The sequence below is a fragment of the Ambystoma mexicanum genome, chromosome 4q (genome assembly GCF_040938575.1).
Source record: "Ambystoma mexicanum isolate Mex_15411 chromosome 4q, UKY_AmexF1_1, whole genome shotgun sequence".
NCBI lineage: Eukaryota > Metazoa > Chordata > Amphibia > Caudata > Ambystomatidae > Ambystoma > Ambystoma mexicanum.
This window is the reverse complement of record NC_090928.1, coordinates 38,463,180-38,535,268: the sequence shown is the minus strand read 5'-3', so window position 1 is coordinate 38,535,268 and position 72,089 is coordinate 38,463,180. Positions and strand designations below refer to the sequence as shown.

Here is a 72,089-nt window from a genome sequence, read left to right as displayed (position 1 = left end):
GAGAGCCCCGCTCTCGCGGGATCTCGCTCGCGCGACGAGCTCCGCCCCCGCGCGCTACGCGCGATTACGGGACGAGCTGAGGACGCGAAGAGCAGCGTCTTCCCGGCTCCTCCGAGCACGGGAGTTGTTTTTATAAGTTTACCAGCTAATCAAAGCCACGGCACCCCAACCCCTGTTGGCCACATTTGGCCCGGTTAATGCTGGACATTTTCTATGCCTCATTTATCCATAGTCAATGGAAATAAAGTCCTGGTGAAAAACCTGCCTGGCTCCTGTCTTCCTTCAGGCACCGTTATACTACAGTCTGCTTAAAGAGCAGAACGGGCTTCAAATAAGCACAACTGCTGTGCTGGTTCTGCTGTGTTGTGATGAAAGGGACAGTGGGCCTCATTACGACCCTGGCGGAGATCGTGGTGCAATATGCACCATGGAGCACGGCGGAAAGCTGCCAATACCGCCATGGGGGTTGGCGGATTTACCGCCCCATTCCAACCTTGGCGGGGCGGTAAATCCCCAATCCCCATTTTACCCTTCCCCATTCCCATTTTTGCCCCATAGGGTATAATGGGAGTGGGGAAGGCGTTAATTACGCCACCGTAAAATACGGTGGCGTAATTAACAACAAGGTCCCGTAGCGCCATGGATTTCTCCGCCCGGAAAAACCAGGCGGAAAACGGCTCCATGGCGCTACGGGAACTCGTAGTAGGGCGGAAGGGTCCGCCGCGAATACCGCTGGCGTAAACCCACTCCGCCAGGGTCGTAATGAGGCCCAGTGTCTTTTACTCCATTTTTACTACCTTTTTGCTTTCTCTTTTTGTCCCATTGACGCTTTGCTTGCTTTTTGGAAACCTTACAATTTGTTTGCTGACAGGAAAACCTACAGTGAGCCCTGAGGTCCTGTTGAAAGTTGCATGTGCATTTTAAAGTACTGCCCCGGGTAGCCCATAACTCTAATAGAGCAGGGATACTACAAAAGTGCCCCATCTTGTTCTGGGTAAGTCCCCTCACCCTGAAAGCATGTGTTAATCTACATCTGTTTGTGTCTGCCTGCAATAGTAGAGTTTGGCTGACATGTCCTAATTGGGTGCCCACTAACGCTTTGAAGGATTTACGTATGGTGATAGGAAGGCTGAGGTAACCTCCAGCCCGCCCCCGTGAATGCGTCTGCATGTGAGGATCTCGAGCTCTTTTTCAGAACTTACTTTGAATGGAGAGAAGGAGAAGCTTTCCAGACAATCCTTGATTCTAGCCTGTGCTGCTGCCTCCAAATCCTCCTCAGGCAAAACTCTGCGCTGCTCCTCTCTGTCCAGGAGGAATCCTGTCTCAAGCTCCTCCTCCCTTTGATTCAGAAGGAACAGTTGGATCCTCCGTCAATGCAGCCTTGTGTGCCCCCGTTGAGCTCCTGCATCCATTGCCTTCAACTGTAAAAGAAGTGGGAACCCCCTGCTGCTTGGCTGGACATTGAGTGGTGCTGTTTCTGTTTCTCTTTTTAAAAAAAACATTTTTATTGAGTTGGACAATTGAAAATAATTAACCCGCCAGCAATTACCAATTCTGGTCGAAACAGTTCAAAATCATCACCAACCAACTCTTCCAAAATTAGGCCTACCCTTCTCATGGAGGTTTAGTATCAGAAGAAGTTGTGAGAACATTTATGAGTTGTCCCCAATCAATCAGAATGCCTTCTTCCAATTCAATGTCTTTTGTATTACGTATTACGTAAAATGTCAATTTCCGTTAGACCCCGCCCTTTAATATCCAATGCCCATTGAGACACCAGTTGGCCCCAAAGGCATTTCTATGAAACTGCATTCCTCCTTTTTGCAATGAAAGCAAAAACCGTGAGATTCTCTTCCTATTTTTATCTTTTTTATTTACAGAAAGTCTTCCCAGTAAGAAAGAAGAGGAATCAAACATGTAGGAACCATGTATTCATGCATTAATCCTATCTGCCACCTCTCGCCAGTATATTTGGATCATTGACAATTCCCATATCGTATTCCAGAATCTGGTAGAGGATTGTCAACATCTAGGACATTTGTGGGACAATGTCAGATTATGTAGCCTTGCTGGGGGCAGAATATCAAATTGCAGCATTTTAAACCTAGCATTCCAGGATACCTTTTTCATATGTTCACACATTTTTAACCATTCATTATCTGAAATCGAGAAACCCAAGTCATTTTCCCATTTATTTTTCACTGTTAGGGTGGGAGGGGATTTGCCATTTATTGCTGTTTTATAAATCTGTGGCATAAGCCCTAAGATAGCAATGGAGTTGATTCTGGTTCCGTTGTTATGCTCTCTCATAATCCAGCCAATCTTTTAACCACCTTTGCATACTTCAGAAATTGACCCTTTGGCATGCCATATCTTGCTGCCCACTTGGCAAATGGGAGAAGGGAGCCATCAATAAATAGATCTCCCAATAACCTACAGTTCACCGGTATCAAAGTGGGCATACCATATTTTTAAATATGTTTAGGGTAACACTATCAGCGCTCAAGGGTAAGTCCGGTCTATATGCTACTTGTACCTAAATCTTTGCCAGTGCCCTTCTCAGTGCCAATTGAACAATAAGTACTATACATGTATTCTCCTTCTGGCCTACATTGTCCCATAGTAACTCAATTCCTTCTCTGTGGTGCAGGAAATTCTTAAACAACAATTTAACTTCCCTTCCAGTGAATCATTCCAGCGTTTAGAGTATTGCAAATGAGCAGCCAAAAGTACAGCTCGAAATCAGCAAGGGCCAATCGGCCTTCCAGATATGGTCTTCCCAAAGACAAGGCCACCCTGTGTCCACCATTCGATCACAGTAACGCCTTTATCTACGAGTCAAACATCTAGAAAAATACTTGTTTAATCATGTAGGGGATATTAGCAAAAAAAAATAGTAGTCTGGGAAGAATAACCATTTTGCATATTGTTATCCTGCCCGACAGCAAAAGGGGCAGGGTTTTCCAAAAAACGATTACATCCCGAATATCTGAGAACGCTTTCCCTGTGTTATATACAAGCATATCCTCTACAGGACGCAAAATCTGAACGCCCAAGTATCTAAAGGATGCATGCTCCCATTTCACACCCCAATCCTGAAGGATGTCTTTGGCTTTATCCCCTGAACCTGCAATAGGGAAGAGGATGGATTTATCCCTATGAATCCAAAATCCAGATAGTGTACTGAAATTATCCAATACCTCCAATATTATCGAGATGTCATATAGAGTGCTACAAACATATATCAACGCAGCATCTGCATATTGTATGGTGTGACCATCAATCCCTATTCTTCTTTGGACATATACTTTCTGAGAAAGCCCACTAGGGTTTCCAATGCCATGACAAACAAAATTGGGGTTACTGGGCAGGCCTGCCTGGTACCCCTTTCCAAGTTCCATCTTGAGGAGTTTCATTTACCTGTTCTGACTGAGGTTTGTATTATGGTAGACATATCCACTGAATTATATTTGGTCCGAGACATAGTTATCCAGTAGCTCAAATAACCAGCTCCATTTAAGTGAATCTAAGGCCTTGATCATATCTAAAGACATTACAGTCAATTTTTCTTTTGTCTTTCTAGTTCAATCCATAACATGGTGTAACCTTTGGATATTCGTGTAGGTATTCCAACCCCTATAGACCTAAATTTCTTTCCGGTTGTACCAGGAATTAGGCTACTCTTTGTAATCTTGTGGCTATGATCTGCCCCAGAGTTTCTGCATCTATATTAGAGAGATGGGGTGATAGGGGTCACTCTGCCGCAGGTCTTTCTTAGCTAATACCATTATCGTAGCTTCTCTCATTAGTTTCGGGAGAATACCTATTTGTAGGGCATATTTATAAGCAAATTTCAATTTAGGTGTTATCATTTTCTGCAAAGCTCATGTAAAACTCATTCAGGAGTCCTTTGTTTCCTGGGGTTTGCACATAGAATTTAGGTGTTCACCTTCCTCTATTGGAGCATCTAGCATTTTTCTAGATGCTGTTTGATGGGGTAATCTATCAGATTCCAAAATGTCCGAAGCCTCCAAACCATGGCATGTATTTTTTCTTGACTACAGGGTTCTGTAGTATTCTTGAACTACTGTGTTAATGCATTTCTGCAAGGTGGTTATAAAGCCTGTATTATCATAGCTCTGAATAATGGAGAATCTCAGTGATTCATACTTTTTTAACCACATCAATGTCTTGCCAGCTTTATCCCCTTCACAGTAGATACGAGATGCATATTGATTATATTCAAACTTATCCAGTACATCTTGGGTCTCCAGGTGCTTACTTGGTCCATTGGACAAGTCAGTTCCAGAGAAGGTTCTCATTGCCAGTTCTCCCTCTAGTTTCTTATTGTTTTGTTCTGTGTCTCATAACATTTTGTGAAGGTCTGCCCATGCCTTTGAACGCCTCCCATATTATTCCTATATCATCAATAGAATCAATATTGAGTAGAAACAATATTGAGGTTAAAAAAGGAGGATATCTTGCCCTCTAACATATTACTAAATACCATATTATGTATGGTTTCAGCGCTCAGTTTCCAGATAACGATGATAGGCCTGTAGATTTTCCATTTCAAGGTAGTTGTAAAAGGGGAGTGATCCGACAGTATCCTCCCTAGGTATTCGGTATCCCTTCCTTACGCCATGACTCTCCCTCCATAGTTCCACCAGGTCCAAGTTAGAGACTAGTCACTTTAAAGCTATTGATGATTGTTTCTTGAAGCGGCAATTTGCTCCATTCCCAGATCCAACAAGAAATTGAAATCTCCTCCTTATAAAAATATGTCATGTCTGATGCCTCCAGCTAATTTCAATACTTCCTGAAAATAAGTGTTATTGTCTTTCTTGGGAGTATGTGAATTGGTCAGGCATATATTCTGTCCCCTCCACTTGCCCTAGTAATACCATAATTCTACCATCACAGTCGCCCAATATCTTGCCAATACATAATGGGAGATTGCCAGCTGTCCAGAAAAGGACCACTCTTACATAAGCAGAGTAATGAGATCCATCTATCATTCCTCCCCATTTGTGACTTAAGTTAACATGATCCTGTTTCAACAGGTGAGTTTCCTGAAAGAGGGCATTTGGATCCCATTTCTCTTCAAGAAGGCCCCCATCTTTGTACATGTATCCCTGTTGTTCAGCCCTGTACATTCCATGTACAATGTTCCCCTTACTTGACAGCTTTTCATCTTACAATGTAGATGTATTGCTGTCTCCAATTTCCATTTCGTTAAAAGCACCATATTGTATCACGCCTAAAAAAGTATTCACACTCCTGTAGCACATTATAAAATCTAAATTCCCCTCAACCCTCCTCAGCAAATGAACCCACCCATCTTTCCACATAACCAGCTCTATGTTACTTGTTATGGAACAGCAACTTTAACCTGATTATCATAAACTCAAACTCTTAGGGGAATAAGATCCTACAAAATACCTCTGATCTTTGTCAACAGAAACAAACTTACCCTGCAGTGGGATCCACCCTCTAAGAAATGTTGACTGGAGGTGAGACGAGTTATGCAAGTCCGCACTGTTGCAGCTATATTAATGCTTGGTCACATAAATGTACACTTAATTATATCCATGTATTCATAGTCCTTCAAAAAAAGTCTATTAACAGAATAGTCACCGACCCTAACTCACGCAGTGGCAGAATGTAACAGCAACAATTATGGGACTATAAATAAGTGAAGAGTGGGGGCTTGATGATACACTCAGACAATTGCCTGCTCCACCATCCAAACATTCCCATTCCTTTCAGATCAGTGGCGTCCCTTTACCCATATTGAAACGTGCTCCATTACCAGTTACTATCCTTGGATTAAGTGTTTCCCTTGCTTACTAACTCTCTTATATGTCCATCCCCTGGTCTTGTCCCAACAGTGTAATCTCTTGCTGTGGAATGTCTGCCACATCGATTTTCATTTCTGCTCCTCTTCCAGAGGGGACCCATTGACAGACCTCGCTCCAATTCACAATGCTTTTCTGTCTCAGGCTCAGTGTATTGGGTATCACGCCCTTTTTCTCTTGTAATCTGTCACCTGTCTCATCCCTGGGATATCTGCTTTCCAGCCAATCCCATGCTTCCTTCAGCTTCCCAAAGAAATATGATTTGTCGTCAGCCAGTATTTTCAATTTGACCAGAAAAAAACATGGTGTATTTAATGTTATGTTCTTTCAAGCTCCTCATGATCATATCAAAAGATCTGCTCTGTATGGACTTCTTGAGTAAAGTCAGGGAAAACCAGCATCTTACAATGTTCAACTCTGAGGTTTCCACTTCTCCTTGTCTCCTGCAAAACAGCATCACAGTTCCAAAAAAAAAAACATGGCTGCAACTGCCCTGCGTAGAGATCCAGGGGGGCTCCTGCCTGGCACTCTGTGTGCTCTCTAGATGGCAAACAAAACAATAGTTTTTCCAAGAAAAGTTCCATACATTGGCCATCCTCATGCTCCTGTATGCCGATCACCCATATGTTACACCAATGGTATCTGCACTCTGTGTCATCCATTATCCGTTCCAGGACCCTAATGGCCACCAAGAGGCCTGCCATTTTTGACTACAGTAATGTCACTGAGTCCTTCATATCACTGAGCCTCTGCTCCACTTCTGTGATCCTCTCATTATCCTTCCACAGTTCTGCTTGTAGAAAGGGGACATCCACTCCCACCTCCTGGATCTTATTTTCCAGTGAATATCTGGATTCATGTTTGTCCGTCAGATGACTCACCCTTGTGACCCCACCATGCTCCTGTCGCAAGGGCACTTTTTTGCTCCTCACCTTCTGCCAGTCCTGTGCATGTATTTTCTTGATACATGGAGCCTACATCATGTACTATTTTTTGTCATTGCTGGCCTTTTATCATGGCATACAATAGGCAGGGTATTGGCGGTTATCAGGTATCCTGTTGGTTTATCTAGGGCCTTCAAACCAAATCCAATAATTATTCGTTCTAGTGATGATTTTTGGCTTGGGCAGGGGGTCTCCGCTGCTACCAATTGCTGCCACGTCTTTGCATCTGGTAAGCCTTTGTTAATCAGAAGCAGGTTTCTGTGAGGTCCCTTTGTTTCACTCTAGTGAAGGGTAACCCCTGGGGACCTAGTGGTTCGAATGCTAACTTGTGCAGCAGTGGCGATTCTGGGCATCCTTGCCTCCTCCCTCTTGTAATCTGAAATTGCTCTGAAATATTCCCCCCATGTTCACACTTGCAGCAGGTTCAGAGTACAGCATTTTAACTGTTTGTATGTAGTCCTCTCCCACGCCGAACTCTCCAAAGTTTGGAATAAGTATCACCACGCAACCCTATCAAATGCTTTTTCCACATCTCGGGAAAGCGCTATCCTGGGGTTCGATCCCTTTCCTGCCAAATTTCACATCATAGGATTCTCATGTTATCCCTGGCCAAATGAACAGGCATGTACCCCACTTGAGTTTTGTGCACTAGTTTTGCAATTATTTTCCGTAGCCTTGTTGCCAGTACTTTTGCCATGATCTTCACATCCACATTGATTAGGGATATTGGTCGGTAAGTTCCACAACTCGTGGGGTCCGGCCTTGGTTTAGGTATCACCATTAGTAATGCTCTACTGAACTCTGGGTTCAGTGATACTTCCATTTCTGCTTCATTAAAGAGCAGCATCAGCATTTATTCTGTCACCTCATACTTTGTAGAACTCTATAGGAAAGCCATTGTCTCCTGGCGCCTTTATCACACTCTTTTCTTTTATGGCTTCCTTTACTTCCTCCACTAAAAAAGGGCCTCCTAACAAGCTCCTGTCCTCCCTTCCCAATGTAGGGAGGGTTAGAGCGTTCATGAAACTATCTTCTTCCTTCCGATCATGGGGGCCTCTGCCATGTATAGGTTCTTGTAGAATTTGCAAAAGGTTTTACCTATTCCATCTGAGTCCATAATATTTACCTCTGTTACTGTGTCCCTGATAAGGAAGATTGCTGTTTGATCTTCTTGCTGTCTCAGCTGGGTTGCTGATAAAGGGCCTGCCTTCTCCCCTTTCTCATAATGGGTAGCCTTCAATTGAAACAGTGCATATACCATTTTTTTTGTGGGGAATACATTTACATTTCATCTTCCTTCATGCCATCAAAGTGGTTCTTCAAGGATTTCTATTATTAAGGTGCGTTAGCCAGGCTAGTTCTCTCTCTCTCTTATGATTCTTCTGCCTCTCCCTATCTTCTCTCTCACACCTTTGTGGTCATTACGTTCTTTCATGTCACTGGATATTTGTCCAGGCTCCTCTTACCACTTCACTAGCCAGTTAAGTCAATATAAATAAAGTGATTTGTTGCATCCTCTATCGGGAGGGAAAGGGAGACAAGCAAGGAGCTACTCTGTTGACTGTATTCCACTACAATTGTTACCGTTTTTAAAATCTCTCCTGTTAGATCTCAGTCTCCTTCTTTCACAGTGAAGGTTGATCTGTTCTTATTGAAGGTTTGACCCCCTCTTGCATCCCAATAAATATCCCTAATGGCTTTATAACAACCATTAATTGAGTCTCAGCTCGCACAACTAGTCCTTAACGAGTAAATTAGTCAAGGTCCATTTTCAGATGATTCAAATTTCCTGGTAAATTTCAGAACCCTCAACCATAGCAACGGTTTCGTGAAGCTGAGAGCCAGTCCAGCAATAAGGCCCATTATAGGGATTGTTAGGGGCAAAGCAAGTACAATTTCAATATGTCGACCCTCCAATTTAATTAACCCTTCCAAGTTCCCTAAAGCCTAAACCTCTATTTGTGTAAAACTGTTGATAGTAACTTTGTTGATATTGAAAACCCTATGCATCTTTTATCAAAAATTGGCATCATCTTTAGTAATTGTAGAGCTTTCATCATCACTGTTGTTGGTGGACTGACCAGTCAATGTTTTCTGTTACAGTGATACCAAGATAAGTGAATTATTTTATTCTCTCAAGCTTTTGCTTCGTTAAGTACCAGTGAAATGTGCATTTCTGAACTTTGTAGGGAAATTGCATAACTTTGGATTAAGATATGTTCATTTCCAAATTATTGGCTACACTGATGGCCTGCGAAGAATCTAACAGGTGCTGGAGACCTATTTGAGTCTGATCCATTATGATGATATCATCAGCATACAGCAACAAGATTAAGGCGAGCCCCTCTTAATTTTGGTGGAAAACTCCTTGCCTCGATCAGGTCAACAGCCAAAAGTTAAACAGGGCGAGAGCTAACACACACCCCGTTTCATTCCATAGTGGATTGGTATGTCCTCCTTCACCAAACCATTTGTATATAATCTTATTTTCAGTTTAGCAGTCAAGTAAAGAGATTAATTCCCCATTTAGTAAGTTTGAGCCAAAGCTTATTACAGTTCACTATGTCAAATTCGGAATAAAAATCAAAAAGCTGCAAAAGCGAGGACTGCTTTAAAATTAAAAGGGTTTTTTTTGCAATCACATAATACACATACATGTTTATGCTTGTAGAAATACCTATGCTAAACCCTTTCTGACTAATAAGAGTTTGTTAGTATTTGATTGAGCTTTGATAAAAGGGTTTTCACAAAGAGCTTTGAAGCTGAGTTCAAGAGCATAATCAGTCTGTAGTTTCCTGGGTCATTGTGTGCCCCCTTTTTATAATCAATATGCTTTTTTCTAAGACAGTGGCATGCTACCAGTCATTGATATAGCTTGAAAACGACTGAGTGAGGAAAGTCCCCAGTGGATAGGATCAGATCCAGAGAATTTTACACATCTGATCAGGTCCAGATAAAAACAGCCAACTCTTGCATCACATCCTCCCAACCTGATCTGAAGTTAGTTAGGTTGCCATTTTTGCTTTATTAACTAATTGCCAGATTGTTTACAACTGTCTTGTGTGTTATGAACTCTATATACCTCCATGGCTCACCACAAAGACAGTAACGTTTGATAGTGTTGTCAATTTCAAAAGCCTGGATTTAGGTTAATTACTACCTTAGAGTTTGCTGACCAGTCCAAATTCAAGTTTATGTCTATATGATGTAGGCACTCTCTTCATTATCTCCTCCTTTTCACCAGCTCTTGGGTATGGTTTACTAGACAGTCCAAAATACTTTTGATAAGCAATAAAATCGTAGATCTGCACCCTTGCTACAATGATGTTGCTTAAAATCCCATAATCTCTCAGGGTCTCAACAGCGGAAGAAGGGCCAATTTTAATCTCCTTAAGGAGTAGGTTGTACGTACTCTAATGATTCTGCAAGTTTATGTGCCTTCAAAATATCTCTATTTGTCAATTTTATAGCATTCTTATTGTCAGGAGGATCTATATTCAATTAATATAACGTTATGGGGAAGAAAGTCTTTAATCTGCTATTTTTGAGACAGAGTGGAATGATCACTTCCGTGCCTATATCTTATTGTCTTGTACAATGAACACCATCACACTGAGGCCAGACGAGGTGGTGTGAACGGATGGCCCATCTGATACTCTAACAGTAATGACCATAGGCTGTTGCCCCCTTACTACCAACAATGTGGACATAACCACTAAAATGGATTAAGCCAATGATCCCTATCCTACCACACAGCACAACTAAGAGCCCTATGGACACTTACTATTCTACTGAGGTGCCTGGCCTAGGATGCCTTGTACCACTATGGGTTGGGCATTCTTCCGACATCACTGTTTCCTCCCCTTGTGCAAACCTCTTGTATGGTGGGAAAATATATGGGGTTGTACTCCTTTATGTCCTGGCTGGCATTTTATCATTCATTCCTACCACTCGGACAGTCTCATAATCTCCAGCCTTGCCAGGGATGAATGTCCCACACCTGAAACCCCACCCCCCTTGTGGCAGGGATAAAGTTGAAGGGAACATTCTCCTGGAGCCCCATGACAATTGGTAATTGAAGCTAACCCAGGGGCGGCTCAACCATAATGGATGAGGTGGCATCGACACACCAGCCCCCTCTCCCATTATGGAGGGGCCAGCCCAGTGGAATAGTGCGTCCCCCTCAGCTACTTTTTTCATCTGAGGGGGCGCTCCTGGGCTGGCGGAACTGTCATAGGGTAAGCCGGTTTCACTTTGACAGTTCTGTTCCCCAGCCACGCATGCTCAATGGTCCATGCAAGGCCGGGGGTGTTTTGATTCCCCAGCCTTGAATGGCGCATTGGAAATGCTGGTTGGGGAACTGTAAGTCTGTATGGGCGAGGGGGCGCTCCTGTGCCTCCCAGCACATACAGACAGAGCAGGCTGGACTGGGGCGTTTCATCACCCATGCTAAGACCCCCAGGGACCAGCGCCCTTTTGCTTCCAGATTTCTGTTCATGATAGGCAGGAGCTGGAGCGCTGGGAGGCTACAGGACTGGGGAAGCAGGTAAGTTTATGTTCATTTATTATTTAAATGTGTGTATGGATGCGTGTATTCATGTGTCATGAGTGAATGTATGATGATGGGTGCTAGTGAGAATGACTGAGTGCATGCTGTGTGAATGTTGTGGGAATGCGTGTGTTTGTGCCAGTCCGTGGAGCTGATTTTGCCGAATGGGGAGAGGGGGTGCAGGTTTTACAACAATGGCATTTTAAAAATGCCATTGTTGTACAATCCCCCTTCCCACTGGCTGTCACAATCTGCGTGGGTCTAAGGCAACAAGGCCTGCTCCTGCCAAAGATAGGAAGACGTTTCTCCCTAGAGCACGCCCTGCAGGGTACAAAAACCTGTCAGGCCAGGGGCTCAGGCAAAAAGGCAGGAGAACACAGCAGACCTAGAAAGGGAAAAAAACACAATGATGAACAGTAAGTATGGTTCTTATCTCAACTTTCCTCTGAACACCCACAGTCTTACCTGTCGTCCTGTTTAGATGGTTGGAAAACCTACATGCAGCTCAGCACAAGGCTGTTGATGCAGGAGAGTCCAGGGTACTTCCAGGTCAGGTACAAGAAAAGTTGAGGGGTTCCAAGGTGCAGGAGGACCTATAGTCCTATACGTTCTATGTTCCTATAGTGATGGATGTCTGCTGCATACTTCTCCTTTGGGTTCCTGGATAGTGACATCATTACTAGTTTATTTATTCCTGGACAACACTGGTCCAGACTTTTTGTGAAAAATGTCACATCACCTTTTCTGCTTGTGGCACCAGCTTTAGGAAGGATTCCCACTTGAAACAAGAGAAATTAGAAAGGGCTCTGTGTGCATCCTGACGACAGCCAGTTGCCAGAGGTTATTGTGCAAATATGTACAACCTGTGAAATGAGTCCACCTACTTGTGCGGTTGTAAGCGCTGGTCAGAAAAGCACCATACATAATTGTGGTGCCGGTCATGCAGTCAATGTGGTCCTTCCTTCAAACCGTCCATTTGGAAAGTTGCATTTTCCAACAAGATAGTGACTATGACCCTCGACCAGTCCTCCAGTTTTATATCACGCATTGCTGCATACGGCGAAGGACATTCCTCTCAGGGTCAACCCACGTTTTCTTCATTTAGGAAGTCACCTTTGCACCCCCTTCCCCTGGCACAAGCAGGAACAGATTGAAATATTTCATTCCCACCACCTTGTCCCTGAGCTCTCTTGCCACATGGTTGCCATGTATTACCCCTTCAGATGCTAGACAGATTCTGGGATGCCTCCACCCAAATGCATAGGGCTTGGAAAAAACCCAGAAAGCACTGGGACCTATCGGGTGTAATATAATGATGAGCAGGTGCAAATCCTGGTGAGCTAACTATATCGCGCAAAAGTGCATAGCTTGCAAAGGCAGGAAAGGGTTTAAAGCTAATAGAACCATGTATTCATTGCTTGCAGACCTACAGTATAAAAGCATTATAGCACCTAGATGGCCAAACTTGTAATACCATGACACTAACTCGCAGAATGCAGGGCCTGTGTAACATGCTCACTAGGGGTTAATCTCAATGCATGTATTTGGCTTCTTGTGAAACCTTTTTGCTTTTGCAAAAGCTGCTTACGTGAAGTTTGCATCACTCTCATTGACAGGTCTACCTGATAAAGGTTTGCACTTGCATTGATCAGAAGGGACTCTTCCATGGGCTTGCACTGTGCACGTGCAGGTGGCCTGGCTTTGATTTGTCCCTAAGTGTCAATTCCTTACTTGCCATGTTCTCACTTAAGGGCCAACCGGAATAGGAGGGTGCCTGCAGTGTGGTCCAGACCAGAGAAGCCTGTGCAGTGCCTGACCAGAAGGGCGACAACCAGAGAGGGAGATGTTGATCTTTAAGCTGGGCTAAATCCTGGGCATTGGCTAAAAGGAACGTGAGACTGTGCTCTAAGTATCCGTAAACTATAACATGCATTTACTTTTCCATGTTCATGCTAAATTGATGTGTTATTTAACTAGCTAGGTGCTGAATAAACGCTACGTTTATGTGCTAGAATTATTGTCTTTCTGGCATGAGTTCATGGCTGTAGCACAAGAGTCGAGCTTGAGTGGGGTTGGGTGTGTGAACTTGTTTTGGGCTGGTTCCAAAGAACCTCAGCGCACACCATTACAAAATATCAGGGCAAGGTCCCAGCAATTGGCTTGGTAGTGCAGATAGCATAGGGCATCCCTGCTGGTCACACAGGAGAAGGAGCGGGCTCAGTCGTAAATACAGGCACTGCCAGCAGCATTGTGGTGGAGGAGGCCACTGTCATCAACAAAGGGACAGGAGTAGGCACAGCCACCAACATGGGGCACCAGCGGGCACTGTCGTCAATATATGGGTGATGATGAGCATTAGTGGGACAGGACTGGGCAACATGGGGTGGGAGCAGCCCCCACTGGCAACACAAGAATGGGTGTGGGCCCCTCCAGCACAACAGGAAGGGGCAGCTGGCACTGATGGCAACACATGAAGGAGATGCACATTACTGACTCCTCCTTTCTCCTTTGCCCTGTTTTAGGCAGTTCCTCAAACTCTCAATCCCCCTCATGTTTCTTCCCCTATGGTTCTGCCTGTTTCTATCTCCCAGTAGTGTTTTGTAAACAACTTGGCCAGAGTGCAATGCCCAACAGTCTTCCATACACTTGACAATCTATCACTCCTCACCCAACCCCACCTACTCATGGTGGTGACCTTCTCTCGTGGTTCTTCTCTTCCTCCTCACCCCTGCCTCCTTAACCCCTTTGCTCACTGTGAGCCCGCTACCTTCTTCCACACTGCTGCCCCCTCTTCCTTCTACCCTATCCATTTTACAGCCGACTCCAGAATTGTACTTAAACTCTATGGGCATCTTATTATTCATTTCCCCTCCCTCTTCTCCTATTTTATTCTCTGAGGTCTCATTTTGTGATCCTCACTGTCAATGCAGAGCCCTTCTCTACTAAATAGGGAGTATTCGTTGAGTGCCTTTGTGCAATTCGAGCTGCACAGCATGCCTCCTCCACTCAATACCACCACTCCTTCCCTTCCCCCTTTCATCAAAAACTCTTTTCTGTTCCTTTCCATCCCTTGCACGTCTTCTCTGGCTATGTTGGTTCACCACTAGCCTCGGCGGATTCCAACACCATAACCACCTCTCCATTAAAAACAGTGCCTTGAAAACATCTAGTGCTGAGTCACAACCAGAGGCGGCTGGGGCAGCGGTAGATTATTCCAGGGTCCTTCGGGTAGGAGTCATCCAATGGAGGGGAGGGACAATGCAGATCAGCAAAGATCTGCACTGATGGCCCTTATCTGGTATCGCCCATTACTGCGCACACAATTGCTGCACATCCCAAAATGACATATTTTAAAAGCCCCATTTCATTGCGTATATATGTTGGGGTATGGGTTAAGTTATTAATGAATGTCCGGTGGATTGGGTGGCTGTGAGGGGTCTTGCCCCACATAAATGTGCAGCAAAATTAGTTAAAACCAAAACAAACCCACCTTTTGGGATGTGCAGTAAGAAATGTGCAATAATCACATAGATCCATTTTAAATATCGTGATTTGCATTTTTTTGTATCAATAAAGTTGGGTAAAATGTTCCTCAATGTGGTTGGCACAAGGTGTAAGTCACTCTGTGTGTTGGGTGTTTTAGGTTGCAGAGGGGCCAGGAGTGTCGTGTAGCAGGCTAATAAGGGCATAATGGTGATCTATGTGGTCACAGCGCAATTTTGTCAATACTTTTTTTTGTTTAACCCCATTTTACCGCATCTATATATGCCGGGGGAGACCCCCGCAGCCCTTCCATAGCTCAAAGGCATTTATTATTAACTTAACCCATCCCTCCATATATGCATTGAAATGGGGATTTTAAAATCCGAAATTTCAGGATGATCCTCCTAGAGACTATGTACACCCACCAAGTCACCCCCATCATCAGGCCTAGGAAGTGCATAATTCCTCACAGGGCATTAACTCTTCTTATTTCTTCTCTTCTATTGAGTGTTAGAAATGTGGTGGTACTGCCTAGAAGTTAAAGACTGATTGGTAACATACTCATAACTTGACCAACTGATTGCTTGATTGGTGAGCCAGATCCTCGGATTGTAAGGGAAGAAATGTCCCACAGTCTCAAGACAGAGGCAGCTTCTTCTGTACAGGGTGTTGGCAGAGGACACCTTATAGTGATGTTCTCAGCGCTCTTGTCCGTTTGTCATGTGACGTCAGCAATAAAGCATTGGGGATCTCTCTGACAACATAGTATATCATTCTCACTGTGCCCAGGTACATTGGAGAGACTCCGAGATGCACACCGCCTCGCAATGCCAAAGCAACTTAACATGCTACCAGGTCTCTAGTTTCTCTTTTAGAAACGCCATTATACTATATCAAATACACATTCTGGCATGAGATCATGTCAAAAGTACCAAGTTGTGAAATTGCTAATTGACAAGTAGCGATTACGTGGACGAGTGGGTGATGAAATCGAACTTCCCAAATGAGTGACTCGGATGATGTTTCAAATTTCCATTTACTTTCCTAGTGGCACTGGTTATAATTTTAGGGTGTGCCCAGTCTCACTTGTTATAAAGCAGGCGAGCAGTTCTTGGAAGGTTGTGAATGAGATCCAGGCTCCAGGACAGCTGTGCACTGGTGTCTCCCATCTACACTGCAGAAAAGGAACATCTGTAACTAAGAGGACCCTTCAGCGACCTGCAGACAGAACAGTGAGTTACAATCTGATTCAGTTTATATGGATATGTGTGGGTGCTCTCAAACATGACCAGCCACAATCCGGAGGCCGTATTAGAGTACAATGGCCCCGCAAAGTGACTGGAAATGGTGCTCTCCCCATACTGCATGCATTGCAGCATGGAGAGCGCGGCAATTATGCTCATGCAGCTGCTGTAACACTCCTCAATGTAAGTGCATTACTTTATCTGTATGAGATGTGAGATGCGCTACCAATGCTCACTCCACAAGAGCGTTCACCTATTCCTTCTGTGTATGGCCATATCACACGGTCGTTAGTCTTGTATTGGGTATCCACAGCTGTGGAGCAGCGCTAATGAGTGCAGCAGCTGCACATTTACAGGATCTCCTCCACTATGTTGCATCACCAGGAGGTCCCAAGTATGAAGAGATCATGAAAATGCAGCCATTGGTCGCACGATAAAGGGGGACTGTCAGTGCAGAGCTCACTCCTGAAGAATGCAGCAGATCATAGAAATGACGCATGCACAGTGGCTGATGTTTTCTGCCGCTGTATATTTACCACTAATGGTACAATGGGCATTGCTGCAAGATGGTAGCATGCACGTGATACCACGCTGTCTATTTCCTGGCACATGACATTTTTGGCAGAGCCTAACTGATAGCAGCAGTGTTTGTCCTTTACATGGGCCCCTTACGTGTCAGACTTAAGCCTTAGAGGGAGGGGTGTTTGCTGGGGAGTGGGACCCCGTGGCACCTCACCCGATAGTGTCGTGTTTCCTTCTACCCAACAGGATCTCTGCACCACAGATCAGCATGCAGGCCTGTCTGGAAATGTCAATAGTCTATAGATGAATGCAGCATAATAGGATTCCTATAATGTCAAACATGTTTATCCTTATTTACAGAGCACATCATCCTCGCGTGAGACTAGAACGGCGAGCTCAGAACCTCCACCACTAAACCTCACCACCCGAGTTACTGCACTTCCTGAAGTGAAAATGGGACTCACTCGTTTCAAGAACATCCTCGTTGTGTCCTTTGGGATGTTATTCCTGTATACTGCGTATGGCGGACTGCAGACTTTGCAGGTAGGTGGCAACGGGCTGTCCTACTCCTTTGAGTCTGTGCCAGACGCCCTTGTGCCTTGTGTCCACAGCGCTTCTCCTTTGCTTTGCCCTGAATTTACATGCAGTCTTCCTTTCCTGAACACACCTCTAGCATGAACCCAGAATATTGCAACACACACAGGGAGGTGACATGACTCAACATCACATCAGCCTAGTGCTGGCAGGATGATAAAATGAATAGCAACTATGAAGGCTCTGGCAACTGAAATAGTAACCGGCTTTCTCTGGCTTAACACATCTCGGTCTAGAAGATACTAATCTTTAGGGTCTTTGCAATCAATGTATGTTATGCCAGATACAGCCAGTTGCTATGTCAGTTGCCAGGGACATCAGAATGTGTCTCTGGGATACTGGCTCCTTTATAATGGCCAGATGGGTGGCAGGACACTGCCCATTTTAAACGAGCTGCCCATAGCTACAACCAGGCTCTTTTTGCTCGGCAGGTTAAAATAACAATTCATATATTATCTGTTTTGGGTTGTTATGTTGTTTGTGCACATTTGAAGTCACCCCTATAAAGCAGAGTATTATTTTAGTCCTGTGATTTAAACTTTTTGTATATACATTTCACTTTATGAAGGGATTCATTGATCACGTGGCTTCCACGTCCATATTTTGATATACACACTTTTTAGTCTAGTCCTTATAGTAGGCTGCGGCTTACTTTTCCTCAGCAGAATTCTGTGACCTGGCTTATGAGCGTGCTAATATGTCCTCATTTGCATGAATTGGGGATGTGCTAAAATGGCATTGGATATTATTTTTTGACAAAGCGTAACTTAGTGTATGGAAAATAAGACAAGAGAGCACAGCTAACTATACAGCACCCCCAAATCTTCTTGTGTGAACTGGGAAGAGGAGCGACCCGGCAAACCAATTGCTTGTCTTCAAATGTTACCTTCCAATGTGTCAAATTATGCAACTCTAGATAGCAACCAAATGACTGCATCAGATAGAACTGTACAGGCTGCTTTGCATGCATTGATTGATTGATATTTTATTTCTATCGCGCTCGTACACAAGTGTTTCAGAGCTCGACATTATTGGATGCTAGTGAAACTTCACATATTATTTATTAAAACCCATCCATGCTGCCATTAATTGTCATGCTGTGTTCTCCAACTCTCTTTCTTGTTTATTTAACTTTAATGAATTATCAATTATTTAAAAAAAGTCTTCAAGGTAATAACATTCTTGTCTAGAGTCTGTTCTATTTTATCCACTCTGCATTAGTAGGATTACACCTTTATACCCTGCCCATTGTGCAAGCTTTCGCCACAATACCTTTGCACAAATGTTCCCTGTAACATCCGGAAGAGCAATCATCCAGTGATTGGCTGGGTCTTCCTTCTTGACTAGTAGCTGCAATGGGATCAATGCACCAGCCCTCCCTGACCTGGCCACAAACTCCTTTTCTCCCACTTGAATGAAAAGTGTGTGTGAAATTTGTGCCTATTTGTTAGAACACCTTTGTATGGCTAAATTACATAAACCAACAGGGCCAGGTGCTCCAGACATATAACGCCCTCAATTACCAGTTTCATGTTGCTGATCCTACTCTTTCACACTCATTATGTCATGCTAACGCTGACATATATTTCCATACCCAAAAAATAAATATTGACTCATAGATTTTCTCGAATTAACAAATCTCAATCACTCGGAGCACCTCCTCTTCTGCCCCCAGCCCTCCAGTGATCCCCCTCTTTCAATATATTTTTATTCTTAAGGTATCTTTTGTATTGCTGGTTACCTTGTGCACCACCAACGACTGAGCTTCTCAGGGCATAGCCTGTATTTTCATGGCATGTTTGAGAAAAAGACTAGGGGTCTTTTTCATTTTATGGATTTTTGGTAAAGACACGGTTTCTTTCTCTTTGCTCCCACAGAGCAGCCTGAATAAGGAACAGAACATGGGAGTCGTGGCTCTGGCAGTCATGTATGGAGCCTTCTGCTGTTCTTGTCTATTCCTCGCTCCAATCCTCACAGAGAAACTGGGCTGCAAGTGGACCATTGTTCTCTCCATGTGCTGCTTCATAACGTACACCTTGGCCAACTTCTACCCAAAATGGTAATCTCCTTTTCCTGCAATTTGCAGAAGTTGGACAATCAATTTCTGCGTTCCTTCAAAATATTTGTTTTGAAATCCATCAGCATTTCCATATCATTATTTAAAGTAGTTTAATGTGCAGCCTTTGAGAAATATAAATTAATAGTGGAGTTCAATAAGGCACCATCGGCTGGCGCTGCCACTTCACAGGGACTCCAAAGCATAGGGAAGGGGGGAAGGGAATCCCAATCCTTCACAAACTTTGGAAACATTCCGATCAGTTAAGTGCAAGGCAAAAGAGCAGACAGAAGAGCAGACGACAGTAACTGGGTATAAAACAAGAACACAAGAACAGATAAGTACTCGGCGATGGCAGGGAGAATAGATTAAAAGTTTAGAAAAGAACATTGCGCGGTAAGAACCAGGAAGAGGACAAAAAAGTGCAGGAGAATAATAAGGAGTGAAAGATGGAGGGCAAATAATGATGACGTAATATGAAGGTGATGGGACAGACAGGGACAAATTCAGGAAGCACGTTCAAGTATGCCAGGAAGCTCATATGGCTGTGAATGATGAGGATTATAGGCTGAAAGATTTTATGAAAAGGAAGGATTTCAATCCTTTGCAGAAGTGAAGATGATTCGCCACAGATCGGAAAGCAGCTAGTAATGTAGATTTTACTTTTGCAAGTGAGCATCTATATATAGGTGCTTCTGCCCAGACCACATCATTTAAATGAAGGTTCTGTTGCCTTAATCATTTCCTCATACATCAACAAAATCACTTGGCATTGAATATGAAGAAAAGGATTAATCACGCAAATGAAACACCTAATTGCCAGTTGCATCTGTAATTTTGCTTTTGAGTAATTGGCGGCACGCTCCCTGTGCAATGATCAGTATCAACAGATGTGTTGAATGCGTTTGAAAGTCCAAGTTTTGCCTGGCACATGCAGTCCTTTTTTATATATTTTCGTGTCTGAGTAGGTTGTTCATAGTTCTTGTTTTTCAAAATATTATAAAGTCCCTCTTAAAATGAGCTGTCTTGCCTTGAAGGGGACAGCAACAAAAAAATGTAACCCTGCCTTGCTGGAGTAGGTAGTTTCCTAATTTCTGTGAAAGGTTGCATTAAGGAGACTGTACTCATTTCAGGAGTAAACAATACATTCAGCTGTCCATGTTTGTACAGAGACCCGCAATACCCAGCACCAATTTCAATGAAGCTAGAACCTTTTCCAATCTCGTGTTATCCCAAATCTCCCTTATTTAACTAGCAGGAAAGTAATCTGTGAATGAATGCCGGAAGTAAGGCAGGGACTTGCTCCGGATCCTAGAGAAAGATGTATTGGGAATGCTTTAGACTGTTTCATGCTGATGAGATCATCACTGTTGTAGAACAAAAACATATTTGAAACAGTTGACATTAGTCTTGAATTTAGAGATTTGGTCAAATTGTCTCCACTGACACTTACAAATATTTGATTGAGCAACTATCATGTCCAGCACCTCTGCTATAAATCGTGTTAAATGAATTGCCTCATCACGAGTTGGGCAGTAGCCCTTAAATGCAGTGGGAATGGGGGTACTGCCACATTTAAGGGTCTGCCCAATCATGAGTATGGCGTGTTTAACCCCAGCTCAGAGCTGGGGATAAACACACTGGAAAAATGCTGATTTTGGTGCTATTACTGCACAGTAATACCGCTGGCGGTAATTGCACTGAAAATTCCCCATTGGTTCCAATAGACCCAATGGGGAATAATGTTTACCATCCAACCCGTGATCCAACAGTAAGACAGGTGGGAAGTATCACAAATAAAGTGCGGCGGCATCCCAGTTGGGATACCGGCCAACTCATGATGAGGCCAATCTTTTATTACACGTCTGCCTACCGAAGACTAGTATCTGAGCGGTGGACTGGGATTCAAACCTGTGTTGCTCCACATTGTTTTACTTCCAAGACACACACATTGCCCCTGAGGTATCCTCGTGGGCCAGTTTTTGCCTGAATATACCAAAAAGTTAAACACTTATTTAGAATAACATAATAATTGATGTGCAAGCATTAATGAGCAAGCCTCATCAAACAAAAAGATTCCTTCATAGGGTGATCATTGCAAATTACTTTCTTGAAATAACAAATCAGCTTAACTCCTCCTGTCTGTTAAGCATTGTTTGAGGTGGAAATGTTTTTCCCAGGGAGGAAAGCGTTAACATTATATTGCAGTGCCAGATGTAACCCTTCCACAGACATGTAAAGAAAAAAATGAAAATAAGGCACCTTTATTTTACAGGTACACCCTGGTCAGCACCTCAGTTCTTCTGGGCTTAGGAGGAGGATCTCTCTGGACGGCCAAAAGGACCTACATAACAGTGATTGGACGAAAGCATGCAGTGACGGCGAGGAGAATAGCAGAGGATGTCATCAACGAATACTTTGGAATCTTCTTTCTCATTCTCCAGACAGGTCGCATTTGGGGAAATCTAATATCATCTATGATATTTGATTTTTCTAGAGGTAATAAAAAATAAAGTTACTGTCTTCTCACTCAAACTTCCTCCAACAACCAGCGTTTCCCACCACCCAGCTGTAGCAATGGTAAACCTCCCTGAACCTCCGTCACTAAACGTTCCTCTCTTTCTTCTCTTGGGAACAACAGCATCAGCTTTCAGAAATCATCCAGCAACCAGCCCTCACCAAACATGCCATTACAGACAACATGAACCTGTTGTCCTCCCTCCCTGCCACCCACTCATATCTCATTGATCAAAGAGCGAAACTCATCATGTTATGATAACAACCTCATGTGCTTCGAGTCCAAGCCTCAGGCTTCTGGGCATTGCTACTCACTCAGCCTGGTCACCACACATACTTGCTACTTCCAAGAATGTATTGGCAAAGGCTTCTAATAACTCAATAAGTAATAACTTGGTTTCCCTAATGCACATACACTTCCCAGACCACCCTGACCAGAGCATCCTGTGACGTGTGATCTGCATCATGCTGAGCAGAAGGACAAGGTTAAACAACTACAGCACCACCACTCTCTGCCTTAACTTTCCAGAAGACCACCTCTCAACATTCACTGCCCACCCATCACACTGATACCAATGACCCCCTTTATCCACTGGGATATCACAGGGATCCCTCCTATCATGTCTTCTTTTCACCGATTATGTGAAGAATGCACCTGCTTTACGCAATACCATACATTCATATACAAAATTAATTCTAAATACATGTATGCTTCCTCCCCATTGCGCCAATCATACCAGGAAGTGCCCACTTCTCTAATGTAACGCCACCCTTGTACAGCACGGCACTAAGATTATTAAAGAACAATGCATATGAGTGCTGTTGGTATATAATATTCTAACAAACTTAACATATTTTTCTTCTCCAATTTAGTTCATTCTAAAGCGATTGTGAACATTTGGGGATGAGACATTCAGTTCAGAAAAGTACTTACGAGTTTATCACTGCTAGCGTATTTTGAAAACGTTTACAGAACCGTACAATACCATACTCGTGCTGAGAATAGGATGATGGGTTAAGGTGCAATGGCAGGACTTTTTAGAAGAATACTCTAGAAGTGGCATCTGCCTTTCCTCCGGGTAGATTGGTCCTGTTATACAAGCAGTGGTTGTTGTGCATGCTGGTGACCTCCATGGCTAAGTCACAGCCACCTTCAGTGCTTCATTGTATCTTTTTCCATTTGCTTTTTTCTGTATTTAGAAAGTCTTGCCTTATTACAGCAGTCCTAAAAAGTGAGCCTTGATATAGTCAACGCCTTCTCACAAAAAGTAAAACACATCACTGTTAATTGAGTTATGTACTAAAACTGAACTGAAAAAGCACAACAGTGTCCATCGTCCAAATAGCTTTTTTTACATTGTCTTGGTACTGTCCGAGACGTAATTCTAAAATTATGTATTTCTTCTTAAGCAATGGGCAAAATCATTTCATTTACTGCCTTTTCCCTCTTTAGGATTTCATGATAGTATGTTGTTCTAAAATTCTATTTTGCATTTTGGACCTATCCTCATGTCTATTACTAAAACTTTCTCTGTTGTGGACACACAGCAGTGGAGTCTCCACTGGAAAACTCCACCTGCTCCTTGAAAAAGCGAAGGTCCATTTATCAGAATAATGAAACAACATGAGTTTTGCCTGAAAATGTAGCAGGAAGCATCAGTCTATAGAAGAAAGTGAATTATTCCGTATTTTGTCTCCTTGCTATTTAGGGTCAAGGCGTCAAGGTCTGAATGGTAGCTACTGTGGAGCAGATGACTGTCCAGGCTCAGAGGCTGTAACATCACCTCGCCCATCTGACACTGTGATCTACACTCTGCTGGGCTCTTACACCGGTAGGTTTAAAACTGACTGCAATTTTTTTTTAATGTAAAACATACTGTATCCCAAAGTTATTATCATGACCGATTGGTCATCATGATTTACTGGAACTCATTCTCATGTGCTGAAGCTTAAGCCACAGCATTCTTTAAGTTTACCTGAGGAACCTCCTTTGCGAAGCAGAGATAAACTTGTCAGTATCCTAGAAATAGCGTTTTGAGGGATAACCGTGCAAGAGGAGAATATATCACAATGTTCCAGTAGGATATTTGTCATAGAAGGCTGCACTAGGTAAGTACATGTATAGTAAAATGTCACATCTGGAACATCCGACTAGTGCATGAACTGAATTGCATAGGCAGTGCATATTTACATTCCATTTAGAAATCTGTCCGTTGGTGATAAGGAGGGTCCCACCGGAGGCTAATGAGAGAGATGGGAGCGTCCTAGGTGGAACCACAGACAGGGCATAAGAGGTGAAGGGGAAAGAGTGGCGACCAAACAGATAAACCACTTGGTCCAGGTAGCTCAAGGGCACAGGGATGAGGCCCCCCTTCAGGCGGCCCAGGGAAGTGATGGCGGCTGCCCACCAGGATATGCCTGAGCCCAAAGCAGTGTAGACATCCATTAGTCTGAAGTCAAGGGAGGAGGGTGGAGGAGGCATCACCTCTAAATAGCCCTGCAGACAACCACAACCCGGCACAGCATATAGGAAGGAGATACCCCCCAGCACACCACAATACACAACACTGGCAGGGACGCGTACCACAGGTGGCCAAAGTGGAGGAGGTACAATGGGGCACCACAACTAACCAACCCACTAAAGAATCACCCTTCTGCTTAAACCTCTCAAACTCTAAACTAAACACAACCATACCTATATTGCACAACAAACAGCATGCACTTCACTACACTGCAACAACCACACATAGTCTCGCACAACAGCACATGACAGCTACCAACCGAATAATCACACCTATGCTCAGCGAACAGTGTAAACCGAACTGAAGCTGCCAAAAGCACATCACAGCTCTCTTGCGCTTTTCCTGCTCAGTCCTACTAGCTTACCCTACCCTCTTGCTTTTCAGATCTGCCAGAGCACCAGGGGACTACTCTGGTGGTGACAGTGCGCGGTATAAATATCCTTTAAGATATCATAACAAAACGTTCTCTATGAAACACAAAGGGTGCAAATTAATGTAATTTAGCCAGGTCAATAAGCATGATTTGTGATCCCTGACCTATTAAGAGCATTAATGCGCTCGGGCCATTCACGGTAATATGGTCCATGGTAATATTCTAAAGTCCCACATCTGATGTAACAATGCAGTGGTACTTGTCCTGTGACAGAACATGCAGTTTTCAGGAATATATCCAAACTATCATGAATCCAGGATGTTAGTTTTGTTAGATGTGAATGGAACAATCTATCAATGAAACAAGATAAACCTTCAGACAGATTTGCTCTGCATTCAGGGGAGTTTGCAAATGTTTAGAGAAATATTGTAATGATTTTCCTATGGTGCTTCTTTATTAAATACACGGTTAAGGGCCTGATTCTGAAACACATTTTACAATGGCTCAAGCCCATTGAAAAACGAATTGTAAATCGGGCTCTCTAATTTCAATCAACCTACGAATACTGTAAGTGACGGAAGATAACGTACTTACGGATATATGCAGGCTTCTCCCCGCACTGGGACACCGAATCAGAACTCATCATTACATGGATGCATTTGTGATTTATCCCTCTTTTGAGCTTTTATTAGAATTATTCTTATGATTTTGGACAGAATGTCTCTCTATTCTTGGGTGATTGGGTTTAAAAACAATATTTGGTCCAATTATGTTTTTTTCAAAAGTTTAGGCAATCAGCATTTCAAGCATATTAAGAAAGATAGTTACAATAAAAAGTTGGAGGTATAAAACATGATTGTGATGTAGTATACTCGTCCTTTTTACATAGACTTCAATAATAGCTTGGCACTTGAGGGGTTAATGTATTATCTATTTTTGCAAATGGATCAGTTTTCGCAATGATAAAGAGTGACTTTGGCCTGGAAATTCCACATCCTAATCTGCCATATTACAGAACACCTTTAAGTACAGTCTGTGATGTATAGCAAGAGCCTTAATGGATCCTTGGGGAACACCAGTCATAGATTTTGAAGAATGCTTGCATAATATTTTTCTATGTTCTATTGTATACATGCATAAAGATCAATAGAAGTTGAATGGAATCACAATATGGAGCTGGAGGAAATAAAAGACAAAGTGGCAACACCCAAAGTTCTTGTTTTGTCAGAGTGATCAAATAGATTCCCAACTATCACCTGTGCTGCCATTGAGGTGTCTGATTCATATCATTGAGTTGGCCATCAAATCATTTGGGCTGTTTCTTGCCGAGCCATTGCTGCTTATTTTCTTCTTAAACCAATGCTTTGATGTTTATTTCTGTTCTGTTTCTCAAATGTTTACATCAGATGCGAGTCCGAGTGACAATGTGTGTATGTTTCACATGTTGCAGTGTAGGATAATCCAATCATATTTGTGTCGTCTTTTTGTGTGGACAAGGTAGCTCATCGAGCTAAGCACTCACTCAGTGATCTGTGTGCTGCCTGACATCACAGTTTAAGGTCAGACATTCTTAGGTCAATCATTTCAGTGCCATACAATTGGATAACAATAGCCCCTAGTATTGCAATACTTACAACCGTGAAAAAGCCGGCATAATGTGTATATAGAAATGTGGTATTTATATTTTGCTACAGTTAGATGACCTTTTTTATTCTCCATATACAATGTGAGAGAATTCAGGGTCTCACCCATTGGTTTCCTCGGTAATCCAAAAAAGGTTATCGTGATCCTATGTTTGCCTTCCAACCTATGGAAGCAAACTGAGGGGATCAGCTTCTACTTAATTTGAAACCTAACAATAATTCCATTCATCCACTTATTTTCTTGAAAATAAAGAATATAATTATTCTTTAAAGTAGAAATGACTCTGCAATCAGGTATTGTTTTTATACAAAACACTTAACACCACACATCACAATACCCTGTTGTCTAACCCCTAATATGCTCTTCTTTTGCAGGCTGTGGGGTGATTGGTGTGGCATTAATTATCATATTTTTGGATCGAATTGAAAAAAAGGACGGACAAGAAGTGGAAGAGAACAAACCGTCCTTTTGCTCTACATTCTTGGCCACCTTCCGGCAGCTGCGTGATAAGCGCCAGTGTCTTCTGATCCCGCTCACAATCTTCGGTGGACTTGAACAAGGGTTCCTTGCAAGTGATTACACAAAGGTGCGTATCAATATAAAGGAGGCAGCATTGTACAGCTCTTGATCTATGCTTTCTTTTATCTGCGTAACATAATCTATTATACTGATGGGGTACAGGAGGAATGCGCAAGTCATTCCTGATTTTCAGTGTTTCATTTTACTCAAGGGAACCAATGGAGTGTGATATTACTTACGGGGATAGGAAGCTACTCCTAGAAAAGAGGCTCAATGAGTTAAACACACACTCAGGGATATATGTGCAGCATCAAGTTACAGGTTCAAATCCTGATGAAGTCAATTCAGCTCATTATCCTTCCCAAGTCGATATATATTGGATACTGTTGAGTTGAATAATAATGCTCCCTACTATTACAGTATCAGAAAAGGAGCCCGTTTCAAAAAGTAACAAGTGAAATAATAAATGGAAAACGCCTGTCACATAAATTGGCTTACTTTTGAAAACAGCATAGGGTGCCCAAATCCCAGATACATTGAATTACTGAAGACTGGCAGTGGTATCACAACATACCTGAGTCTGGCAGCGACTTTGCTATTGGGCAAAGGTGCAGTTTTATAGAAGCCATGCCATGGAACTCTGTTCACTGTACAAAGCACTGTTGACATTGACATGAAAGCTACTGAATTTTGGATGCCTGAATTTATCACTAGCAGAGCACAGCCACACCAGCAAGGACCGCTGTGGTCCTAGAAATTCCTTCCAGCACGCAGCACTGAAGTTCTGCACTGATTGCCTTTCTGTTCTAAGAGCATCTGTGTCCTGGTCTCAAGGATTACTTTACATGTGGCATTCCAATTATCCGAATGTAACAGGCAGCACGTTGCTTCTTTGGGAATATTATTGAACAGTTTTTCGGATTCAGAAATCTTTAAGCCTGAGAGTAACCTCATTTGATGTATTTCTTCACAGTCATATGTCACCTGTGTCCTCGGACTGAAATTTGTGGGCTACGTGTTGATCTGCTTCGGAGTATCCAATTCAGTGTGCTGTATGTTCTTCGGAAAGATATCCCAATACACAGGCAGGATCGCCATCTTTGTCACCGGTAAGTTAACCTTGTGCCTTTAATATACACAGAGCAGCTATGCCTGGGTGGTGCGGCTTAGCCACAGCTGCCACCACGATGCACATGTGCAGGAATCAGAGGGTGATAAACTGCCATCCCAGGCCTGGAAAGTGCTCCAGAGAATTTCAAATATTGTGCCCCTTTGTGGAGGGCGTGGAGCAGGGTGTGTTCTAGGAATTCTCATTGTTTTCTAGGCAACGGGGTACATTTTTGTTTTGAACGTAAAAATTTGATGAAAATTGCTTCAATATTATAATATCCCAGCAATAAAAGCCCGGAAACAGATGTCATAAAACAAACTAATTTCACATTGAAAGTAACCTAAACAGCAAACATAAGTGGGTTTTAAATGAATAAAGTAAAAATAACTACTCTTTACATATTTATACATAAAAGCTGAAGTCTGTCTAGATGTATGTTAACATCTATTTATGATACATCATTGGTTAGTGGTATGGGGGTAACTACTCAGCACTGCTTTAGTTGAACTTAAGCTATATTAATTTGTGAAATTATAAATGTTCAATCTGGGGAGACCCTCCATGACTCCACCCCTTCCCTACCTACTCTAAACGTACCTCTGCAGTCAACAAGTGTTTTCTTTTCTTGTTTTCCTCTGTTAAATGATTTGTTGTATTTCAATATTAAAGGTTGCTCGTTTAGCTTAGTTCATTATGAAGGAGCTTTATTTTGGGATAAAAATATATCAAAATCAGTTATTTCAGTAAATGATATTTTACCTATTTCACTTCAGTGTTCTTCATGTTTAGAGTCATTTTTACTCTGTATGGGCTCTTAGAGGACCCTTTTTCTCAATTTAGATTAGATGTTAGGCACTTTATCGCTGTCTCTCTCTTACTCTCTCGCCCTCTTTCTTTTGGTTTCTTATAACACAGCAGTAGATTTATTGATACAGGTTCTGAATTGTATTGTCTACAGTCTAACACTATCATTCCTAGAGTTCTCCCCATCAATACTGTGGCATTTCCTATTGACAGGTGCTGGGGTGCATGCAGCCTGCATTATTGCACTGCTGCTCTGGAAGCCTAACACCGACCAGTTTGCAGTGTTCTTCATTTTATCAGCCCTCTGGGGCATTGCTGATGCGGTCTGGCTGGCTCGAACAAGTGGTGAGTCCAGATACATATGTATGAGTTATCACAGATATGGATTTCCTTCAACCACCTCTCATATCACTAACTCACTCGCCCTTTTTCTATCTACCACAAAAACCACCCACAAACGCCCTGCAGAGAAGCCCACTCACCCGTTTTCTTTCTACAAACAAGAGCCACCCAAAAATACCCTACAGAGAAACCCACTCACCATTGTTCTATCTATACACAAGACCCACCCACAAATACCCTGCAGAGATACCCACTCGCACTTTTTCTTTCTACACACAGGAGCCACCCACAAATATCCTGCAGAGAAACCCACTCACACTTTGTCTTTCTACACACAGGAGCCACCCACAAATATCCTGCCGAGAAACCCACTCACACTTTTACTTTCTACACACTGGAGCCACCCACAAATACCTTGGAGAAAAACATTCCCTCATACATCCCTCCAGCCGCTAACACTAAAACCATGCAAACCCTCCACCTCTCCAACCAACTCACCACAAATAGCAGTTTCTCTGGCACTCCCACAAACCATCCACACCCTCAGAACTGACTTGGTTTGCAACTTAACAAGCGGAGTAACAAGATCAGAGGCTCCCATATTGCAACACACACGTGTCTCAACGCAACTCACTTACCTTACTGGCATAACGAACATGGCTACTTTTCATGTGCGTGCAGCAACACGCCAGGTTTCGCATCATTATGCTCCTTCCCATCCCACTAAAGCACCCCTCCATACAAGATCCAAGTACATTAGTACAGTTGAGAAGAGAGAAATAACTATATTAATACTAGACAAACCACCGAAGCATAGTGGCGACACATGTGTATGGAATAATTGTTTGGAAAGCATCTTCTTAATGCGTAAATCATCTGCTTTTTTCCAGCTCTCTATGGAGTCTTATTTGAAAAGAACAAGGAAGCGGCGTTCTCTAACTGTTGCCTCTGGGAGTCGGTGGGGTTCGTCGTTGCCTTTGGGTACGGCTCCTTCCTGTGCGTCTACGTGAAGCTCTATATCCTGCTGTGCGTGCTGGCCGTTGGGATGCTCTTCTATGGCGTCGTTGAATATCTGGAAGCCAAGAACCCTGCCGCCAGCACTTACACAGTAAACACGGAAAGCCGGGACACCACAGTTGAGATCCCACGCGCCTGAGGGGACAAGACTGTGACATGAACCAGAGACTTTTGCTAATGTATTTATGTGCGCACTTAATTTATTTTATAAGTACTGTTGAGACTTTATTTATATGCCTTTGAATTAAGGTTATTTATGTGTATTTAATTTAACAAATGTAGCACTTACGTAGCACCATGCCAGCCCTCCTCACGCTGGAGTTAGCAGCGCGAGAAATAGGAGTCTACGGAGGACTGCTCAGGGGCAACGCACTAGTCTTGAAAGCAAGACTATGCGCAGCAACACGGGTTCGATCCCCAGGTCCGCGCTTAGAAGCCTCTGGGTATTAAGCGCATTATACATAACCAATTACAATGGGCAGCACATCAGTCACAGATCCAACAATGCGACCCCCAGATTCCCACCCTGTGATGACAAGACAACTGCTGAGGTAAAAGAGGGAGTCCTAAGGGCCGAACCACGAAGCAAATTTGCAGCCGCAAGTGTATGCGCAAAAGTTCAAATAGGCCAAACGTGGCAGGTCCTAATAAAAATGTGTGTGCACAAATGGTGTCGGTATTGCGCAAATTGCACACATGCAGAGAATCGCAGTTCTGTTAGCGCCCTCCGCGGCCGTTAACAGGTGGGACTGCGAGGGTGATGCACACTCGCGACCTCTTCCCACTCAGTAACCCCTACCTGCACGCCGGTTATTCCGGCTTCTCCCTTAGTATGATATGTTTTTATATGTTCAATTGGACCCTTATTTTTGCTAAATGTTATTGTACGTGTATCAGTTAAGAAATGTAATCTTGTGTACTTTTGTATTTGCTTCATCTTTTTGCGTTGGGGTGGTTGTAATAAGTTGTGCTACGCAGTAACCCGACGGACTGATAACACCCACTTTCCACCAGCAAAATGGGCATGTCTGGAGGAGTGGACATGGCCAGGCAATGCAAATGAGGGACACACCTGCAAACACAGGAGGGTGTCCCTGATTCCAAAGGAGCAGCCTGGCCCTTGCTCCTGCACCAGCCCGAGGACATGAACACATCAGCAGGAACACATGAGCTTCTCTACAAGTTTCCCCTGAAAGCGATGCAGCCCTCCCAGGGATTCATACCACTCTCAGAAACGACGTTTACAGTCCACATTTCTCCGTCCCGTGTTAAATTGTACATCCAGAAACCTGTGCCTAGCGATTACCCTGTTTTTTGTGTTTAGCTGGTGCAAATTGCCTTTGTCGCCTATGGGCCTGATTTACAAAGTGTTTTTCAATGAGTTTGCACCATTGCAAAATGCTTGGGTGAATCAGGCCCACAAAGTTCTTTGTGAATCACTCTGCGCATGCAATATGCGCGTGGCTGCAAATGCAAAATGCAGTTACAATCGATTGCCTGCAGAGCTGGAATGTTTGTGAATTTGGTCCAAAGTGTTTTCAAAGATGTGACTGGTAATAAAGACAACACATCCCACATTATTCCTCTCTCCTCCTCTTATTTCTGGAGCCATATTGCGTCAGGTAGAAAGATTTCCAATCTCTTCCAATGTTGGTCTTTTTTATATTCCTACTCTAAAGGCACTGACTTTGCTGATATTTTAAGTACATGTTTTTCGGTACTCAGAAAATATAATCCAAGTAGAAAAATGAATAAGAACAATAATGTTTTCTGAAAATAACTATTTTAGAATGCACTTGAAAAAAAAGCATTTTTTAAGAAAGGTTTGTGAGTATTTAAAAATAATTATCATTAAGCACTAAGCACTGATGATAACTGAAATGAACAGCCAGAATCAATAAACAAGTACGTAAAAAAATAACTCCTTCTGCAGTAAAAAGTCAAGCAATTACAGCAATGCTTGTAAGGAGGTTTTTGCAGTTGCAGGAAGCTGGCCCCATGAGTGTTACTTGATTATGTGTCTAATTTACAGCAAAAGCACTAATATCGCGCAAAAGTTATAGTATGTATAGGAAATGTATAGCACCGCGAGGCGATTCTCAAAATGAAGTGATTCTCAAAATGAAGTGCGCACAGAAGCCTGCAGCGCAAAGAAAACGTTGTAGCGCCTGGCACTCCAACGGCACGCCGCCATATCGCTGCTGAAGTACATTACACAGAAATGTGACCTTTGACATTGGCCGGGCGAATGGGAAACAACTAATCTAGGGTTACTAATCAGCCGGTCTCCCTCACACAGGTGACTTTGACCGATGGAGTTTCTTGCACCCTACTCAGCATCCCTCTTCCGCGGCCTGTTTTTACTAGCCATTTTCGTTTCTGCTGTGGGGTATATTTGGGTGAGCCAGGGAGACAAAATAGAGACCCTCGCGTAACTGCCTTAATTCATTGGGCCTTCACCGCCACCATCCATACACGGCAAGGGAGGGACAGCACAGCCATCAGGCGTCTATTCTTCCAGGGGGCTGGCAGCAGCTGTATTGATAACTTGAAGCATTGGAGCTCAAGTTGTTTCTGCTCCGCCCTCTCCCGCGTCACGGTGGTCGAAGTACTTAACATTTATTATAATTACAATTGTTCTTTTTTAACACGCTTAATTCCAACGAGTGGTTTCTAAGCTTGGGATTCAAACCTGTGTTGCTGCATTGTTTTCAAACGCGTTGCCCCTGAGCTATTATCCTCCCTCCCCAGTAGGCCTTGAACTGGCAGACTACGCATGTTTTTTAGAGTCTGGATGAACACCGCCCTGTATGTGTTTGTTTATTTCTATGCACCCCAGACCTAAAACCTTTTAATTAGGGCTGTTCATTTCTAACCAGTTCTGTTGTTTATGGCCAGTGCCATAAACACTCCCAGTGGATTCTCATGGTGGTGCCAGTCGGTCATATTTATCATTAATGATTGATTGAATGATTGATTGATTTGGTATTTACACAAGTGTTTCAAGGTGCAACAAGACAAGGGAGGACAAAACAAATAATCCTACTAGGCCTTGTGTCATTTGGATCATGTAAGTGTGCAGCGAGAAGTGCAGGATGTGTTGTAAGCTGTATTGCCCCACGACCCCTGAATGCAGACCTTGCCCCACCCATCCCTGAAAGGAACACTTGGACACAGGTCCTGCCATATCAGGCTCCCGGCGTGCACTGCCGTGGTGCGGGAATGCCGCCTTTATTACTTAACACACGCGACGGCAGAACTTCGCCTTCTCGCCACGTGGCCACATCACATTCCTCCTTTTTCATAACAATGAAATAAACAAAAATTTCTTGAATGTAGTCAGCGTAAACTTGACGGTCTGCAACATGGAATAACCTGGTAACATACCAAATTGGAATTGGCCCAACATGGGCAACATCAGGGGCGTGCTTTCGGCCGTGTGCTTTCGAGCCTAGTCACCCATTATTTAGTCCTGGAATTTTACAGGGCACCTTTTGCTTTCGCGGCCGGGTTATCTTTTCCCACCTACCTCCTCAGTGGCATAGCTGTCTGCCCCACCTGGTGTTGGCATCTTGTCTTCCACTCTACCTTCTGATGTTAACTCCACACCTGAGGCTCCAGTCAGAGGAATTTCATCCTCTCATTCTCCTAGTCCCTCTTTCTCACCAAATCTTCGAAAAAAATAGGAGTTCCGAGTCAATTTTCTACTTCGATCAGTGGCAGTCACCATTAAACCTTTGACTTGAACCACCCCATGGGGGAGGGCTCGTAGGTGATGGATTATTTCCCTTCGGGGTGACCAGTACAGTATCTCCATTGGCTATGTCTGTTGGCTTGAGATGCCGTCAGAGATTTTCTTCATTATTATGTATTCTTCGATCCTCTGATGTCCTCTCACCATCAATAGTCCCTGCGGGCGGCCTTCTATCTCTTGGAGGAGCCCTCGGGGGGCATCTCCAGAAAAGTGCCTCTGCTGGGGCCACACCAGTGGAATGGTGGGGTGTTGGTCTGTATTCCCTCAGGAATTGGTACAGAGTTCTCCTTAGTTCATTGCCTTGACCCTGCGCTATGCGGAACACTTTGTTTAATGTTCTCATAAATCATTCTGCCTCCCCGTTGGCCCTGGGCCAGGCCAGAGTGACTCTCCAGTGTGTGATCCCGCATTCAGCCATGAATTTAGCACAGCCCTCCCCCTGAAATGGCAGCCCATTGTCCGAGAATATTATCCTGCGGAAGCTATGTGTTGCAAACATATTCTCCATGACCTGCATAACTTGGTCACATGCCGTGGACTCCACTAGCTCGACCTTGGGCTATCGAGACCATTGGTCAATCATCACCAGGAAGTGCATCCCCCTGCCCGTGGACACAAAGTCTGCGTGGACAATGTCCCACAGCTGGTTGCTGCGAGACATGAACTCTACCCTCAGCTCTTTGTTGATTGGGGCAGTAGCTTCCAGATCCACTTGGCGACATAATGGTCCGCTTTCACCACCAAGCCCGGGAGCCAGACTTTCAGCCTTAGCCTCAACTTCGTTTTGGCCGTTCCCTGATGGCCACAGTGTGCCAGCTCTATCGCCCTTCCCACTAGTGCCTGCAAAAACACTAACTGGTGCCCTCTTAAGACGAGTCCTTCAGTTGACAACCGTTTGTGTCTTACCCATCACAGCTGCTCCAGGTCCTGTTGCACCTCTTTACTCCTACGGTTAGGGTTGGACAGGAGTGTCTTCCAGTCACCACTGGTCATGGCTGCTCTGACCACCTGAAAGCACTCATCACTGCTCGAGGCATCTGCTACCTCCTGTATAGTGAGAGCAACTGGTTTGGCGGCTTCCAACGCTCAGCGAACATGTTCTTCGGCAGCTACCTGTGTTGTATTTTCATGCCCACCTCCGTTTCTCGGATGCCACGATAGGTAGTCCGCTGGATTGTGGGTTCCAGGTCTGTATTTCAGCACCACCCCGTATTCCATCAGGGCCAGCATCCATCGTTCGATCCTCGGGGCGGCTTGGACAAGGACCCTGCCTTGATGGGGAGCAACGGTTTGTGGTCAGTCACTACTGTAACAGGTTTGCCCAGTTTGCAAATCTGAAAGTGTCGACATCCCCAAAGAACGGGCAGGGCTTCCCTTTCGATCTGGGAGTAGCGTTGCTCTGTGTTGGTTAGCGCTTTGCTGGCAATTGGTCTCATCTGACCCTGCACATACTGTTGCAACAGAACTGCTCCCGGCCGACTGGGCTAGCGTCGACCATGATCTCTGACTCCTTCCACGGATCGAAAAATGCCATAGACTCCTTTCCTGTTAGTGCCTGTTTGATCATCTCAAAGGCATCCTGCTCTTTGACAGTCCACTCCCATATATTGTCCTTTCTTGTCAGCATCCTGAGGGGTTCGGAGAGAGTCACCAGGTTAGATATAAAGCGACCACAGTGCGCCACCATTCCTAAGAAGCTCCTGATTTACCGACACGTTCCCTGGCGGGCTCGCCTCCTGGATGTCACAAATTTTCTGTGGTTCCGGGGAGATGCCTTTCTCGTGAGATACGAATCTGAAGAATTCTATGATATCCTTCAGGAACTCACACTTCTCGCGATGTAGAGTGAGCCCAAGGAGCTGAATCCTCTATAGAGTCTCCTTGAGGCGTGCCATTTGTTCAGTCTCCGACGTTGTGTATATCAAAATGTAATTGCTGAGATTGATGACCCCCTCAAGACCTGCCAGAGGTCCACGTATAACATTTTAAAAAACTTCTGCTGCGGAAGAGATCCCAAAGCTTAAGCGTTTGTATTGGTAGAAGCCTTGATGGGTTGTGAAGGTGGTAATGTACCGCAAGTCCTGATGGAGCTCCAGCTAGTGTTACCCGGACTGCAGGTTAAGCTTCAAAAACACTCTTGCACCCTGTAGTTCTCACACCATGTCGTCAAGAGTCGGGGTGATGTGTCATTCCTGTTAAATAGCCACTTTGGTAACGAACATTAGTTGGCTTCTTACCATGCCGTCCTCATTCTCCCATGCCATATGATGGAGCCTGCCATAAAACTGGTCCAAGGATGCCTCCTTCTGCTTCTCACTGCACACAACAAACCTTTCATAGTCCTGATTCTCTAGTGGCAAGAAGTGTTCTTTGAGGCTGTCTTTCACTGCCTGATAGGAGTTGTCGATGGGAGTGAGGGACTTGAAAATCTTGTGAACCTCCGACCCAGCAGAGTATATGAGGGTTGCAATTTTTACCTCATCATCTGTCTCGCCGGTTGCTCTACAATACATATCCAGCTTCTCTATCCAGAGCAACCATTCTGGTCCCAGCTTCGAGGGATTGCCTGAAGTGTCAAATTCCGGCATTGGGGCCAGTGTCCCTTGTTGGTGTGGTGCCCTTCTTGCCCGAGGGGGCCTTGCAAAGCTGTGTTCGGCTCCCTGGAGGTCGTCTTCAGTGTCCATGGCTGCAGATCCCACAGGCACCCCCTTTGTACAAGAAGGCTACGATTTGCACCTGCTGGCGCACTTCCGCGATGTCTGGTGCAGTGGTTGTCAAGTACTGCTCCTGTCTAATGACCACGCCCTGGTGTGAGGCATGACAGCCCCTCCCAACATTAACTCATTAACTCGCTTTGACACCCGTGCAGAGCCTGTTAACGCAGGTTCGAATCCCGGCAGGGCCAAACTCAGCCTTTCATCCTTCCGAGGTCGATAAATGAGCACCACACACCGTGGGTAATAATAAGCAGCGCTCGGATACCTGAGGGTTTGTAGCGCTATATAAAAGCCTAATTATTATTATTATTATTTATTATTAACTCAGTGGGACCGAGAGAAATCCCAATGGATTACAAAATAGAGAAAACCAACAAAAAAATTCTTTCCTATTTTCTTTTTTTCTTTTTGAAAGGGCCCTTGTGGCTCTGTTTGTAGCCTTTGGCCCTTGTGGGTTCCAAAAAATATCCACACGGCGCACGTGCACTCCATGTGTGGAGCCGTTGCCGTTGGGTCACAAAATGGCAGTGTTTGCCTTGCCGCGATGATCTATGTATCTGACTGGTGTCGGACCAGGTTGCCAGAGAAGAAATCAATGTCGGAATACCTTTCCCCTGCTCAGCTCCATTCTGGTCGCCAATGTTGTAATCTGTATTGTCCCAGGAGCCCTGCATGCAGGCCTTACCCCACCCGTCCCTGAAAGGAACACTCGGATACAGGTCCTGCTGTAGCGGGCTCCCAGCGCGCACTGCCAAGGTGCGGGACCGCGCCCTTCATTACTTAACACGCGTGATGGAAGAACGTTGCCATCGCACCACATGACAACATCACAGAGGGGAAGTGCAAAACAGGGCAGCAAGGCTCTGAGTTAGGTGCGAGGAAGGCAGGGACTACAAGCAAGTGCTTTTAGGCCAGGCGGCAGTGCAGGGAGCCAGACAGCAGTGCCAGGATGACCAGGCAGCAGTGCAGGTGGACTGTACAGGGGGGGGGTGCCTGGTGTACTGTAGGACTCAGAGGGTACGGAGTTGCCAATCAGGGGGAGTAGGCACAGCAAGAGTATAGAGTAGCAGGGGAGAGTGAGAGAGAAGGCAGAGGAGTAAAGGAAGGTCTTGAGAAGCTTCCAGAACTTAAGGAGATCAGGATCAAATTTGAGAGGGGAAGGGAGGCCGTTCCAGAGGGGGGAAGCACCTGCAGAGGAGAAGGATCTGCCCCTCCCCCGCTCTCTGCTTGGCAAACTTTCTGAACAGAGCCGAGTAGAGGGCTCTAGAAGGAATGTACTTAGGAAGAGAGAGTTGAATAAAGTGTGGGCCAAGGTCCCAGAAAGCCTTGCAGACGATGCAGAGGGTCTTGAACGTGCTCCTTGCAGCCACCGTGGACCTGGCTGAAGTTTTTCATGCCTCCTGTGCTTTCTCAAGACCACACATTTTTTTGTTGTGGAGAGAAACATTTATATCTCAAATTGGGTAACTGGTTGGTTGTCACCAGCTAATGTTTCATAGCGCCAAGAAATGTGTGTGAAGTCACAGCAAGGAAACACAGGTGCTGATGGCTCTCCAGTGCACCATCTCAACAGTTTTACATGTAACTGAGGAGGATCCCAGCTTCATCGAGTTGGTTCCTTGGGGACGCACAAGGGGCATGGAACCTGTGTCTGCTATATTTAATTGAAAATTCTGCTTTGTTGGCACCATCATGAGAATCCATTGATATGATATGATATGATATGGTATTTGTAACGCGCCTATACACAGGTGTTTCAAGGCGCGACGAGGCAGGGAGGGGAGGAACAAGGGGAGACAGACAACGATCCTACTAGGCCAGGTGTCATTCAGATCGCGCAAGTGCAGAGGTGGGGGAGGGGGAAAAGTGCAAGGGGAAGGGAAGGGGGGGAAGTGCTGTACAAGGTAAGTGGCGTAAAGTAATAATTAAATAGGGCCAGCTGGTGGCAAGTGCAAGGTAAGTGCAGAACAAGTGCTGGGGAAGGGGGGGGCTGTAGGGATACAGAGACAGTCCCGCAGTGCAGAGGGGTTCCAGGGCATCAGTGCAAGTGGAGAGTGGCTGGGCCCAGGGCCGAGGCCGTTTAGAGAGGTCCAGTTGCAGGATCAGTGCAGTTTCAGTGAAGAATATTTAGCTGTTCAGCAGGGGAGAGGGAGAGAGAAAGCAGAAGCAACGAGGAAGGTTTTGAGGTGCTTCCGGAACCGGAGATGGTTCTCCTCGAGTTTCAGGGAGGCAGGAAGGCTGTTCCAGAGGGAGGCCCCTGCCGCGGAGAGAGATCTACCCCCAGCTTGTTGCTTCGAGAAGCGGCTGACCCTGATGGAGTTGGAGGCGGATGAGCGAAGGGCTCGGGCATTTTTGCATCAAAGTGTTAATTTGTCACACCAATTGACATGCCTTAGTTACTTTTGGGTGCGCATAGACACAAAGGACAGTATATACAGTGGCACTGTTTTTACACAGTACATCTTGGATAAACAATCACAGTCTAAGTATGTTGTTAAAAAATGACATCCCATGCTGATAGAAGCCTTGGTGCTCCAGCATCCGAATGCCTAGCCTTCCCCGCAATCTTTCCCTCCCTCTGCCTGCCCAAACTGGTCTTCTTGGCCAGTGCCTGCACCACATGGTCAGAAACCCTCATCTTCTGAGGCTCCACCAGAGCAGCCTTCCACGGGCAGCCGGCTAAGGGCCTAAGGCAAAGGGCAGCTACCTTGGGGAACTCCCATCTCCTGTTTGCCCTGTTATGCATGGGCACCCCAGCCTGGCCTCTAAAGCTGTCTGCAGCAGCTTCCAAGTAAGAGACGACGACTATTTAGTTGCAAACCCGATGATTTGTGACTCTTGATGTGAAGTTGGACGCATTAAATCTACAACCTCTGTGCTGAAACGTAGCTGCAACCTATGAATAGCCTCTGTATAGAATTTAGGTGCATCATTGAGCATAGCCAAAGTGTTTAATCTAGGTACAATTTAGGACATATCCAATGCATTGAATCTAGGTGCATTTTGAACATAGCCAATGTATTGAATCTAGGTGCATCATTGAACATTGCCAATGTGTTGAATCTAGGTGCATCATTGAGTGTAGCTAATGTATTGAATATCGGTGCATCATTGAGCGTAGCCAATGTACTGAATATAGATGCGTCATTGAGCGTAGCCAATGTATTGAATCAAGGTGCATTGAGCATAGCCAATCTATTGAATCTAGGTACAATTTAGGGCATAGCCAATGTATTGAATATAGGTGCATTTTGAGCATAGCCAATGTATTGAATATAGGTGCATCATTGAGTGTAGCCAATGTATGGCCTCTAGGTGCATCGTTGAGTGTAGCCAAGGTACTGAATATAGGTGCATAATTGAGCAGAGCCAATGTACTGAATGTAGGTGCATCATTGAGTGTAGCCAATGTACTGATTATAGGTGCATCATTGAGCATAGCCAATGTATTGAATCTAGGTACATCATTGAGCATAGCCAATGTATTGAATCTAGGTACAATTTAGAGCATTGCCAATGTATTAAATCTATGTGTATTGTGAGAGCAGCCAATATATTAAATCTAAGTGCATCATTGAGTGTAACCAATGTATTGAATATAGGTGCATCATTGAGCATAGCCAATGTATTGAGTATAAGTGCATCATTGACCGTAACCAATGTGTTGACTCCTGGTGCATTATTTAGCATAGCAAATTTGGGGAATCTAGGTGCATCAATGAACGTAGCTCATGTGTTGAATCTCGGTACAACTTAGAGCATAGCCAATGTTTTAAATCTAAGTGCATTTTGAGCGCAGCCAATGTTTTAAATCTCGATGCATCATTGAGCGCAGCCAATGTATCGAATCTAGGTGCATTATTGAGCATAGACAATGCATTGAATCTAGATGCATCATTGAGCATGGCCAATGTGTTGAATCTAAGTGCATCATTGAGCACAGGCAATGTGTTGAATATAGGTACAATTTAGAGCATAGCCAATGTATTGAATCTAGGTACAATTTAGAGCATTGCCAATGTATTAAATCTATGTGAATCTAGGTGCATCGTTGAACATAGCTAATGGGGCTCATTACGGGTCCGGCTGTAACTGTGCCGGTGCTACCGGCAGGTTTGCCGTCAGACCCTTAAATATTTACTGGTGCCTGACTTCCTGGTGCCACCGGGAGATTACAACCAAAGCGGCCCGGAAAGTCAGGTGCCGGCAAAATGTTGTTCCCCATTCCCATGCCAATGCTTCTGTGACGGGTCTGCCTACTGTAGCTGCTGTGCCCGGCAGGGTCTGACCTGTTGGGCATGGCAGCTCCGGCAGGCAGACCTGTAATATTCCGGTCTGGAAATAACGGTGCCGGTAAGCTTGCGGCACCCTTGTTTCCGGACCAGCAGGGTCTGAATGAAGCACAATGTATTTAATCTGGGTACAATTTATAGCATAGCCAATGCATTGAATCTAGGTGCATCATTGAGCATAGCCAATGTGTTAAATCTAGGTGTATCATTGAGTGTAGCCAATGTATTGAATCTAGGTGCATCATTGAGCATAGCCAATGTATTCAATCTAGGTGCATTGATCGTAGCGAATGTATTGAATCTACGTACAATTTAGAGCATTGCCAATATATCGAATCTAGGTGTATTTTGAGAGCAGCCAATGTATTATATCTAGGTGCATCATTGAATGTAACCAATGTAATGAATCTTGGTGCATCATTGAGCGTAGCCAATGTATTGAGTATAGGTGCATCATTTACCCCACCCGGCCCCCTGTTCTTAAACATAGCTCGTATAAGGTGTCTCACCATGAGCTAGTTGCCTCTCTTCAATCTCGGGGTGGTCAGGATGTCCCCTGCACCCTGGCTATGCTGGATGCCTCTTTTACAGCAGTCCCTGACCTGCTGGCCCCCCTTAGACCATGCAAACAAAAAAGCCACTCCTCAGAGCCATGGTTCTCTGATGAACTCAGGGCCGGAAAATTGCTATGCAGACAAGCGGAGAGAAAGTGGCGAGCTAACTATTCTATCGAAGCTAAATCTGTTTTTCGCCATTCCCTGATAGCCTACCAGAAAGCAATTATCAATGCCAAAACAGCTTTTTCTAGTTGCAAGGTGGAAAGGGTAGTCAACCAACCAAAGGCTCTGTTTGAATTGGTCCAATCTTTATCTACTCCTACCAAGGCAGGTCCTCATGTGCCGCCCTCACAGGGCCTTTGTGACTCGTTCTCCTCCTTTTTCCACACTAAGATCATGAACATTCGTGAAGATATCTCTGACGTGGTGGGTCAGCCGGATGTTGGTGTCACCCCTGGTGTTTCTCCTCCACTCAACTCTATCTGATTCACTTTTCCTTCTTTTTCTGACCAAGACATACTCAAGGCTGTCCACTACCTCAAATCAGCTTCTCCTGCTGATGCCATTCCTTTGGCCCTTCTGAAGGAAATCTTGGGTGGCTTGATCTCCCAAATCACTACAGCAGTGAATGCCTCATTTCATGATGGGGTTATTCCTAACACTCTGCAGCACGCCCTGGTGATCCCTTTGTTGAAGAAACCCTCTCTAGATCCTGAGGTGCTTGACACCTTTCATCCTATCTCCCTCCTGCCATTCCTTATAATGGTATTGGAGGCGTTGGTTTCTCCTCTGCTTTCCACCTTTTTGGAGTGCTCTGGGTTTTCTGACTCTTTCCATTATGGATTTCGGCCTGGGAGAGGCACAGAATCAGTCCTGAACTCTGTGCTGGATGACCTAGCCCACCTGGTGGATCAGGGTGGTGTCAGAGCAGCTCTTTCATTAGATCTTTCAGCTGCTTTTAACACGGTTGATCACCCCGCTCTGATCTCCCGTCTCTCTGCAGCAGGTCTTTCTGGCCAAGTTCTGGGGTGGTTCTCGGCCTTCCTGGCCGATCGCTCCGAGTCAGTTTCTCTTCTGCCATTCCTCTCCAAACCAGTACTGCTGTCCTGCAGAGTCCCTCAGGGATCTGTTCTTTCTCCTATACTATTCAATATTTATATTAGGCCCCTTCTGCTTGGTTATCCTATCCTATGGTTTCCGCTATTACTCCGACACGGCTGCACGGTTTAGGAGGTGTCTCGAGGACCTGGGTGCCTGGATGGCGACCAATTGGTTAAAGTTAAATGGCAACAAAACTGAGGTTCTTGTTGTTGGAACCACCTCTCCTTCCTCTTTCTGGACAACTGATTTTTGGTCTGTCTCCCTTGTTCCTTTCCCTCTGCCATAACCCTCAGTTAGGAATCTGGGGGTAAAAATCACTTCATCCCTCTCTATGGTTGAGCAGGTTGTGGCGGTCTGTAAGACTGCCCACTTTAAGTTACGTATCCTTCGGAAAGTTCTTCCTTTTATCCCCGTTAAGTGTCAAGCTCTTGTGGTGGCCACACTTGTCCCGAGTACGGTGGACTACTGCAGCTTACTCTACCTAGCACAGCCTTGTTTTCTCATCAATCGGCTAAAGCTACTTCAGAATGCTTGATTGATTGATTGATATTTTATTTATATTGCGCTCATACACAAGTGTATCAATGCTGCGGCCAGGGCCATTCTCAGCCCCCCGGTTGGCGCCCATTTGTCTCCTCTGGGGTGACAGCTCCACTGGCTGCCTATTGAGAAACAGATTCTTTTCAAATCTATGTGTATCATTCATCGTGTTATCTATGGGTTAGGGGCAGAACATTTACAGGCAAAGTTCCCTCACTATGTGCCTGCTCGTTGTCGTTGATCTGAATCTGCCCTCCAGGTGCCTGTTCCCCATATCAGACTATCCTGTATGGGCAGTCCTGCTTACTCGGTGGCCACTGCAAAGGCCTGGAATGCCCTCCCCTACTCGCTCCATGCAACGGTAGACCATCTCAGTTTCCGCTGGTCATTGAAAACTCTTACATTTTAAGCCCCTTTGTATAAAAATTGCTGTCTCCGGCTGCCAGCGCCAAGATGCCTTTGGGCGAACGTGCGCTTAACAATTATATGTAACGTAACAAACATAACATTGAGCGTAGCCAATGTGTTAAATCCTGGTGCATTATTGAGCATAGTCAATTTGCTGAATCTATGTGCATCATTGAACGTAGCACATGTGTTGAATCTAGGTACAATTTAGAACAAATCCCAATGCTTGTGTTGCCCATCGCACACCTATCTGGTATCTTTATTTTGGGGGATCTGATTGGAAATTAGTGGGGTGCTGGGGAGAAAAACAACCTTGACACTGGGTTGTGTTAACCTATGTAGAACCAACAGATGTCCACACTCTTGTGGAACTCTCCCGTCCCCTACACACCCTTTCAATTGTAAATACAATCAATACTCAATAGTCTTGAATAGTAGCTTATTAGAAAACAAAGTAAATACTTTGATAACCGATTATATCAAAAAATAATCAATTTATTTTTGCTGTGAATCACATGCTGCTAATTAACATTTCAATACATCAAGTTGTTGGCTTCTGTATTGGTGTAGTTTGGTGTAACGTAACAAACATAACATTGAGCGTAGCAAATGTGTTAAATCCTGGTGCATTATTGAGCATAGTCAATTTGCTGAATCTAGGTGCATCATTGAACGTAGCACATGTGTTGAATCTAGGTACAATTTAGAACAAATCCCAATGCTTGTGTTGCCCATTGCACACCTATCTGGTATCTTTATTTTGGGGATCTGATTGGAAATTAGTGGGGTGCCGGGGAGAAAAACAACCTTGACACTGGGTTGTGTTAACCTATGTAGAACCAACAGATGTCCACACTCTTCTCCCGTCCCCTACACACGCTTTCAATTGTAAATACAATCAATACTCAATAGTCTTGAATAGTAGCTTATTAGAAAACAAAGTAAATACTTTGATAACCGATTATATCAAAAAATAATCAATTTATTTTTGCTGTGAATCACATGCTGCTAATTAACATTTCAATACATCAAGTTGTTGGCTTCTGTATTGGTGTAGTTTCAAAATTTCATACAGTGTATAAATGTTCACTTTCACAGTAAGTTGAATCACACTTTCAGCACATTATTCCTCAAGGTTAAACAATATACTTATCACACTTTCCTCACTTATGTACAGAGATGCCTAAAACATATGCTGTTTATGGAAAGTGTTATTGTATAGTACTCGACATGTATCGGGGCTTTGTTGTATCCCCTTCTTCAAGAGTTGTTTACCCTCTTTTGTCCTTTTTTCTCATTCACCTACAATATATAATATAACAATAAGATCTTGTTCTTAAGGTTAACTAATTTCTGTCATGTTATCTTGAATCACTGTTTCAGTAATAATCACCTGGATGTCCAATTCTTATAGACTTTTCAATTTAAACCAAAGGGTTCACAATTGGTAAGCTACCTATAAAAACAATGAAATGGGCTAATTGTAAAAAGAGAGGATTGTCCTGAATTATCACTTAGGCTTTAAAAAATCAATCAATAAAAATGCTTGTACACTATATACATCTAAATTTACCTTTCAACTCCTAATGTAGGATGTTTCTTCATAGGGTGAGTAGTGTGGCAGTTATCTGGTTAGATTGCCCCGCGATTGGTTGTGACGTCAACATGGACGTACTCACATCATGCGCTTAAATTACGAGTCCAAAATACAAGGACTATTCAGGCATAGCATCAACTGATGTTGACATTCGATCCACAGCATTGGTAGGAGAATACCTATCTACACAACCGATTGACCCAAGTCAGCGTGGACGTATCTACGTCATGCGCTCATGTTGCAAACACCATGACGGCATCACGCCATGACGTGATGACATCACAAGATAAATAGTGGCCATTTTGACAGACTCATTACGAGCAGCGCCAGACGCAGCGACGACTCCAAGAGCTTCTACAGTTAACTGAGGTAAGAGGGTTATGAGAATCTAGATACTAATGGTGATTGGGTAGTGAAATGAGAAAACCAACATTTTCTCTAATGTCTGTCTTGTAGAAAAACCACCATATGGACACATATGTGAGGAGTGATTACACCAAAGTTTTTACAGCAACCAGTTCTCATGAAGAATGGTGAGACCATTTGTTTATACCTTTAAATGTGACAATGAACTTAGGTGTGCTAGTAACAATAAGGCACTACCTATCGCTTGAAAAATATGACATTAGAATATATAGCAAATGCGCATATTCATGTGTCTTACAGATGTGACTTTAGGATTTATCCAGCATAGAAGCATACCGATCACGGGGCAATCTAACCAGATAACTGCCACACTACTCATCCTATGAAGAAGCATCCTACATTAGGAGTTGAAAGGTACATTTAGATGTATATAGTTGTTAAGTAGTGAACCTGAGACAAGAAAATGTTCAACAAAAAGGTTTATTACACAGCTCACCAGTTTCACGCTGTAGTATACCAAAACAAATTACGTGACTTTCTTCCTTCAAATAAAACAGCTTACAGTTCGTAGCAGGACCGAGCGTGGTCTGCGCCAGCCTGTTTTTAAGTAAATGTCCCAAATTCCCTTTAGGGAGTTTACCAGGCTCGTGGTTGCAGGCTTTTCCGAGTTTCGGAAGTCGGAAGAAAATAAAACAACACAACACCCAGTGTTCCTCCTCACGCTCCTTACGGATCCTTCCCCGTCAAACGTTTTCCTCCACTGCATCGCTGACCTGGGCCGTGGAACAGGTAGGGCGCCCTCCGGCCGTTCTTTCTCTCCTCCCTAGTATGGCCACTGGTACTCTGGACCGGTCTCGCTCCACTCTGGGGCCTCTCCGTCAGCCTCCTTCCACTCCTGCAAAACAAGACCCCCTCTGAGCGGTTTGGTGATGCATTCTGGGATATGGAGTTCGTACGTGTTTTATTTCACATGATTCACTCAAGGGCAGCATTATTTTATCCGTTGGCTTACACCCCTCTCTGCTGTTCTGTTCCGTACCCTCCCTTCGCACAGTAACTCAGGTGGCTGCCACTTCTACACCCTCACATACTCCCCCAAAGAGCCATGCCGTTCGGGCATGTCCATGGCTCGGGTTAAGTAATCAGCCACCAACTGATACTTTCCAGGCTTGTGTACAGTTGTGAAGTTGTATGGTTGTAGAGTCAAAAACCATTTTAGGACTCGATGGTTGGAGTCCTTCTGGGTAGCCAACCACTTCAGAGGGGCATGATCAGTAAAGAGGGTAAAACGCCTCCTTAGGGACTCCACCGCCCACTTGATTGCCAGGCATTCCTTCTCCAGGGTGGAGTATGGGATCTCATGGGGAAGGAGTTTCCTACTTATGAAGGCGATAGGGCACAGGTTTTCCTCCGTCCCCTGTGATAGGACTGCTCCCATCCCACATCCCGAGGCGTCCGCCTGTAAGTAGAATTCTTTTGTAAAGTCAGGACAGTGGAATACATGCTGAGTTGAGATCATCCGTACCAATGTTTGAAAAGCCTGTTTTACCTCCGTGGTGATCTGCAGGGGACGGTTGGTTTTCAGTGCGTCCGTGAGGGGCCCCGCTATGGTCGACAAATGGGGCAGGAACCTTCTATAGTATCCCACAAATCCTAGAAGGCTCAGATTTCTTTTCTGGTTTCAGTCATTCGCAGCTTTTTGTAGGGCTTGGATTTTGTCCAATAGGGGAGTTATTACACGCCCCCCTACGGCATACCCCAGGTATTTGGTAGTCTGGGCTGCCAGTTTAGATTTTTTTTGGGTTAATGTGTAAACCTGCTTCTTTTAATGTCTGTATTACTCTGATCAAATGTGACAAATGTACGTTAAATGTATTGCTGTAAATTACAATATCGTCCAAATAGGCATCCGCATATTGTTCATGTGGTCGTAATATTTTGTCCATTAGGGCTTGAAATGTGGCTGGGGCTCCATGTAGCCCAAAGGGTAAAACTGTGCATTGATATAAGCCCTGGGGTATTGCAAAGGCTGTTTTCTCTTGATCGGCAGGCTTGAGGGGAATTTGCCAATACCCTTTTGTTAAATCCAGGGTGCTCAGGAAGGCGGCGGAACCCAGTCTTTCTATGAGCTCGTCGATCCTGGGCATTGGATATGCTTCATATCGGGAGATGGCATTCAACTGCCAGAAGTCCATACAGAACCTGGTGGTACCAGCTGGTTTTGGTACTAGGACTACTGGGGAACACCATGCGCTTTTTGAAGGCACAAAGGTTCCCAGGGTCAGCATGTTTTCTATCTCCTTGGCGATCTCACCACGTTTTGACTCTGGAATTCGGTACGGCCTAAGACATACTATTTTTCCATTCTCCGTGGGTATGGAATGGGTAGCCATATGTGTTGGGCAGGGAATGCCTGAAAATGTCCCAGCTACTGTTTTTAAGGTATCAAACAATTCAGTTCTTTGGGTCTCACTCAATTGTTCCCCTACTTGCACATCTAATAGGCTACTATGGCTGTTCGGAACCATTTGTTCTGGGACCGACATATCCGATAGTGCCGAACATAGCACACTCCGGGTTCCTTCTTTCCACAACTTGAGTAGATTGATATGATAGTTCTGATATTTGTTTTTCCGTTCAGGTTGTTCCACCTCATAGTTCACCGGCCCCAGGATTTTGGTTATCTGATAAGGGCTGTGCCATTAAGCCAGCATTTTGTTCATGTGGGTAGGCAGTAGCACCAGAACTTTAACCCTATCTTAAACGATCTAGGTCTACTTCCTTGATCATAGTATTTTTCTTGTTTTTCTTGGGCCCTACCCAGGTTTTCTTGAGCATAGTCTTTCAGCTTTCCCAGTTGCTCCCTCAGGTCACTGACATATTCTGTCAGGGACTTTTCTTCTTGTAGTTCCCAGGTGTCCTTTAGCAATCTCAACACTGACTTGGGTTGTCTACCAAACAACAACTCAAAAGGTTAGTATCCCGTTGATGATTGCGGAGTATCCCTCAGAACCATTAATACCCATGGCAAAACCCTCTCCCACCACAATCCGGTGGGACTGGTGGCTTTTCTTATCATCTGTTTAATTGTTTTATTGTAGCGTTCCACCAGCCCATCTGTTTGTGGGTGGTACACTGAGGTTTTCAAGTGATTTATTCCTAGGGTTTTGCACACCTCCTTCATCACCACCGACATGAAATTGCTTCCTTGGTCTGTTACTATTTCCATGGGTATTCCTACTCGAGCAAAGAAAGGTAATAGGACATCGCACACTTTCCTCGCTGAGGTTCCTCTTAAAGGGAAAGCTTCGGGATACCTGGTGGCGTAGTCCACTATCACCAGGAGGAACCGGAACCCTCGACTGGAGGGTTCTAATGGCCCTACAATGTCCATTCCTATCCTCTGGAAGGGTTCCTTGATCTGGGGCATTCGTTGAAGTGGTGCTCGGGCCGGTATGTGGTTGCTCTTTTTCTGACAAATGACGCACTCCTGGCAATATCTGGCTATGTCTGCATATATCCCAGGCCAGTAGAAGTCTTGTAGTACCCTTTTCCCCGTCATGTTTTCTGCTAAGTGGCCCCCTGTTGAGTGATCATGAGCTAGTTGAATCAGCGTCTTCCGATATGACTGGGGAACCAACAATTGTTCTTTCTCTCGGTTGTCTGAGCCTCGGGTTACCCTATAATATAGCCCCTGATTCTCCTTGAAGAATGGAGTCGTAACCGGGTTTTCTCTTGTGGGTAAGGTTTGCGCTCACGTGCCCTTTTTAGTGTTTCGTCCAGACCTGCTTCCATCCTGAAGGAGGCAAGCTGGTCCCCCACTTACCAGTCTATGAGTGCAATATCCATTTTTTTTTTCTTCATTCAATTTAGCCTTCCTTTTCTGGGTCCTGGAGGCCTTCTCTCTTATGTCCCATCCTCTGATCTCCGTTTGGGAAAAAGAGGCTTCTTGTAACCATTTATCAAAATCTGGAATATCTGTCCCTATTAGGACGGGAGCTGGTATGGTGGGAATGATGGCTAGTTTAACCGGTATTTCCTTACCATGTACCCCTATCACAACGTCTCTAGCAGGGTACCCTTTTATATCCCCAAGTACACATTTAATGTCAATAGTTCTCACCTGTCTTGGGTCTGGTCCACTCACATGTGGTTGGATGGCCGTCTATCTGCTGCTGCTATCCATCATGGCTTGTTGGGGATGGTCATCCACTGTTACTTCAATCACGTATGGCAGTTTCTTCCGCTGTCCATGAGGTTGTAATGTTCCAATCTCCATGGGTTCTGCTTTGTTTCTCTTGGCACAGAACCTGGCAATGTGCCCCCATTCCCCGCATTCAAAGCATTAGGGTGCCTGCCCTTTCAGTGTGCCGGTTCCGTGTTTGGGCTTAAACTCGGTTCTGTTCCGTGGCTCTTGCGTACCTCCCCGGGGATTACTGCGCAATGAGGGAGTTTCAGGGTGATACCTTGCCGGCAGGGCCATAAAGGTGCATGGTGTCCTGACTTTTTGGTATGCTGTGGCCACATCTATGGCTTCCGACAGGGTCAGGTGATGATGTTGCCTTACCCACCGTTGGAGGGCATCGATGAATTGCTCCATCATTACCTTCTCTTTGAACTGCCCAATCGTGGTAGTAGGTTGCAGCCACTTCTCCGCGAAGTCTTGTACTTGATAAAGCATCTGTCTTGGGCTTTCACCGGGTTTTAGTCATGTTTCTCGAAACTGGAGCCTATAGGCTTCCTCGTCCATCCCTAGCCTCTCCAGTACTGACTTCTTGATGTCTGCATACGGTGTGTCCCTGACAGGGTTGGCCACCTGATAAGCTCTTTGTATTACTCCAGTGAGTAGTGGGTCCAAGAAGAAGGGCCATCTGTCCTGTGGCCATTGTGCTGCCCGGGCTAGTCGTTCGAAATACACAAAGAAAAAACTGGGTTCGTCCCCCGCCTGGTACTTTTGTAGCACGGTAGGCGGAATGGCTGGATGAGCTTGATGTGCCACTACTGACTCCCCAAAAATTCTCAAGGCCTCCCTGCCCTGCTCTTGAGCGGCAGTTTGCACTTGAAGTGCCTGTTGTAGGGCTTGTCTGTCCGCTTGGGCCTGATGGCCTTGCACCTGCACCAGTTGTTTCAACTGCTGTTGCCCTTCAGCCACGGCTTTTAAGACTGCCTCAATTCGGTTGGGTAGACGTGTTGCCTCATGATCCCACCGCTGCCACCACTGTTAAGTAGTGAACCCGAGACAAGAAAATGTTCAACAAAAAGGTTTATTACACAGCTCCCCATTTTCATGCTGTAGTATACCAAAACAAATTATGTGACTTCCTTCCTTCAAATAAAACAGCTTACAGTTTGTAGCAGGACCGAGCGTGGTCTGCGCCAGCCCGTTTTTAAGTAAATGTCCCAAATTCCCTTTAGGGAGTTTACCAGGCTCGTGGTTGCAGGCTTTTCCGAGTTTCATCCCACTGGCCTGCCCGGCTTCGGAAGTTGAAGAAAATAAAACAACACAACACCCAGTGTTCCTCCTCACACTCCTTACAGATCCTTTCCCATCAAATGTTTTCCTCCGCTGCGTCGCTGACCTGGCCCTTCGATCGGGTAGGGCGTTCTCCGGTGGTTCTTTCTCTCCACCCTAGTATGCCCACTGGTACTCGGGACCGGCCTCGCTCCACTCCGGGGCCTCTCTGTCAGCCTCCTTCCACTCCTGCAAAACAAGACCCCCTCTGAGCGGTTTGGTGAGGCTTTCTGGGACATGGAGTTCGTATGTGTTTTATTTCACATGATTCACTCAAGGGCAGCATTATTTTATCCGTTGGCTTACACCCCTCTCTGCTGTTCTGTTCCGTAGCCTCCCTTTGCACAGTAGCTTGGGTGGCTGCCACTTCTACACCCTCACAATAGTGTACAAGCATGTTTAGTGATTGATTTTTTTTTAAAGCCTAAGTGATAATTCAGGACAATCCTCTCTTTTTACAATTAGCCCATTTCATTGTTTTCATAGGTTGCTTACCAATGTGAACCCTTTGGTTTAAATTGAAAAGACTATAATCTTAGTGGACATCCAGAAAGGAGAAAAAGCATCGGACATCCAGGTGATTATTACTGAAACAGGGATTCAAGATAACATGACAGAAATTAGTTAACCTTAAGAACAAGATCTGATTGTTATATTATTTATTGTAGGTGAATGAGAAAAAAGGACAAAAGAGGATAAACAACTCTTGAAGAAGGGGATACAACAAAGCCCCGAAACATGTTGATTACTATACAATAACACTTTCCATAAACAGCATATGTTTTAGGCATCTCTGTACATAAGTGAGGAAAGTGTCATAAGTATATTGTTTACCCACAAGGAATATTGTGCTAAAAGTGTGATTCAATTTACTGTGAAAGTGAAAATGTATACACTGTATGAAATTTTGAAACTATACCAACACAGAAGCCAACTACTTGATGTATTGAAATGTTAATTAGTAGCATGTTATTCACAGTAAAATTAAATTGATTATTTTTTAATATAATCGGTTTCCAAAGTATTAATTTATACATTGTTTTCTAATAAGCTACTGTTCAAGACTATTGAATATTGATTGTATTGAAAGAGTGTGCAGGGGACGGGAGTGTTCCACAAGAGTGTGGACATCTGTTGGTTCTACACAATTTAGAACAAAGCCAACGCATTAAATCTAGGTGGATTTTGAGCTCAGCCAATGTTTTAATTCTCGGTGCATCATTGAGTGTAGCCAATGTATCGAATCTCGGTGCATCATTCAGCATAGCCAATGTGTTTAATACAAGTACGATTTAGAGCATAGCTAATGTTTTGGATATAGGTGCATTCTGAGCACAGCCAATGTATTAAATCGAGGTACCTCATTGAGCGTAGCAAATGTATGGAATCTAGGTGCAACATTGAGCACAGCCAATGTGTTGAATCTAGGTGCATTATGAACGCAGCCAATTTATTATATCTAGGTGCATCATTGAATGTAGCCAATGTATTTATTATAGGTGCATCATTGAGCAATACCAATGTATTGAATCTGGGTGTATCATTGAGCATAGCCAATGTGTTTAATCTAAGGAATTTAGAGCATAACTAATGTATAGAATCTAGGCGCATTTTGAGTGCAGCCAATGTAATAAATCTAGGTGCATCATTGAGTGTAGCCAATGTTTTGAATATAGTTGCTTCATTGAGCATAGCTAATGTATTGAAAATAGGTGCATCATTGAGCACAGCCAATGTATTCAATCTAGGTGCATCATTGAGTGTAGCCAATGTACTGAATTTAGATGCATGTCAACCATAGCCACTAGGCTGAATATGATACAACTGCTCTCTGAATCTTGCCACTTTGCTGAAAGCTAGCTGCACTCTGAAGTTTGCCATTGTACTAACCACTCCTGCTCCTTACTCCTCTCTTGCATACCTCCCATTTACAAAACATTGCCTAAGGGTCAGTCATACCACCCACAAAGCACACAAACCACACACCTGCTTCAACAAACAACCACAAACAACAAACAACCCAGACACTACCCCTTCAGACACAACAGGCCAGTGCACACAATCAAAGCACACTCAGAGAAGTCAAAGTGCACAGATGCCAGTTTCTCCTGGTTCTGCAAACATCAACAGAAGCGCCCAGCCTCTATCCTATGCCTCTTCACCTCACTAACCTTTCCGCCCTCTTTCTTACAGAGCCACGTTAGCGCCTGGAGATCATGCAATGGTACCGGTGTGCAGTATAAGTCATCATAACACTACTCCCACTGCTACATATCTGCACCCCAATTCAACATTGAGCCTGCACCCACTCCTCGTCATTGAGTCTGCACCCACTCCTTGTCCCAGTACCCTGACAGATCTCGGCCCCCCAAATCTATATTGTGCCTGCACCTACTCCTAGTCATTGAGCATGAACCCACTCCTTGTCCCAGTACCCGTACTGATCTGTGCCTGATTCTCAATTGAGCCTGCACACACTCCACGTCATTGAGCCTTCCCCTACTCCTTGTCACTGTAGCCCGACAGATCTGTGCCCCCAATTCACTCCACACCCACTGTACTTGCCTTAACAAGGTGCCACCTAACATACATTCAACCCAAACACACATTACCCAATGCACACATGTATGTAGCATAATACTGGCACCAGCTTTTGGATGAAATGTGTAATGTCTGAGTGAAATCATTTAGAATCAGCTTGCTGTAGAGGTCCATGATGAAGCTCCAGCTCACATTAGTATGTAATCTCCATTCTCTTGTCATTTTCCTACAACACGCTCTGGACAACCGGTTACTGGCCCTCATTACAACCCCGGCACTAAACCATGGCGCTATTAGCACCATGGTTGGTGCCGGTGTTGTAACGAGTCTGCCATGGTGGAATGGGGAAATACCGCCCCATTCCAAGGTTGGCGGGGCAGTATTTCCCCATTTCACCATGGCCCTTCCCCATTCCCATTTTCACCCCAAAGGGCTCAATGGGACTGGGGAAGGCGCTAAGTACGGTACCGCAAATTGCGGTACCGTAATTAGCACCAAGGTCCCATTGCGGCGCCCTACTTTAACGGCTGGTAAAACCAGCCGTTAAGGTCGGGTCCCGCAAAGGGACTTCGTAATCAGGCGTTAAGGGTTTAACGGCGCCGACACATTTTACGGCACCGTTAAACCCTTAACGCCAGGGTCGTAATGACCCCCACTGTATGTTTCCTCCTTACCCCTTGCACTGAGGAACACATCAAGCAGACTCTCACTGCCGTACCAATCTTGTTGGCTGGAGAACACACCAGTATGCTGGCCCACACTCAGGATCACTTGTGAAAAGATTAAAGTCACAAACCCAACGGAAATGGATCCCCACACCCATTCATAGACACTAGAAAGTTCACAGCAGCTTGGAGGTCTTGATCAGACCGACGAGGTGTCCGCCTTACAATGCATGTAAATGCAAGTACACTTGCCAGCTATGCAGCTTGTTCACCTATGGCCCAGCTTAGTGTTGAACACTTACATTCCTCAACCCATCTGGCCTGCGACTTCCATAAACAACATCTTGAGGAATTAATCATCCAACATCATCACGTGGAAGCAGTGCTGGTGGTTCGATGTCAATCACCTCTTCCTTGGCTTCCGCTTGGTCACACTCAGCTGCACAACAACTGACAAGCACACTGCGGTCATTTGGGCTTTAGGTCACATAGTCCTTATGTCAGATGGAGAGGCCATTGAATCAAACATCCATTTTGTTCATCCACAATGCATCAAAGCCATATCTGTTGTGGAATTGTGAGCACATCCATATGGACACGTAAGAGGAAAAGTGCTCTGGCAGCACAAAGGAACACTATGTAGACGAAATAGCTATCTGGAGAAGTGAATGGGCAGATGTGAACGAGCAGTCTCTAGAATCCTCAAAAAACCCTGCTTTGGAGAACATATGGGCAGACACCTAAACAAGTGTGTACCCTGTGAAGGTATCATGAAGAAGACACAAACAACTGAATAAAATGTTAAGATACGTACTTTGATTAACTAAAAAGGAGGGTTGGATAAAGGCCTAACTTGCCTTATGCTAAGGTGGGATTTCCGTACCTAAATAAAACTAATAATAGTCTGTATCAGGAAATCAAAAGCAAATATCTGTCTGTGTCCACAACCTATACTTGCCCTCACATCTAACTGTATACAATGTGTAGGAATGTCCGCATCAAATGATAAGTGTTCAAAATAAAAGTTCAGAGCTTCTTCCAGCTCTTAGGTGGAAAAAGGCATTTCACTTCCCCAGAGTTCAAATAGTTAACTTTACAAAAGAGGGGTTCCCTTCTCCTAGCTTTCAAGTCTTCCAATGTTTCAAAATAACACAATTCCTTGCGCTATTTCCCAGCTCTCTTGGTTTGATTACCTTTCACCAATTTATAAAGTTCAGTTAAACAACTTCAGTTCACACAGGTTTCCTTGGTTTAATCACAATGTGACTTTTCCGTAGGTGGATGTATTCGGTCTAGGCACAGCTGTCAAACCACATGGTCCACCTATCACAGGTAACGCAACCGACACACCTTAGTTGGATCTGTTTCTTAGGTGTCTTGCCACAGTTTCAGCTTCACAGTGGGGCTTGACTTAGTATCCTTTCAGTTGTCCTTGAAACGTTATCATCGCTTGTTAGTCACCATTCACTTATTTAGTCGTTTTCACTTGAAAGACCAACATAGGCTTCCCAATATACTTTCCTACTAGGAAACTCAATTACTGTTATAGTTATTTTGTACAAGCCATCATAAGCTTCTGTACAGGAGGGCGGAGCAGCCTCTGACGGGCCCAGAGGTCAGAGCTCACCCACTAGTACCTGCAAGACAAGATAGCTGCACCATGTGAGGAATGGTGGTGCAGGATTCACTTACTCCAACCAACACACTTCAATAAGGACAACTCAATAGTTTGGCAAAGGGAAGTCCGTTTAATGACAAGTACAAAAAACGAGAAAACAAATGGTAATCATCAATGATGAGATCGCCTGTCTCGCTTCAACTCCCAACTTCTTCATTCAGACAGCAACTTCTATGGGCAAAATTCGTCATCATTTGACGTGTAAAACTCATACATTTGTCATGCAATTCTATTGGTTGGAAAAGATAACTTAAGTATAGGTGCTATATCTGTATATGGTAACAAAGCATGCAGATTGGATAACTCTTATCGTGTAGGCGTCTACGGCCATCCCACTACATCACTCATGATAGACGTCACTACAACCACGACATCTTATTGGTTCTACAAGCTATAGGACCCTAGATTACTTGGTCCATTGTGATTGGGTGGGTTACACCCCTAGACATAAATCTCCACTTTAATTATCTGCATGCAGAATGGACACCCAGATGCGGAGTGCCTCTGCCCCCCTTCCATCAATCAGTACCTTTAGGCTATGTGTCCATTAGTTGGCTGAAGATGGCCTCAAAACTGTAGCTTCTTATCAGGAAAGGTTATGGCATCCTGGGTTCTGGGTGACATCAGACGTTGGTACCTCTTGCCCTGGGCTGGTCACGTGTCTGTTCACTGTGAATCTGCTTCATTTTCCTGTTATTCACGTATTTGATACTTCCATAGCATCGCCACCTGCCTGGGGCCTCTTTATCTCGACCTTCACTGGCTGGCTGGTATGCTCTGAAGTTTCGATTCTCTGAGGCTGCAGCTCTCCTACCTTCCTTAGGTTGACCTCGAATTCCCAGGCATTGAGCTGCTTCTTACTGAGTTTCGATTCCGCTCTTCCCTTTGGCTTTGGCTAGAATATGAATTTTGGCCTTGCTAGCCCTTTGCAGCCTGGTCTTAATTCTGCTTTTACAAAGTGGAGTCGCACTTGTATAGTGTCCTTTTATTGAGGTAGGTATATAGTTGGCGCATGCCGCTCTATTCTTCTACTAAGCATTGCAAGCAGTTCCGTTTTCTTAGATTTGTGCATTCCAAGCCTATTTACAAGCGTTAGCTGGTTGAAGACTTCCATCTTGTTTCTTAGCTACGTTTCCTTACGTCTCTATGTATCAACATTGTTTCTTCTTACACGTCCATTACATCGTTACTCTTTGTTTTTAGTCCTTGTGTGTCAGTTTTTCATTCGTTGTTTGTGTTCGTTTGTTGTCACCATATGCCCTCCATTAAGGCTCTCTGGGTCTCTTCAGGGACTGTTTGTAAGTAATCATCATTTCGTATCGGCTGCTGGTATAGTTGTCTCAGTGAGTACCTTGCAGCCCACGTTTGTCTGGTTATTGGCGCTTCAATAGGTATACATGTCCCTCTGATGGGTACTGGACAGAGCCCCACCATGGCTCTCTGTTGGTTCATTTGCTCCTTATATGTCACATATCTTGGCGAGTATGCTTCTGGCATTTCGACATGGGTGGCTGGAGTGCAGGTCATATTTGGGACCTCCTCTACACACACCCCTCTGGTCAGTTTATCGAACACTTTTCCTTCTTCCTTTAGATTATTCTTGCTTGGTTCTTTCATATCCAATTCTTCATCATCTGGGTTTGTACATGATGGTGTGAACGTGTATATCATTGGAGTCCATATTTTTATCACTCCTTTCAAACTTCCTGTTGTTTTTACCTGTTCGTCTTTGTTCCAGGTCATTAGCTGGCATTGCCCATTTGAGCTACAGTAAATCCATTTCCCGTCATACCTTCTTCGTTTTCTGGGGTATTCAAACTCTGTTCCTTCTGGCGTAAATTCACTGGCCTTCACGAAGTTTATTATTTCTTCATCTGTTAGGTCTCTGGGCTTCCATCCTGGTTCGACATCAACCATAATTTTCATCCCAATGGCTTTCTTCGCAGTCTTCTGGCATTATGTTACGATTACCTTGATAACACAAAATCCTAGTAGTATCATTACTGGCAGGGCTCCCAGAATTTTTAATATGTCTGCCATCCATTGTGGGACTCATAGAAACAGTGTTCCAAACCAGCTGTCATCATCGACTCAGTTTCCTTGATCATCTGATTCTGCATATCTGCCAGCAGACTTATGGCTTCTGTTAAGGTTCCATTTTCATGTGAAGGTATAAACATGCAACATGATTCTCTGATTTTTGTGCAAACACCTCCGTCCATTGTTGTGATCATGTCAAGTACATATCTGTTCTGGAGGGTCATCAATCGGATTGCTCTTAGTTCTTCTTTGATTGCGTTGAATCCTTCTATGTTAGTGTTGATGGTCTGCAATAACTCCCATCTGGTTATCTGCAACCATTTAGCATTCACTCCTATTTGGATGTGCGGCAAGAGCATTGCTGTGAATACTGTTGAGGTGAGGCTAAACAGCCTGTGCTCGTATGGGATTGCATGGAATGCTTCTTCTGATTTGGCAGAAAAGTAATTCTCTCTTTTCATCCGGGATACCAGTTCCACAGACCTCCTCTTCCTTAGGCGAGCATCTGCTTTTGGCAAATTGTCAATGTTCAGGTCACTTTTCGGGATCACTAGTGCAGGAACGTGGAAGTTCACTATTGTGCATATACATCCATAGTTTTTCGGCAGTCTTATGTATGCTTTGGATCAACACGCCCAGTAATGGTCCATAATTACTGCGGTCCCTTGCATCATTCCTGGGGCTTCAAAGATTTGTCCGCAGTTTTGATTCTCTCCCATCTTCCTTGTGCCATTGTTTCTGAAGCACAGTTTCGGGTTTTCCAATGGTACTATTTGCAAGAGTCCTCCTCTGTCTTCGACCCATGTCAGCAGCTTTACCAATTTCGGCCATAGTGGTTTGCATAACCTCTGTGAATTCTCTATTGCTTCCTTGCAGGCTCCAAGGACCATCCATGCTCGGCAGATTACAACTCCTTCTTCCCATCCATTTGGGGAAACCACTGTTCCCTAGATCTGCATTTGGCCTCTGTTTTTCCAAATTTTAGCCTCTTCTGCAGTCTTTCCTTGGACGTTCAGTCTCAGGTTTATTTCCCAACTTGTTCCTGATCCTTTCACTTCAGGCTTTTCGTACCTGATCACGTGATTCTTAGTGTGCGCTCTGTTTCTTGTCTTGATATCCTGGACGTAACCGTCTTCATCGGGGTATTCCTTTTCAGTTGCCCATATCAATGAGGCATCTCTCCCCATAAACTGTCCTCTGGTGTTGCACATTGCTATATAGTGTGCTGTAGGGACATCGATTTCTACGGCCACAAAGATCTTGGATTTTCCCATGCTGTATGGTAGAAGTGCACAGATGAAGCATTCACCATCAGCTTTTCTTCCTCCGACCTCCTTCATGTGTTGGTACCAAATGTTGTTTCCCAGATGTGCTGTGCTATCCAAGTAGTCATTCAGTTCATTGTTATCTTCGTGTGGGCTTGTCTTGATCCTTAGTGTCTTTCTGTAGTTTGCTATAACTATATCTTTAAATGCGTCTGTGCTGCTTTTCCATGCTAGGGGTCTCTCAATCATGCTTGTCGGAGGGGCAGGCTTCATTTCCTGTATCGCTGTGGTGGGAGAAGGTTTTGTGTTTCTCTTCCTCTCCCCTTGTATTCTTTCGTAGAGCTCCTTTAACCACCACCTGTGTAGCGTCTGTCCAACGTGACGCCACATTGTGGTCCTGGTGCTTGTAGGAACTGATGTGCTTGCTGCGATAGTCAATGTGGTTCTATTTTTCAGTTCCTCATGCAGTTTCTTCACACTAGCTATAAACGGGAACAAATGGTCTATCAGCATTTGTGTCTTTGCAGTGAATTCTTGTATAGCTGTCTCTGTCTTCTTGAGTGCTTTGGTTATATCTTCTTTAGTTGGCCTTTCGATTGCTTCCTCTTGGTTACTTCCACTATTATCTGGAACTGGTTGTTCCAGAGGCAGTCTCTTACTTTCTTTTGCCATCGTTCGAGGTTCTGTAGCCATTGACACTTGCCCTTGTTCGTGTGCATTCAGTGTGTGTGTGCGTGTAGTGGTCAGTGCTACATTTTCATTCATTCCGCGCTGACCCTGTCTCCAGCTTTTCTCTTCATTTGTTACCTCAAACGTGTATGGATCACTGTTAATTACATCTAATTTTAGCTTGTTTGCTTTACCATCAGCTTTTCTTGGAACTGCAATAACTATATAGGGTCTGGGTGCTTTTGTGGGATTCGTACGTACATTATCTGGTGGGTGCACTGAAATTGGAAAGCTTCGTGCACCAATAAAGAATGCAGTTGTGATTGTTAATGACAGAAAAACAATAATAATAACTATACATATACACATTATCGTTCGATAAGACAATTTGCAGCATTTTCCTCCAGGGAAGTGGGGGTGCCCCTCCGCTTGTGGGAGGACTTGGCTACTGTTCTGGGCCCCCCTTTCAATCATATCGATAGTTAAAAGTTCTATAAAGATCTCTTCTTTTCATTTATTCCATTATGGTCTTTCAGAAGGTCTTGGACGTGAAGTGTCTTGTGCTTCGTAAGAGTCCTCCCTCTCGAGGATGACGATTGTCTCTGGTTGCGGGATGTAGTTCCCTTGCTAGACTATGGAAAAAGATTAGACTAGCCTCTTTGGTGAGTCCCATTCATTGAGCATATTCAAAATGAGTCAATTCCCAGTACACCCCCCAAATTTGCTTTAGTCTGGAAGACATGCTGGAATCTTGTTTTAATGCGACAAAGGTGGGTTAATTGGAATCAGTAGAAAAAATGGAAAAATGGTAAAAATGGAAAAACTGGAAAAAAGGAAAACTGGAAAAAATGGAAAAAATGGAAAAAATGGTACCATTCAAAATCAAATCAAAAATGGGAGTAAAATAACCATAAAAAATGAAGAAAAAAAAAAACAAGTCATGTAGTTCTCTTCCATGCTCTTCTTGATCTGTCCCACAGCGGTAAAATGAAGATCTGTGCCTCTGTTCCCTCGATCTGTCCCACCGCGGAATGTTTCACTGGAATCTCCTCAGGTACTCTCGCTGAACGTTGGACTGCTCCACCTGGAGCATGAGACCGTGGACGTGTGTGCCCATATGTGCAACATTAGCTGGGTCTCTGAGGAAGGTGATGACGTCAACATCCTCAGGCCTCCCAACCATTTCTAGATAGTCAGTGACTAGACGAAACAGGACATTATGCGCCAGGCGGCTGTCCTCAGGCGACAGGGACATTGTCCTGCTTTGCTGGGTTCTGGATCACAGGCCTTTCTTTTGACGAGAACAGTCTGTGCACTTTCCTGCTGCTTGGATTGCAATCACATAATTTAGCTTGATCCACACTTGGTTCAGGTATTCATTGTTTCTTGGATCTCTGATGAATGTTAAGGTATCCGTGGAGCAAGCATCTGTGTCTATATTATCGTACTCAGGCAGTACAATGAAGGCTTCAGCGATGACAGCCAGTAGTTGCCCGATCACCTTCTTGTTGGCAGGATTTTGGACAAAGTCTGTGATGCTGGTAACTCTCCCTACAAGCGATGGATATGTCTCTAGTATTAACTGAAAACAGGACAGCACATCTCTGGTGATATTCCTGTTGGGGGATGCCATAGGTTCTGCAAAACAAAGTCTTGGTGTTGGTTGATTCAGGTGACTGTGTGATGTTCTTAACTTTTGCTCTTAGTTCATCAAAGTCTTGTTTACTAATAATGCTTGGATATGGCTTGATTCAAAAGTTCGTATCATCAGTGTGTTATGGCTTAGATGTGTGATTCTCTTCTTCACCCTGCAACTAGAATGCACAGAGTGTTCGTTATGTCCTTATCCCCCTTTGCTTGGAGGAACTCTCCAGTTTTAAGCCCCCGAGGAATTAGGGGTTCAAGCACACAGAGACAATAGGGAGTTAAACTCTACCAATCCTGTGTTTCAGGCCCAGTCTCCAGTCGAGTAGACTCCAGGGAAGGGTTCGAGGTAGTAAGAGGTCAGAACAGGCTGAGTGACGTCCCTGTGGATACAGTACCACTATAGTGGCTTTCCTAAGATCCACAGGGAGACTTCCCTCTCTGAGTGAAGCTTCGTACATCCTTAATAGGTATGGCGTTATCGCGTTTGGGACTATTTTCTTCCACACCTCCACTTGGAAGCCATTAGGTCCCGGGGTTTTTCCGGATTGAAGGTCGGCTATTGCTAAGATTAATTCATCTTCTGTGATATCTTTTTCTAACAGAGAGATCTGGTCGGGTGTAAGAGCAGGGAGTGTGATTCCTGCTAGGATTGAAATGTCTATAGGGGAGGTTGATGTTTTATAGAGCTCAGCATAGTAGGTCGCAAACCCTTCCGCTATGTCCTGATCTGCTGTTATTGGTACGTCATCTTGTATCCTGAGTGCCCTAACATGTCTAAGGCCTTCATCCCTCCTTTCCAGCATGCCAGCATTTTGCCCGCTTTATCTCCAGTTTCATATACCCTGGCTCGCATCGCTGTGTGTGCCTGCTTGGCGCTATCTAGGGCAATATTCTGAAGCTGTTTTTGTGCAAGTTGTACTGCGCGGTGTGGCTATGGTTGGTTTAGGGACAGGTGGGCTGCCTCTGCTCTCTGTACTTGCGCTTCAGCTTCCCTGAGTGATTCTAAATGTGTTCTCCTGTGGGCAGTAATCCAGTAAATGAGTGTCCCTCTTAGTACCGGTTTATATGCTTCCCATAGCACTGTCAGGTTTTCCACTGAAGCTATATTTAGTTCAAAGTACGATTCCGTAACTTTCTGGATATGCTCCACCAGTTCAGGGAAACCCAAATAATAATTATTTAGCCGCCAGGTGGGCGGGGGGGCGGTCTGTTGGTGGTAAGTTCTAACATGAGAGGGCAGTGGTCTGAGATGCCTCTGGGAAGTAGTTGTGCCTCGCTTGCTAAGTGCAACTCTGTCGCCGGAAGAAAGAAGTAGTCTAGCCTCGATAGGGAGGCATGCACTCCTGAATGGAACGAATATTCTCTATCATCAGGGTGTAAATGTCTCCACACATCTTTCAAGCCCAGAGCATCGGCAATAATGCTCGTTTGGTACATGTGGCGGGGTTCCTTGTGCGAATGTGTGTACGATCGAGTTCTAGATTCATGACCTCGTTGAAGTCCCCCCCTATTATAATTAGGTGAGAAGGGTCTTCGGAAATTATGGGTGTTATCTCGTCGATTAGGAAGGTAAGCAGGGTTGGTGGCGCATAGATAGCCAACATGGATGTGGGTCGTTCCCAGAGAGTCCCAGTAATATTTACAAATCTGCCCCCTGTGTCCTGTGTGACGGACATTAGGTTAAACGGTAACCGTTTGTGTATAAGGATGAGTACTCGACGGGATCCCATAGAGAAACTAGAATGTAGTGCTATGCGGTAGTTTGTCCTTTTGAATAAGTTGCAGTTAGTGCCTGCTAAATGCGTTTCGGTCAGGAACGCCGCATCTGGTGCGTACCGGTTTAGCTATTGTAGTACTAGGCGCCTTTTAATGCCACTGCCCAACCCGTTCACATTCCATGTCATAATCCTAATGGATTTAGTACTGGTTCTATTGGGGGGTCCTGTCATTCCAGTTGGGGGATGGATATGTCAGAGTGTGGTGTTTGCATCCTGCTATATTGCATCCCTGCGGCGGGAGCCAGACCTTGACCCAAAGTCTGATTTAATTGTGCCTTGCTAAGTGTACCCATGTATAACAAAACTAAAAAGGAAAACCCAAACAACCCCCCACCCTACACTCCACCCAACTTGAAGTATCTGTTGCCCGAACAACATGTAGCAACTGTCAAATTGACACCCTGCTTATTCTAAAACATAAACTCTCGATCATAGATCAGCTTCGTACTCTTTTAGCTTCAGAGTTTGTGTATGTACACTGAAGTTAGGGAGCTTAGCAGTCATGCTTGCTGCTATGTGACTGCTTCCTCGTCGGGGGGCGGCTCTAGTTTGGCCGCCAGCCATCTTGCGCCTTGTGATACATACTTTTCATTCTTGGAGCAAGGGCTCCATTATATTCCAGTTTACAGCGATTGTGTTGTGTTCGATTATTGTCGTTCGTTATTATTCATTTCCTTGTGGCGGTATTACGTCCTATTGTTGCTGGGGTCTGATGTCTGGTGGTCTCTCCAGGTGTGGTCTGCTATGGTCACCCCCTGTTTTCCTTCTGGTGCTCCAATCGCCTTCAATGTGACTTTCCACCCAGTTCCACGCTTCTTTCGGGTCTGTGAAGTGTACTGTTGTACCATTGTGGAAAATTTTGAGTTGGGCGGGGAAGATTAGGCCATGTTTCGTCCCCATAGCCTGCAGTCGTTTTTTTGAGTGGATCAAAGGATTGGTGTGCTTTTTGCACCTCTCTAGTAAAGTCAGGGAAGAAGGCGATTTTAGATCCATTGTAGGTGACAGATCCCTTCGATCTTGCCATTTGTAGCACGGCATCTCTGTCCCTATAGTTTAGGAATCTTGCAATGACTGTACGCGGCGGAGCTCTTGGTTAACCTTGCCTGTTGGAATACGGTGTGCCCGTTCAATGGAGAAGGATTTGGAAAAGGATTTTGCTTCATATGTGTCCATGAGCCACTTCTCAAGGAATAGTTCCATGCTTGCTCCTTTGGCCTTCTCAGGGAGGCCGAGTATGCGGATATTATTGCGCCTGGATCTTCCTTCACTCTCATCCACTCTTGCTTCCAGGAATTGAATGTGGTCTAGCACACCGGACATATTACGGTTGACTCCTCGTAGGTTGTCTTCAGCTTGTGAGATGCGTGCTTCGACCTCACCAGTGCGTGAGGTTAACTTTTGTAGGTCGTGTCTCAGCAGGGATACGTCCGCACCAATACTGTCCATCTTCTTCTCCATTGATGTCCTGGAGTTGGCAATGGCACTCCTCACGTCTCTGAGGGAGATATCATCTTCCATAGTGTCAGGCACAGGTGATGCCGATCGCTCTGGTGAGCGAGACATTGGGGTAGTGGCGTATTGTTCTATCCTGCTTTGCGTGGAGGTCTTCCTGGGTTTATCTTTCCCCATATTGTTTTGGCGTTATTGTGTTGCTGCGCTTTCTTCCGATTCGTGGGGGGCTGGTATTTTTGGCTTGCTTTTGTGTTGCAGGATCTTAGATTTGTTGCTCCCTGGATTGTAGAGTCTCTTGGGAGGTGGTATCGTGGGAGTGCTAAGAGGGGCTCTTGCTCTATTATGCCCACTTTGGGTAGGAGTGCTTGTGGGTCACAGGTCTTTATGTGCAGCCTTGTTCAACGTATTGTGTATGTATGCGTGTTCCCACTGTTCACCGCACTTTGTGCTTCTTGTTTCCCAATTCTGAGTGTTCACACCTCCTGCACCCCTCTGCCGTGTGAGTTGGTAGTTATGTGCAGTATAAGAGACACACGACTCTCGTACAGTCCGATTTTAAAAAGTGCTTTTCACAGGTTGTGGGGTCCTAGTGCCTGCATCGCTCTTTGGGAGGGTGATAATTTCATTTGCTGTTGTTAGTTACCCTCCGCGTGGATTTGAACAGTTCTTATAAGTTCCTTTGTCCCCCGCCCCACTACCTGGTGCGCAAAGATGATTTCGAGGTGTTCACCTGTCAGTTTGCCGGTCTCGCCGTTTGGCCTTTCTAGCTCATACACACTTGATTCCCAGTTTATTCATTATAGTGGATGATTGGATTTATGGGTGTCACACCTACACATCGGTGCCCAGCGTCCCAGTTTCAGAGACCGGGGGGGTGAGATCGCCACCCTTTGCCTTTACTGCCCCTGTGACCTGCTTGGTAGCGCCGTGTCTTTTAGGCCGGGGGGGTACTTGTGGGTACGTGTCCTTGTGGAGCTTCAAAGTCCACTTCCTACCGTGCTAGTGTGCCTGATGCTGAAGGAGTGTTTGGAGTTCATGGGGTCTCTATAGTTGCCTAGGGGAGCAGGCAGGGGTCTGCAGCTGACAAAAGCTCCTCCCGTCTCCCCCTTTTTTCCCCTCTCCTTACCGCCGCTCCTTTGTGTGACTCCCGCTGCTTTGGGGGAGGATCGGCAGGCGCTCTATGCCAGGCGGAGCGCCCGCGCCCGTATCATGGGTCTTAACGGCTATAAACTGGCTCGTGGCGGTCTCTCGTCGGGTGCTTGCCTGGAGGGAGGGTTGTAGCACTGTTTCCCCCACCTTCGGTGCAGCTGCGGCAGTGCCGCGTTGGGCTGGGTTCATGTACGTGCTCACGCATAGCAGGGTGCAGTGTGTACTCTGGGTCTGCGGGGCACTGGTGGCACTCTCTCCCCAGATGTCTGCCGCCGTCACGTGCCACCGCTGTGCTGGTCCACCAGAGGGGATGGCAAATCTGGGTTGGCCCCTTCCAGTCACACACTTCTCCAAGTTTCGCTCGGCGGGGGGAGGGAGTGTGTGTTCCGTCTCCCGTATCCATGGCGCCGAGGCAGTCGGGGGCAGTCGTTCCTCTCCGCCGTCTGGTTCCCTCACAGCATCACCTCAATCGATGCCTGCTTCTCAACTTCGGTGGCCACCTTAGTTGCCTTTCTGCAGTCTGGTGCCTCCGACTTTTCTGCGGTCGTATCTGCGAAGATTTGCTCCGTTCACTGGTCGCCGTGCCACGCTCAGATGGAGTAAAGCTTCTCGCTTCGCTGGGGTGTTTTCCTGGGAATTACAAGGTTATTTTAAGCAGGCTGGATGTGGGATTCGGCTCGGGAGCGACGAAGGATCACGTCTCCATCGTACACCCGCTCTTCTTGGTCGATTCTTGAAGAACCGTCAATTAACACAATTTCACAACCTGCCAGGACATTTTCCTTTACCCTGGGGATTTCATCATAGAATTCCTCATAATTTGCGCAGTCATGTATCGGCTCTCCTTCAGTGACTGGGTCTGCTATGAACGTGGCTGGATTCACTGTTTTACATCAAACTATTTTGATTGATGGATTTGATATGATCACCTCATAGGCAGAGGCCCTTTGATATGTCAATGTACCCTTTGGTTTCTCTAATATGGCAAATAATGAGTGTTCAACATATAACGTCATGGAGCATCCCATTACAATGTTTGTCGCCTTCTCTATGGTGAACGCTCCGGCAGCTATGCTTTGTTCGCATGGGAACTGGCCTCTCATTACTGGGTCCAGATTCCTACTGTAATATGCCAGGGGCTTGTACCCCAATGAGGTTTTTTGAGCGAGTACTGCTGTCATAACATTGCCATTCGTGTGCGAGAACAGGTAGAATTCCTCTGCATAATTAGGAATCCGGAGAACTGGAGCCACGCAAATTGCTCTCTTTAGTTCTGTGAACCCCTCTTCCATCGCTTCAGTCCATTACATTTTTTCTTTTGTTGCTCTGGCCTTCTTCAGGGCCTGGAGCAACGGCTTGGTATATGAGCTATAATCGAAGACCCATGCCCTAACATAGTTGCACAGGCCTAGGAAGCTCTGCATTTGTTTTATCGTGAGTGGCTTAGCCGTGTTCATGATAGCTTCAGCCCATTATGGGCTGACCTTTTTCTCCTCATGCGAGATTAGCTGGCCTATGTACAGCACCTCTTGTTGACAATATTGTAACTTTTCTTTGTTAACCTTATATCCTTTCTCAGCCAATATAGTCATAAGATGGATAGAATCACACATGCATTGTTCTTCAGTGGTGCTGCAGATCAGAATGTCATCCACATACAGCAAAACAACACTGTCTACTGTAATGTTGCCTAGGTACCCCTGCGGCAAACTCGTACTTTTTAGGCACACTTGTCTGAACGTGAAGGACGTCAGATCTTGTGAGTCACGGTGTAACGGGATTGAGAAAAAAGCATTTTTCAAATCAATTACCGTGAAGTATTTCGCCTCGATCGGTATGTTACACATGATCGTAGATGGATTAGGGACTATAGGGAACTCGGCTCCAACAATATCGTTTAATGCTCTTAAATGTTGGATTAAACGCCACAACCCTCCCTTTGATTTCTTGACGGGGTAAATCAACGTATTGCATGGTGATTCTGACATCACAATGATTCCCTACTCCATCATGGCGGAAATTGTCTTCGCAATCCCTTAATCTGCTTCTGTGGACATGGGATATTGTCGTTTAATTTTCACTTCTCCTGCTCCTTTCAGGAGGCCTACGTCATAGGGTCCTGTAGTCCATACTGAGACAGGCACTGGGCCATAGCATCATCAAAGTATGTGGGGCGGATCAGTGTCAACATCATTCTCTGTGGCACTTCTCGTTTGATCATTTTGACCCAAAATATGAGACTCACCTCCACCCTAGTCTCTGCTGAGTCAGGGTGTTCTTCGAACAGATCATCATCAGTGACTTCATTTACTCGGTACCCTTCTTCAATGGCGATAATTGCACACCATTGTCTGCCTTCATCATCGTACCCTTCGACCATTTCCACCTTCCCTCGTTATGCTGCAATATGTATCGATAAGGGAAATACTTGTCCCTCTTCTTCATGCATAGGTATTCTTGGTCTGAATAGAAACTCATCAGGGGTTCTCATAGTTTTATCTGCGAGGCATGGCAATCCCGGCATAAGCACACGCACGCCATATGCGAAGACTTCCATTTCTAATGGTATAGCTCTCATGGCTATGCGTCCGGAGTACGCTCTGATCATTTCGCACACGTTGGAATAATGCATTCCTGGAGTGGAGCATACTATGCCCTCCTCTGTGAACGATATAGTCATATTCAACTTGGTCATTAAATCTCGACCCAAAATGTTTACTGGGGTCTGGCATGAATATAACAAGGGTATATTCATCTCACATTCTCCCACAGAGACTGGGAGATTGTCCATAAAGGGAACTCTGCTGTGAGCTCCTGTAAAACTCTGAGTGTCTATGGCCTGGCCTGACAAGGAAAACTTGCCTTCTAGGAAGGACAAGCGCGTTGCACCCGTGTCAACTAAGAAGGAATATTCTTTCCCCCCTATGACGACATTTACCCTAGGTTCCCTGTTGGGGTCTGGTGTCACTGATAGGATAGAGCACATCAGAGTTTCCTGTGAGCTGTCCTATTGTATATATAGGTTTGGTCCACTGTATACTTGTGGATTTCCCCTATTCCCAGGGTTGACTCCCCCTCCGGAGTTAGTGCCCTGCAACATTTGGGCCGGTGCCTGTTGGGATTGCCCCTGTGGCAAATTCCCTATGTTCGAGGGTTGAACCCCTTGCGGCGTACCTTGCTGCAAGCCTGGCGCCTGCTGCTGCACTGCGTGATTCTGTGCACCACCTTGTTGTGGGACGGCAGGCTGATTCACCATGCCTGTTCCCATCCCTTGGCCATTTTATCACATGCCTTGGCATCTGCACACACGCACCACATGTCCTGTCATTCCACACAGCCAACACACTAGGGTGGTTGGGCTATCTGTCCATCTGGCGAAGCTGGACTGCCCATCTGCGCGTTCTGAAAGCCACCTTGATTATTCTGAAAACCTCCCTGATTACTCTGAAACCCTGCCTGATTACTCTGCCATCCTCTTCCTCTAAAAGCTCTCGGGTAAAATCCCACACTACACTGGTTATTCTGCAATGGGTTGGTCACTTGTTGCGCGCTTGGCTCAGCTGGGTTTGTCAGCATGGCTCCCTCGAGAGCATACTTTGAGAGTTTCTTTTGCACCAGCTTCTCTTCCTCACCTTTACGAGTTGGCTCCTTTTTTCAGGTCTTTTCTTGCAACAATCTACAGTAGTATGCAATTTTCAACTGTATTTCGGCATACGGTTTAGCTTCTACTCCTACCAATTTCTTGAGCTGTTTCTGCACCGGTTCTGGCAACCCTTGGCACAATATATGGTAGAATACAGGGATAGATTTCATCCAAGATTCATGCGTTTCGATCACCCATGTGTCTTGAAAATTCTGGATATAAATCAAAGGATCCTCTGACTCTTTCATTTTTCGAGTCATTATAGCTCCCATATCGGAAGTGTCTGGGTACAGCACTCATAGCGCTTTCCACACTGCTGCTCTACAATTATTGAATAGTGCTCCGTTATGGGTAGTGTTAATTATGGTTACCCCAGGGTACCCAGCCCGCTTCCATACATTGTCTGCTCTCTCACCCAGTATGGCGATCAGGAGAACTTTAATGTCCCCTATAGCCAACGTGACACCCCCTGTCATTCTTTCTAACTCGTGTATCCATTTCCCGGCTCCCGAAGTCAGGATTGGAAGCTTGTTTTTAAAGTTCTCTCGATCCATGTGTGGCCATGGGATATATTGTGGTCTTGCGCCTCCCTTTTCTAGCAGGGGGAACTGAAATGCGCTGTCTTCCTTTTCTTTCCCCATAACTCTCCTGTCTATTGCTGGGGTAGGAGGTAGCATTCCCAGATCACGTCTACCTGGCAATGTCCTCAATCTGTCTACATAGGCAGGTGCTGGCTCCCTCCTCTGACCGCGGGGTATTTCCTCATGTCGGCCAGGCTGCATGGTGAACTCTGATGCCCTAGGTGCGGACTCGCTAGTGTCTGACCATCGTACCCCTTGGTCCCTTGGGAGCCGCTTCCCGCGTTGTCTGCCTTCTTTGTGTGTCTCGTCCTCTGTTTCCCCACCATAGTCGGACGCTGATTGTTCCCAGTTCACGCAACTCCTTACATCTTCTTCATTCTTACTGATTTTTAGCCTATCCAGGGACAGCGCCCTGCTCCCACTACTTCGGGTGACATCCTCAGTGTCATACAGCTGAGTGCTTTCCAAGCGCTCATCTTCCCTTCCCCCTTGGGAAATTTGTTCCAGCCCCATTTCATCGTATATTTTATCAATCGTTTCCCCGATGCTTCTGGTGTCGAAGTCATCTTCAATGTTTGCCCCATTTGTACCTGATATTGACTCATTTGCAGGGAAGAACTCTTCGATGTCTTCCCATTCTACAACAGGATTGGGTTTTTTAACTTCCCACTCCAAATATTCAAGATCCCATGCCCTCTGTCTACGTTTGCGTTCTATATCACCATCGACTTCCTTGCGCTTCCTGGCTTCTTTTGTAGTCTCATCTTCTTCTCGTCTTCTCTCATTTCTACATTAATTTGCCCTTCTAACTTCCTCATCTTCCCGTTTCTTTATTCTCTTTTCACATACTCTTTGCTCTTCTTCCAACCTTTGCATGTTCTGTCTGTACTGTGCATAGGCTACACATTGTTTGCAACCGAGCGGTTTTCCTTGCTCTTCGCGATATAGCTGTTCTCGCCTCAGCCGATCTATCCTTTTTATTCTCTCATCCCTCATTTCCTTTTCCCTTCTCTGTGCCTCATCTGACTTCTCTTTCAGCCTTATATCATCACTTCCTTTACCATCAAGTTTCAGCAATATCTGTCCTCCCATCCATTCGTCTTTTGCGAATACTATCTCATCAGTTCTGCCTTAGCTTCCCTTCCATTTCTTTCTCTCTCTTTCCTTAACGAGAGGTGCACAACTCTGTGCCTCGTCTTTCTTCTCCTCATCGTATCTCTCCTTGTCCCTCGGGACTGCGGAGGTAAGATTAATTTCTTGCTCCTTCTCCTTGATTTCGTCACTACTGCACGTAGGTGACTCATATGCTGGGTTGCTGTAACCCATAGCTGCCTTAAGCTCTCTTAACGGGTAGAGTCCCTCTGACTTACTCCCTTCGATCTCTGGCTCAGGCGGGGCTGGTGGCCCGGTAGGTGTCTCACCCCCCTCCATGCATACGTTTATTATCCAATCTGCAGGAGGCTCTTCCTCCTTTGGCTGTTCAAACATTTTCCACCGTTCTAGAAAAGCAAGACGTTTCTTGCCTGTGTATGTGACATGCAGATAAGTCGTCATATGTTGTAAGACGGCTTTAGATAAAGACCCGTTCTGTGGCCACGGCATAAACATTTTGTGGCTGGTACCCTTCACCCACTCTGCACTATACTTCTTAAGCTTGAGTACGTGCTTGGGTAACTGCTTGCACAAATGGGCAAGTGGGGTAACCTCTTCCATTCTCAACTTTCATTACCAACACTATTTAATGAAGTTTTCACACGTTCAACAGTATGAGCGAGCACCAAATACGCAAGCTCCAATCCAATCTTTCCCGCCAAAGTTCTACATCATCACTTTATTCAAGATTATCAATTCATTGGCGTTTCCCTCTTAGATACGGAATCACGTAAAGGCCAAACTTCATTTCAAACAATCAATGATACAGTTCTTTACGTTTGACATATAACAGGACACGCATGACAGACATTTGACAGACTAGATGGACACCAGCTGGACACACATATACCTGCCTTCTAATCAATACCCCGACATGGGGTTTAAA

The 72,089-nt window shown here is 44.9% G+C and overlaps 1 protein-coding gene across 1 annotated transcript; it reads left to right on the top strand.

Moving 5' to 3' along the window:
• Positions 1-15,972: 15,972 nt before the first annotated feature.
• LOC138468469 (protein unc-93 homolog A-like) lies at positions 15,973-31,679 on the top strand. Its single transcript, XM_069609003.1, has 9 exons — positions 15,973-16,066; positions 16,961-17,143; positions 19,072-19,253; positions 21,526-21,749; positions 23,477-23,599; positions 26,681-26,892; positions 27,799-27,934; positions 28,954-29,085; positions 29,973-31,679. The coding sequence occupies exons 2-9, from the start codon at positions 17,054-17,056 to the stop codon at positions 30,236-30,238; spliced, it is 1,365 nt and encodes a 454-aa protein (XP_069465104.1). The 5' UTR covers positions 15,973-16,066; positions 16,961-17,053; the 3' UTR covers positions 30,239-31,679.
• The last annotated feature ends 40,410 nt before the right edge of the window (positions 31,680-72,089 follow it).

Excerpts from the sequence above, each read along its gene's own strand:
- LOC138468469 (XM_069609003.1), top strand. The coding sequence starts at position 17,054 with ATGGGACTCACTCGTTTCAAGAACATCCTCGTTGTGTCCTTTGGGATG. Across the intron at positions 21,750-23,476 it reads GATATTTGATTTTTCTAGAG|GGTCAAGGCGTCAAGGTCTG; the intron begins GTAATAAAAAAT and ends CTTGCTATTTAG. Across the intron at positions 23,600-26,680 it reads TCTGCTGGGCTCTTACACCG|GCTGTGGGGTGATTGGTGTG; the intron begins GTAGGTTTAAAA and ends CTTCTTTTGCAG.